Source organism: Primulina tabacum, chromosome 9, assembly GCF_025594145.1.
Source record: "Primulina tabacum isolate GXHZ01 chromosome 9, ASM2559414v2, whole genome shotgun sequence".
Classification (NCBI taxonomy): Eukaryota; Viridiplantae; Streptophyta; class Magnoliopsida; order Lamiales; family Gesneriaceae; genus Primulina; species Primulina tabacum.
Genome location: NC_134558.1, coordinates 3,176,863 through 3,229,636, shown reverse-complemented (window position 1 = coordinate 3,229,636; position 52,774 = coordinate 3,176,863). Strand labels below are relative to the sequence as shown.

Sequence of the window (52,774 nt, the reverse complement as noted above, 5' to 3'; positions counted from 1 at the left end):
TGACCATGGGCGGTTCAAATTCAGCTTTGAAAATGCATTAATATGACTCGACAGTTTGGATATCCAGGGTTTGAATGGGAATTAATGTTTGGTTGAATCTGCATGTTTTCAAAATTTCAATTTTCATGGCTTGACATGGTAAGTTCTTCATTTCATGGCTTGAATGGGATTTAATGCTTGGTTGAATCTACATGTTTTTAAATTTTCAAATTTAATGGCTTGACATGGTAAGTTTTTCATGGCTCTGCATAGGTGAGTTTGGGTCATCACATCCTTCCATTCTTGTTTAAATTTTTGTCCTCGAAACTCAAATTAGCTTGGTCTTTGAAAAGATAGGGGTAATCTCTACGCATTCTTTCTTCAAGTTCCCAAGTAGCTTCCTTTTCGGTATGATTAGATCATCGTACTTTGACATATGGAATGGTTCGCCGCCTAAGTATTTGGTCTTTGGTATCCACGATTCGAATGGGAACTTCCTCGTCTTTTAGTTCCTCATTCAGTTTTTCTTCCATTATTAGTGGTCCCGCTTAAAGAACATGACTTGGATCTAGAACATATCTTCTTAGTTGCGAAACATGGAAGACATTGTGAATTCTTGACATGTAGGGTGGAAGTGCTAATCTATAAGCAAGAGTTCCCACTTTCTCAAGAATTTGAAAAGGTCCGACATATCTAGGATTCAATTTCTCAGTTTTATTGAATCGCATCACACCTTTTTTGGGTGACACTTTCACATATGATTTTTCGCCCAATTCAAATTCCATTGGTATTCTCTTTAGGTCAGCCAAGCTTTTCTGTCGATAACTATTATTGTAAGCGAACTCAATCAAAGACAGATGTTCACTCCAATTAACACCGAAGTCTAGAGCATATGCTCTCAGCATGTCCTCAAGAGTTTGTATTGTCCTATCAGTTTGGCCATCAGTTTTTGAGGGTGATATGTTGTATTAAGAGTAACTTTAGTCCCCATATCTTGTTAAAAGATCTTCCAAAAATGAGATGCAAACCTAGGTCTCTATTTGATAGTATGCTAGCTGGAACTCCATGTAATCGTACGATATTATTCATGTATAAGGTGGCCAGTTTATCCAGATTATAGTTCATATAAATCTTAAATGCAAAGATTTTGTGTGTCTATCTACGATTACCCATATACAATCATGACTTTGTCTAGACTTTGGTAAACCGACATCAAAGTCCATGGAAATATGTTCTCATATTCATTCCGGGATTTCCAAGGGTTGAAGAAGTCCACGGGTCTTTGATGCTCAGCTTTGACTTTTTGGCCCACGTGACACTTAGAGACAAACAATGCAACGTCCTTTTTCATTTCACTCCACCAGAAGTTTTTCTTCAAATCTCTGTACATCTTGGTACTGCCTGGGTGGACTTAAAATTTGACTTGTGTGCCTCAGACATCACTTCTTGTCGAAGATTATTAATGTTGGGTATACACAATTGTCCTTTCACCCACACGACTCCTTTGTCATCTGTCTGGAGATCCGGTGATTTTCCTTCTATAGCTTGTTGTTTCAATTTTATCAAAGAGGGACCTCGATCTTGACTTATCTTATTGTTTCTCGGAGGCATGATTGTGCTGAAAGTGACACTAGGATTACTTTCCCATATTCTTCCGGCTCAAAACATCAGCTACCTTGTTTGCCTTTCCCGGATGATAGCTTATCGTCAAGTCGTAGTCCTTTAGGAGTTCAATCCACCGTCTTTGCCTCATATTTGTTCACATATTTAGTTCTTTTTGAGTGAACAAATATTTGATACTTTGGTGATCAATGAAAATCTCACCCTTGGATCCATAAAGATAATGTCTCCAAATTTTCAGTGCGAACACCACTGTAGCTAGTTTGAGGTCATATGTCGGATAGTTTTGCTGATATGGTTTTAGTTGTCTTGAAGCATAGACAATTACTCTCCCATCTTGCATGAGAACACATTCTAAACCTCCTTTTGAAGCATCGACGTAGATGGTGAAGTCTTTTCCTTCAGTTGGCAATATCAATACCGGAGTAAAGGAAAGTTTCTTCTTCAAGTCTTGAAGCTTTGCTCACATTCTTCACTCCATTGAAACTTAGAGTTCTTTTGCATTAGTTTAGTGAGGGGTATGGCTATTGAAGAGAATCTTTCAACAAATTTTCGGTAATAGCCAGCTAATCCCAAGAAGATTCGAATTTCTGTCACAGTCTTTGGTATCGATCAGTCCATGATTGCTTATAATTTCTTAGGGTCCACAGATACTCCTGCTGAATGTGTCCCAAGAATGTGACACTTTTTAGCAGAATTCACATTTCTTGAATTTGACGTACAAATTCTTTTCTCTAAGCATCTGGAGGGTGAGATGAATATGTTCTTTGTGGTCCTCCTCACTTGATGAATATACAAGAATATCATCGATGAACATCACAACAAACTTGTCAATAAACGGTTTGAACACCATGTTCATGATAACCATGAATGCTGTCGAAGCGTTTGTTAATCCGAACAGCATTACCATGAACTCATATTGTCCATACTTTGTTCTGAAGGTTGTCTTCAGAATATCGTCTTCTTTGACCTTTAGTTGGTGGTAGCCTGACCTTAAATCGAGCTTGGAAAAGACTGTAGCTCCTTTGAGTTGGTCAAACAGGTCTTCTATCCTTGGAAGCAGGTACTTATTCTTTATTTTAATCTTATTAAGTTTCTGGTAATCAATACACAATCTCATGCTTCTGTCTTTTTTCTTTACAATTAGGACAGGAGCTCCTCACAAAGATGCGCTTGGTCGGATTTACTTATTATTCAACAATTCTTGAAGTTGTTTTTTGAGTTCTTTCAACTCTGTCGGAGCCATTCGGTATGGTGCTTTTGAGATTGGTGTAGCATTGGGCACTAAATTAATCTCAAATTCCACTTCACGGTCGAGGACTGTTCCAGAGAGTTCTTCAGGAAAAACATCTGGAAATTCTTGTACTACCGGTTCTTCTTTAGCGCAGGTGTAATGTAAGGCCCGAGATGTAATTACTGTAATCAGACGTTGATTAATTGACATGATTGAGGTTATACGAACTCAAATGAAGAAGCAGGGCATCGTTACAGTATAAGCCAAGATGTTGGACCGAACATCTGGCGCCAAAATGTTGAACCGAACATCTCAAGATGTTGGCCAAGATTCTGGACCGAACATCTCGCGCCCGAGCGGTGGAAAAGAACCGCCCGAGTGCCAATGAACCATGAGTTGGACAGAATGTTTGGCGCCCGAGCGGTAGAATATTACCGCCCGAGCGCCAGGAGATGTTCAACCGAGTATCTCGACAGAAACTTCCGCGCCCGAGCGGTAAAGATTAACCGCCCGAGCGGAAATTCATGACCGCCCGAGCGCGAGACGTGCAGTAGGCACACCGAGCCACTTGGCTTATTGCATGTACGTGGTTGTATATATATATATATATATATATATATATATATATATGCACGATTTCTTCAAGGAAACGAAGGAAAGAATCGTATAGAAAGCTTCAGAGAAAGAGTGAAAAATCCTTACGCCTTTTGTGAGAAATCCGTCTATCTGATTTTGAATCCGACTTCGGTATTGAGTTCCTATCAACGCAGGTTACAACTGGACTTAAGTTTTGTTACGTTTAGACATGATTTGAAATTATGATATTGTCAGAATTGAATATGAATCAGATATGATGTTTCTGCTACAGTAGGCATTGTAAAATTGAAGTTAGATTAAAGAATAGACTGGTTATACAATTGTTACGATTTTCAGAGTTGAATTGATTGAGATTTGATATCAGAGTTGAATTATTACTGATCTTAAGTGTACCGATATAGAGATTAGGAATTGTATTGGTACTGATTATGAATTCTGGTAGTATCTCCGTGATGTTGAGATTGACGGGGTTATCGAGACTGTATCATTATGCCGTCGAAACATCCGTTGATTTAGATTGGTGAGATTCGGTAATGATTTCGATTGCATCGTGATATCGTTGATATGAATTAGATTGTGCCTTGTTCAGATATGGATCAGAGTATGTATTGATTTGAGTATTGATCAGAACAAGTCTTGAATTGATTTATGTACTGATCTTGTATTTATGCGATTGTCATTGCCAGACTGGGTATGGACAGATTGGAATACGAGACTTCGTCTTCATCAGATCGTGAAGATAAAGGTATAAATAAATGTGGATTCGGGATTGCACAGCTCGAGTTAGGTTTGACTTGAGTTTCCCAAAATCACATACTTTATTTTATTGCATTGATATTTGCAGATTATCAGATTGATATGTTTAGTCTATTGAATTATAGCAGAGCCAGAGTTGAGTCTAGGGCAGATCAGCCTAGCTAGGGCAGAACCGCCGAGTCTTTGTCAGAACCGCGTAGACTCTAGACTTACGGTGTATCGATGAGCTTAGATGTAGATCGACGTCTATTGTAGACATTCGATACAGCATACCAAAGTCTAAATTAGATCGGGATCCCTAGATTAGAATGAGAGATGAGTCGAGTCTTAAATATCGAGACTAGAACTTGATTTACAGATCCGTATTGATTTATGTTTCGTAGATTACGATTCATGTTTTATTTACAGACTGGTATTGATACATGTGTTTGATTATGCTACATGTGATAAGATATAATTCATGCTTTTATGTTAATTCAGTTAATTGCATGTATTCATTATTTATACTGGGATTTATTCTCACCGGAGTTATCCGGCTGTTGTCTTGTTTTGTATGTGTGCATGACAACAGGTGGGACAGGATCAGGGTCAAGAGGATGATGAGAGATCGAGATTAGAGTGGTGATTACGGACTTGGATTAGAGATAGGGTTGGACACTTGATATTAGCTGTTAAACCTTAGTTGAATAAATGTATGTAGTACAGGACTTGTACTTTTATACTGAGATACATATATGTTTTATTTCACTACGTTCCTCACTTATGTTTTAAAAAGAAAAATTTTTAGACCCTGTTTATCTTAGTTGATAATTAAATCCCAAAGATGATTAAGAAGATGATTAGTGTCCGGGTCCCCACATGTAATTTCTTCCTTTACATCACGTATTACAGCTAAGATAGTAAGGATTAATGTTTCTTAACTTTGTCATAGTAAACAAAATCTTCTTGGTTTGGAGATTGTAGTTTGACGTTTTTCATGCGGAAATCTACTAATGCATGATTCTTTGATAGACAATTCATTCCTAGAATGGCGTCGAACTCCACCATGTTTAGTTGAATCAATTCAGCTTGAAATAGATGCACATTGATACAGACTTTAAAATCTCGGTGCACCTTATGTGTTTCAACTGTTTTACTAGTGGGAGTTGCTACTCTAAAGGGTTCGACAAGTATCTCAGGTATAAGCCTTAATTTCTTAGTGAACCTTTTAGATATAAATGAATGAGTGGCACCACAATCAAACAATACATAAGCTGACACTTCATTGACTAGAATTGAACCTACCACCACATCATTCGCTTCATCCCCTTCTTCCCGAGTCATCGCAAACACACGTGCATTGAGCTTATTCTCCTTTCCGAGTCATCGCGAACAAACGGCATATAAATCCTTATTACAACAGTACGATGTAAGAATCTAATCTAATCGTCTAAAATTTCTCCATATCCCACCGCTTCATCTTCCATAAGCTCTACTTCAGGCTCTTCCTCAAGATACTTAACCAAGTTGGCCAACGCATCCCGAAGATGATTAACATGGTTGTGCGACTGGTTGTTTTGATGGATCGGTTTTAGGCACCTGCGAAGGTGCTTCAAACACAATATTCTCAATGAGCTGCAATAGCTCGTGTTCTAAGAATGTAAATGTCACGTCCCGGGACGGGGTTTGGTTGACACCGGCGTTGCTCTCAAATTTACATTCGAAAACAACAAGCCTCAGAAGTACAAAATTCAGAAACCAGTCTTTTATTCATAATATTCATCGTCTGGTACAACTCAAAGACCAAATGTTTTATAGCGGAAATTTAAAATCAAACATAACATCATTTTAACAGATACAGCGAAAACATAATTTAGAACAGTCTTCTTCACCAGCCCCAGAATTGAGTCTGCTCTTCCTCTTCTAACAATTCTTTCTCGTTCTTATCTGAGATGGGTTTGGTGGGTGAGTGATATAGTTGTCACTCAGTAAGCGGGGGCGGGAATAACTCCCAGTTTTCAAAACCATTTTTAAACAGAAACAGTAATACGAATGATGTACAGAAATTCTCATTTTCAGAACATAAATCAGTATTCAGAAATAAGTATTCAGTAATCAGAAATCAAAAATTTATCAAGTAAGCACTGAGCACGTTCGTGAATTTCATGGCTAAACTGATATCAGTCCCCTATGATGTTCTCTCCTCTAAGGGGTGAGGCCAGTAATCAGTAATGTTCAGAATATATATTCCTACCATTAGTTCACTAAGTTTCAGTGTTTCAAAAGTCAGAGATCAGAAATACTTAAAACAGGAATTATCAAACTGATTCCAAGATATTTATACATAGTCCACTTACCATAATTTGCTAAAGTTTCGGTTGTTGAAGTCTGGAATCTACTTTCTCTTGCTACTGGATTTTTCAGCTCAAAAATACACTATCTTAGCTCAAATTTCAAGTGATAACACAAGACTTGTGTAACAACAATTTCATAAACTTGAGGGTGTTATTTATAGGCAAAATTTTGACTGTTGGACTCCCTATTCATGGCCATAATCTGCCATGATGTGCTATTAACAGCCTTTATTCAATGTTAAATGCTTCAGTTACAAGTTATAAGTAGAATCAGTAGCTATCTGCTGGAATCTCGCTACTGAACTTTTATGCTGCTGGATTCTGTCTGCTGAAAAATACATGTCTGCTGGAAAAATACCAGCTTCTGAAATATTAGCTGATGCTGGAATTGTTAGCTTCTGCTGGAATTTTCCTTTGCTATTGAATATTGCTAGCTGCTGAAAAATGCTAGCTGCTGCTGGAAATTCAGGTTCTCACATCCGTCCCTCCTTATGAGAAGTTTCGTCCTCGAAACTTGGCTATACATAATCCTCAAAGAGATAAGGGTATTGTGCTCGCATCTTTTCTTCTAACTCCCAAATAACTTCTATTTCGGTGTGCTTGGACCATTGTATTTTGACATATTGAATAGTTCGTTGCCTCAGTACTTGGTCTTTATTATCAACAATTCGAATCGGAATTTTTTCATACTTCAGTTCTTCATTTAGATTTTCCTCAACCAGAAGTGGTCCAGCTTCCAGAATATGACTTGGATCGGAAATATATCTTCTCAGCTGCGAAACGTGGAATACATTGTGAATTCTTGACATGTCGGATAGAAGTGCTAATCTATAAACAAGTGTTCCCACTTTCTCAAGAATTTCAAAGGGTCCGACGTATCTAGGACTCAATTACCCAGCCTTATTGAATCGGATTATACCTTTCATGGGTGACACTTTAACATACGTTTTTTCTCCAACTTCAAATTCCACGGGTCTTATTTTCAGGTCAGCCCAGCTTTTCTGTCAATCTTGTGCAGCTTTTAATCTCTCCTTGATCAAAGCGACTTTATCCATTGTTTCTTGGATCATTTCGGGTCCCACAATGGCTTTTTCCCCTACCTCATCCCAATACAGTGGTGATCGACACTTTCGTCCATACAGAGCTTCGTATGATGTCATTTCAATACTGCTGTGTTAACTATTATTGTACGCGAACTCAATTAAAGACAGATGTTCGCTCCAATTACCACTGAAGTCTAGAGCACATGCTCTCAGCATATCTTCTAGATTTTGTATTGTCCTCTCAGTTTGGCCATCAGTTTGAGGGTGATACGCCGTACTAAGAGTAACTTTTGTCCCCATAGCTTGTTGAAAGCTCTTCCAAAATCGAGATGTAAACCTAGGATCTCTGTCGGATAGTATGCTAGCTGGAACTCCATGTAATCGTACGATCTCATTCATGTACAATGTGGCTAGCTTGTCCAAATTATAGTTTATATGGACAGGTAAGAAATGCGCAGATTTTGTGAGTCTATCTACGATTACTCAGATGCCGTCATGACTTTGTCTAGACTTTGGCAACCCGACAACAAAGTCCATGGAGATATGTTCTTATTTTCATTATGGAATTTCTAGAGGTTGCAGAAGTCCTCCAGGTTTTTGTGCTCTACTTTGATTTGTTGGCACACAAGACATTTGGAAACAAATGTCGCAACATCATTTCTCATTCCACTCCACCAGAAATTATTCTTTAGATCTCTATGCATCTTGGTACTGCCAGGATGGACTGAAAATTTTGACTTATGTGCTTCAGACATTACTTCTTGTCGAAGATTATCAATGTCTGGTACGCACAATCGTCCTTTCATCCACAAGATTCCTTTGTTATCAATCTCAAAATCTGGTGATTTCCCTTCTTTGTATTGCTCTTTCAGTTTCACCAAAGCGGAATCTCTATCTTGACTGATCTTGATTGTTTCTCGAAGACAAGATTGTGCTGAAAGTGATGTCAGGATTATCTTACTCGTATTCTTTTGGCTTAAAGCATCTGCTACCTTGTTGGCTTTGCCTGGGTGGTAGCTTATCGTCAAGTCGTAATCCTTCATGAGTTCAATCCACCGTCTTTGTCTCATATTTAGTTCTTTTTGAGTGAACAAATACTTGAGACTTTGGTGTTCAGTTAAAATTTCACACTTGGCTCCATAAAGATAATGTCTCCAAATTTTTAGTGCAAACACCACTGCTGCTAGCTCGAGGTCATGCGTTGGGTAATTCTGTTCATACGGCTTCAACTGTCTCGATACGTATGCAATCACCCTTCTTTCTTGCATGAGTACGCATCCTAAACCTCCTTTAGATGCATCGCTATAGACAGTAAAGTCTTTGTCTTCCGTACGTAATACCAACACTGGCGTGGAGGTAAGCTTCTTCTTCAAAGTCTCGAAGCTTTTCTTTCACTCCATTGAAACTTGGAGTTCTTCTGTGTGAGTTTTGTGAGAGGTACTGCTATTGAAGAGAATCCTTCAACAAATTTTCGATAATATCCTGCTAATTCCAAGAAGCTTCGAATTTCTGTTACAGTCTTTGATCTAGGCGAATCCGAGATTGCTTCTACTTTCTTAGGATCCATAGATACTCCTGCTGCTGATATTATGTGTCCCAAGAATGTGACGCTCTCTAGCCAAAATTCGCATTTCTTGAATTTGGCGTAAAGTTCTTTTTCTCTCAGTGTCTGGAGGGTGAGACGAAGATGTTCTTTGTGGTCTTCCTCACTTGACGAATATACCAGAATATCGTCGATAAATACCACAATAACTTGTCAAGAAATGGTTTGAACACCCTGTTCATGAGATCCATGAATACTGCCAGAGCGTTTGTTAACCCGAACGGCATCACCATGAACTCATAGTGTCCATACCTTGTTCTGAAGGCTGTCTTCGGAATATCATCTGTCTTGACCTTGAGTTGGTGGTAGCCTGACCTTAAGTCGAGCTTGGAAAAGACCGTAGCTCCTTTGAGTTGGTCAAACAAATCATCTATCCTTGGAAGTTGGTATTTATTCTTGATTGTAATCTTATTCAGTTCTCTGTAATCGATACACAATCTCATGCTTCCGTCCTTCTTCTTCACAAATAGGACATGAGCTCCCCACGGAGATGCGCTTGGTCGAATCTGTTTCTTTTCCAACAATTCTTGAAGTTGTTCTTTGAGTTCTTTCAACTCTGCTGAAGCCATTCCGTACGGTGCTTTTGAGATTGGTGTAGCATTGGACACTAAATTAATCTCAAATTCCACTTCGCGGTCGGGAAGTTCGCCAGGGAGTTCTTCAGGAAAGACATCCGAAAATTCTTGTACTATAGGAATCTCTTCTAGTGTAAGTGTGGTTTATTTCTTTACCTCGCTTAACATAGCTATGTAAACTTCTTCTCCACTTTTCATGGTTTTCCAAGTTTGAGAAGCAGAAAGAAGAGTCTTTCATTCTTTTGTCTTACCATGAAATAAAAGTTTATCTTAGTGTGGAGCTTGGATGGTTACCGTCTTTCCATGACAGTCTACTAAATTATGATTCTTGGCTAACCAATCCATTCTAAGAATTACATCGAATTCCACCATGTTTAGTTGAATAATGAAATTCTGATCTTCTATGAGAACACTAATATCCCGATATAGAGTGCGAGTTTGTAAATTCGATTTGCAGGAGTTGCTACTCTATATGGTTCTTCTAAGTTATCAGGCTTAGTTTCTAACTTCTTGGCAAATCTCTTAGACATGAATGAATGTGTAGCACCACAATCAAATAACACATAGGCAGGTATATCATTGATTATAATGGTACCTGCTACGACATCATTTGAGTTGTCAGCCTCTTCTTGAGTAATAGCATAGACTCGAGCATTTAGCTTGTTCTCCTTAGGCTTGTTTGGAGTTGTTCCGCCTGCTGAACCATCCCTTGGATCTGGAAAAGGACATTAAGCAATGCGGTGGCCCATCTTTCCACAACGGAAACAAGCTCCAGAAGTCTTACGGCATTCACCAGTGTGAGTGAATCCACAATTTTGGCACTTGAATCCTTCTTTGCTTGATGGAGAAGAAGTGGTTCCTTTAGCTGGAGCACTGGTGAATTGATTGCTTGAAAACCTAGGCCTCTTGAATTGTTGGCCGGGTTGGTATTGGCTTGACTGAGGACGTTTGAGTTTGTTCTCACCTTCATGCCTCTTGATGTCATTCTCAGCCCTGATGGCGGCTCCCATCAATTCATCAAAACTATTGGGCTCAATAACGGCAAGGGTAGATTGAATGCGGCTGTTCAACCCTTTCTTGAAGCGATGTATCTTCAAAGCCTCGTCTCCCATGATAGTTGAGGAGTAAGTTCCAAATGAGTGGAACTTGGAGGAATATTCAACCACTGATATGTTTGGTTCTTGAACCAAGCTTTCAAATTCTGACAGCTTCTGCACTCGAACTGCTGTCGGAAAGTACTGCCTCAGGAATGCCTCTCGGAACCTTTGCCAGGTGATAGGTCCGGTCCCTAACATAGCTGGTGAGACTCCTTCCCACCATTTGGCAGCTTTATCTACAAAAAATAGTGTAATCACATCTACTCTGATCCCTTGTGGAACCTCAAGTAGTCGAAGATGATTCTCCACCTCTTTCATCCAATTTTGTCCGACCTCAGGATCGGAGCTTCCATCGAAGTTTGGGACTCTTGCTCTTCGTAGAGACTCGTAGTGTTGCTTAGTCCCATTCTGAGCTGGAGGTGGTGGCGGTGGCTGATTAGCATTATGGTTCACTAACCCTTGTAGCGTGGTTGCCACAATCGTGGCTATAGCCATCAAGTCCACCTGACTGAGGCCAACTGCTGGTGGTGGTTGTGGTGGTTGTTGTGCATCTTCATCATTGCGGTTATTGTTGCGGTTATTTTAATGAGGGTTACGATTGTTTCTCACAAGTCTCCCGTCTATTTCATAAAAACATGAAAGTTCTAAGGTTGTTGGAAGAAAAAAGAACTAAACAAAGGAATCACAATAATCGAGTAATTGCTCCAAAAATTAAATATGAAATCAATGGATAGAAATAAATTTTTATTGATTTCCCAAGAAAGTGCAATTACAAATAACCTTTAAAAATACTAACAAAATGCAAATAGAACAAGTGCTATTACAAAAAGCTACTATTGAATGTCTAATATATCGCTTCTCCTAATCCCAAGTCCATAGGATCTTCTTCGATTTCTTCATCTTCTTCGGGATCCTCCTCAGGTTCGTCTTGATGGTTGGCTACCACTGTTTCCAGATGTTCAATATGACCATGCAGGACTGCATTTTGGTCGCTAAGAACTTCAACAGTGTCCTGCAGCTCTTGAGTCTGAGCATCAGTATGTTCACTATACTGATTATGCTGGTGTACGAGTTGGTGATTTTTATCCTTAAATATTTGGATCTTCTCAACTAATGTATCATGTAACTCGATGAACTCTGCAACAGTCTCTTGGGAGGTTTCAAACTCTTCTTGAGCCTTCCTATTCCTCTCTTCTGCTTTATGCAGATAGTGAGCATAATGTTGAACATCACTTCTTAAGTGTTCTGCTCTACGCTGTAGCTCATCTTTGTCTAACTCCAAGCAGTAGTTATGTTCCTTGAGTTTCTCTAGCTTCTTCTCTAAGATCTTAATGTATTTACTCTGGTCAGTCATATACTACATCCAAAACATGGAAGTGAATGTTCAGAAATGATCTCAAAAATACTGGTCAAGTTATAGACGAATACTGGAATGAACAAAATCAGTACTGCCTATACATTTAATAAAAGAAATAGCTCAAAATTTTTCGGTCTTAGAATTGCGTGAAAAATTTACTAAAAATTCTTCGCATCAAGAACATGAAGTGTACCAAGTTTGGTGCAAAAATACTAAGCCGTTTGGAAATGAAAATTCTTCAAAGTTTTGAAAAATTGGAAAATTTCACGGAAATGATGATATCACTTTATAAACGAAGGATTTTGGGGTTCGTCGGCGGTGCTAGAATGAAATTTTTGTTCTAGGTTAGGTTCTCCTCGTCGAGAGCTTTCCAACGGTATTTTTTAATAGTCAAAATGTTGTTCAAAATATATGGAAAAACATGACAGATAGCTATGTGTAAAACCAGAAAATCAGTATAGTGAATCAAAACAGTAGTATAATGCTTAATTAAATCAAACCGAGGCCTGTAGCTTGTACAGTTTCCTTAAAACAAATTCGCCCCCTCCGGTATGTGCTCCGAGGATTCAACGGACGTCTGTTTCCCAGGATACAACGGGCAAACCAGCAGAGTTGCAGCACAAAGTACTATGTTAGCGAACAGAAGCTGTACCTGAACTTTAACAAAGAACGGAGCAGAAGCAGTACTGTAGCAGCAGAAGTAGAAGCAGTACTGTAGCAGAACGAGCAGCATTACTGTAGCAGAAGAAGCAGAAGAACTGTAGCAGAACAAGCAGCAGTACTGTAGCAGTAGGAGAGAGTGGATTTTTCGGTCTCTTTTTCTGGCCTTGGCACATCTCCTACTTATACATACCTATATAAGCCATACGAAAGGCCAAAGGTTGTCATAAAGATGCCTTTAAGATGGTATATGAAGCACCAACAGTTGGGGAGTTGAAGCACCAACAGTCATGTCATGCGAAAGGTCTCAAGGGCATGTGAAATGTCTCAACCAAAAAAAAATAACAAAAGATGGCATAGACTGCTAGGCAATTTTTGCCTTGATCGGTTCGACATTCGACGCACCCAGGTCGTGCTCGTACGCTTGCACACAAGTCAAGTCTTTTTCCACGCAAATCGGGCCCATGATTTGTACCCCCCTGCGCCTGTGTGCGCGAGAGTGTGCCTCTTGACCAATCATTGTTACACCTCCATAAAGTGTAATACAATATAAACTTATCTATACTACTTCATTTTTTCAATGTGGGACAAACCCACCTTTCCAAATTTCCATTTACTCACATGAAAAGCCCATAAGCCTAAAAGCCCACCTTTAATCCAACACAAAATTCCTTCTGGATCAAAAGTTATGTCCGCTTGAAGTTTGCGTGAAAAACACCTCAACTTCCATGCCATTTGCAAGGTCTACTGCATGCGCTTGCTGGAATTCACTGTCTACTGCAATTCTGATGCTACTGCAATCAGTCTACTGCTTTTCCAGCACTGTCTGCTGCTTTCTAGCACTGTTAGAACCAGTCTGCTGCATTCCAGGTCTAATGACCAGGTCTTCTGCATTCAGATCTACTGATTTCTATCTGCTGGTTCTGGTTTCAGCCTACTGGTTTTCGGTATATTGAATTTTTTTTCCCTACTTATTTCTGACATGCTGCTGAAACACTCAGAGCTCTACTGCATTCTGATTTGTTTACATTACTGACATCCGGCGATGTTTTACAATTATTCAATCGTAATTCAACAAGCCTCGTAGTACAGTGTACAACCGAACCAGTCTTTTTCATAAAACATACATTGTCTTTACAACGTAATCAACTTAACAAACGAGTGCGGAAGCAAACAACGTAAAAATAAAAGATAGCCAAATTCCAAAGTATGTCTTGATCAACTGAAACCTTGTTACCATCCCCAGAAATGCATTTGCTCTTCTTCTTCAACTTGTGCAGAAAATGAAGCTAGGATCATTTACCCATGTTTTTCCTACTTAAAGCATCAGCTACCTTATTTGCCTTGCCCGGGTGATAGCTTATTGTTAAATCATAATCTTTTAACAATTCAATCCATCTTCTCTGACTCATGTTCAATTCTTTCTGTGTGAACAAATACTTGAGACTTTGATGATCTGTGAAGATCTCGCATTTGGCGCCGTAAAGATAATGCCTCCAAATTTTTAAGGCAAAAACTACCGCAGCTAGTTCAAGGTCGTGAGTAGGATAATTTTTCTCGTACGGCTTCAATTGTCTTGATGCATAAGCGATTACTCTTCCTTCTTGCATGAGTACGCATCCTAAACCCTCTTTTGATGCGTCACTGTAAATGGTAAAGCTTTTGTCCTCAGTGGGTAGAACCAGTACTGGTGTAGATGCTAGCTTTTCCTTGAGCGTTTGGAAGCCCTTTTAACACTCCTCACTCCAGTTGAATTTTGAGTTCTTTTGTGTGAGTTTTGTAAGAGGCGTAGCTATCGAAGAGAAACCTTCAACAAATTTTCGATAGTAACCTGCCAATCCCAGAAAACTTCGAATTTCAGTTACTGTCTTAGGTCTCGGCCAGCCAGTGATTGCTTCCACCTTTTTAGGGTCCACAGATACTCCTTCTTTTGAAATGATATGACCTAAGAAAGTCACACTTTTTAGCCAGAATTCGCATTTCTTGAATTTCGTGTATAACTCTTTTTCTCTTAACCTATGAAGAGTCAGGTGAAGATGTTCTTTGTGATCCACTTCACTTGGGGAATATACGAGAATGTCATCGATAAATACCCCACAAATTTGTCGTGAAATGGCTTGAATACTCTGTTCATGAGATCCATGAAAGCTGCTGGAGCATTTGTCAATCCAAATGGCATTACCGTAAACTCATAATGGCCATATCTTGTTCTGAAAGCTGTCTTTGGAACGTCTTCTGGTTTGACCTTCAGTTGATGATATCCTGTCCTCAAATCAAGCTTGGAAAATACTGTGGCTCCTTTGAGTTGATCGAAAAGATCATCTATCCTTGGAAGAGGATATCTGTTTTTGATTGTGATCTTGTTGAGTTCTTTATAATCGATACACAATCTCATACTTCCATCTTTTTTCTTGACAAATAAGACTGGAGCTCCCCAAGAAGAGACACTTGGTCTGATTTGTTTCTTGTCTAACAACTCTTGGAGTTGTTCTTTTAGCTCATTGAGTTCTGCTGGAGCCATTCGATAGGGTGCCTTTGATATTGGTGTAGCACCTGGTACCAAGTTAATCTCGAATTCTATCTCACGGTCCGGGACCATTCCAGGTAACTCTTCTGGAAAGACATCCGAAAATTCTTGTACCACTGGAATATCTTCTATCTTGAGCTCGACTCCTTCTTTTACTTCATTTACCATTGCTAGGTAGACTATTTCTCCAGACTTCATGGCTTTCCAGGTTTGAGATGCAGAAAGGAGGGATTTACGTTTCTTAGCCTTGCCATGGTATGTGATTTTTTTTTGGCTTGGAGTTCGGAGTTTGATAATCTTACGCCGACAATCTACTATTGCATGACTCTTGGATAACCAATCCATTCCCAGAATAACGTCGAACTCCACCATGTTGACTTGAATCAATTCAGCGTTGAATGTGTGTTTATTGATATATACTATGCAGTTCCGATGTATCTTATGTGTTTCAGTTGTTTTACTGGTGGGAGTAGCAATTCTAAAAGGTTCAACAAGTATCTCTGGTATAAGCCCTAACTTCTTAGTGAATCTCCTAGAAATAAATGAATGAGTGGCACCACAGTCAAACAACACATAACCTGAAATTTTATTGATTATAATGGTACCTGCCACGACATCGTTTGCCTCATCTGCCTCTTCTTGTGTTATGACAAACATACGAGCATTGGTCTTATTCTCCTTTGGCTTGTTGGGGGTAGCATTAGTGTTTGACCATGTCATTTTCTTTAATGGTTCAGGACAATTAGTAATTCGGTGTCCCATCTTCCCACAATTGAAGCAAGCACCAGTGTTCTTTCGACATTCTCCAATGTGTCGGTAATTGCATAATGGACACGGTTTTATGCTTGAGAATGTCGTAGTTGAATTGGAAGGAGTTCCCTTGAATGGTCCACTAGATTGGTTTGACCTTTTAACTAGTTGTTTACCTTGAAAAGATTGTCCAGTGAGAGGTCGTTTATTTTTATTTTCATCTTCTCGGTGCTTGATATCAGTCTCAGCTCTAATGGCTGCTCCCATTAAATCATCAAAACCTGTGAGTTGGTAAACTGCAGAGCTGATTGGATACTGGCTGTTCAGACCACATTTGAAACGATGCATCTTCAGGATATCATCTGCCATGATGGCAGAAGCATGGGTTCCAAGGGAGTTGAATTTAGAAGTGTACTCCACAACAGACATATCCGGGGTTTGAGTAAAATTCTCGAATTCACACAACAATTTTAATTTCAACTCTGCTGGATAGTATTGTTTCAAGAATGCTTCTCGAAATCTTTGCCATGTGATTGGTCCGACTTCTGTCATATTTGCTGAGATTGTCTCCCAACATTTGGCCGCCTTTTCTTCTAGGAATGGTGTCACCACAGTCACTTTTAGTTCATTTGGCACTTCGAGCAATTGGAGCTATGTCTCAATATTCTTGAGCCAGCCTTGACCAACTTCTGGGTCAGGTTTGCCGTCAAACGTTGGGACTCGATTCCTCCGAGGAGATTCATAATGGTGTCTGATTCCATTCGGTGGTGGAGGTGGTGGTGGCTGATTAGTGTTGGTATTCAAATGGCTCATTCCTTGGAGGGTTGTTGCCACAATGGTTGCTATGACCATTAAATCTTCTCTGCTAAGGCCAACTCTTGCTAGTGGTGGTGTATCTTTGTTGTTATTGTTGTTGCAGTCATTGTTGCGATTGGCATATCGCGGGTTGTGGTTGCTACGATGGGGTCTCTCTGCCATTTCCTACACGCATGAGAATTTCTAAGAGGTTTGAATTTATGTACAAAAATATTGAAGATTATCTCAAATATGAAATCAATCAAGGAATAGAACAAATAAACTTTTTATTGATTTCGATGAAAAGAAAAAGCAATACAAATAAAAGTTTTCAGAAGTACAAAGATAAGAAGTACAAAAGAAAAGAAATGGATTATAAATCCTTATTACAAATAATCACGACACTAAACACTCAATCATCTAAAATCTCGTCATCTCCTAGTATTTCGTCTTCCATCTGTTCTTCTACCGGTTCTACTTCCGGCTCCAATGCCATAATGATGGCATCCTCAAGATGATTAACATGATTCTGTAATTGTTCATTTTGCGTAGTCAAATTCTGCACCGAATTCTGCAGTTCTTGAATGGTTGCCTCATCTTGCTGACGGCGTTGTTTTTCCATTAGCAACATTTGTTGAATCTGAGACTGTAGTGCTTGGGATTCCTCTAACATTCGTTGGCGTAATCCATCCATTTTAAGGGCTATTGTTTGGGAAGCCTCTAGTTTGTTCTTGGTCATTTCGTGCTGTTTTTCTTCTGAGTTAAGATAATAAGCAAACCTTTGCACGTCAGCCTGAAGATGGTCTTTGATATCTTATAGTTCTTGTTTTTCCTTCTTCAAGTTTTCATATACCAAGTCTTTGGCTAACAATTGTTCGTGATATTTTTTTTGTTCCTCGTAAAGTTGCGCTCTAAGATGTGCCATCGCAATTTCGTGGTCGCCAAGGGCGAGTTCACACATACGTTTGGGTATTTCAGCACGAGTACGGGGAGCCATTTCCTGAAATAAAACAAATGGAAAGGCTTAGAACAAGGAGTTATGATATTCACGATTATTACCAAAAACGGCAAAACGTGATTTTGGATGCTTCAACAATAGAATTTTTCGATTTTCAGATGTCACTATAAGAATAGTGAATATTGTTCATTGGTAGGAAGTCGCTAGGGTCTTGCCAAAAACTGACTTTGTCAAATTTCCTATGGAAATTTCCCAGTCGGATTATGAACCTGGAGGGCTCTGATACCACTTAAATGTCACGTCCCGATTCCGGGGTGAGTTGACATCCGACGTTGTTTTACAATTATTCAATCGTAATTCAACAAGCCTCGTAGTACAGTGTACAACCAAACCAGTCTTTTTCATAAAACATACATTGTCTTTACAACGTAATCAACTTAACAAACGAGTGCGGAAGCGAACAACGTAAAAATAAAAGATAGCCAAATTCCAAAGTATGTCTTGATCAACTGAAACCTTGTTACCATCCCCAGAAATGCATTTGCTCTTCTTCTTCAACTTGTTTTTCATTCTTATCTGGGAGTGAGAGGTGTAAGGGTGAGTATTTTGTGAAATACTCAGCAAGTGGGGGCCGATCGATCATAATAACACAAGGATATCCATATATAGATCTTAACAATTCGAAATTTGCCGTGTCTCAACAAACGTCGGGACAATAATTAGACAAAATGATAGACATGACATAACTTATATATATTTATGTAAATATTAAATGAATTTCATGTCACAATAATAATTCATAACAAAAGTCAAGACATGATATTAACAATGAGCAAACATAACTTATCATATGCATATAGACATATATATTATTCGTATTACACTGTTATTTCATCTTATTATCCATGGTGTTACTGATCAGTCCCCTATATGTAATTCCTCTAAGGGGTGAGGCCATATATCGGTTATTATTACCCACCGCATCAGGGCCATAAACTTGTCATATCTTATCATGTTTTAGGAAAATTTTCCTTTTTTACCATTTCTAACTTGAATCATAACAGTGCCTTTAAACATAATTCTTAGAATACACCAAATTGGTGTTTAAGAACATATATTAGAATATAACATGAAACGAAGACAACATAATTTTGAAACGAAAGGAACATGCACTTGAAATTGATTTAAACATGCTTAACAATTTATCGAAACGAAATATTCATATATCAAATCGAAGGAATATATCATGTCGATCGAATTTTCGAAAATATACTTAAATACTTTAAAACATAACCCCACTTACTGAAAGGTGCTCCTAAATTATAGAAGAAACAAGCTGGAAGTTAACGCCCGAAAATCCGTAAGATTGCTAAATTCGCTTGAATTCCGAGCAGTATTCTTGCAGATACGTTTCCCGGAAATTGAACCGTTGGATGAGGCTGAAATTTGGATATGATGTTCAGAACATTTGAAAGTGTATTATGAACGGTAGAGATCGGATTCTGTGGTCAGGAGTGATGGGACGAATTTTCAGAAATATAACAGAATTCTTGCTCCTAAATTTCACTTCAAGAAAGGTAGATGGTTTCAAACTTCAAGCTTGCTCTAAATGGAGAGGTTTTGGTGTGATTTCCCTCAAACTCAATACATCTATTTATAGACAAAATTTGAAAACAATTTTCACAATTTGATGCATACTTGAATATATTTTATTTATTTTAGTCAAAAGTTTGGCACATTTGATTTTCAATGTTTTGCACTCATGTTTTTTCGATGTTTTGCACTCATGTTTTTTCAATGTTTTGCACTCATGTTTTGTCAATGTTTTGCACTCATATTTTTTCAATGTTTTGCACTTCATAATAGTTAATAATAATAATAATAATAGCCATAATAATAGTAATAATATTCATAATTTTTACATTCCTCCCTCCTTATCGAAAGTTTCGTCCCTGAAACTTGAGTTTTCTAGATTTTCAAAAAGACATGGATATTGCTTGAACATCTTTTCTTTTAGTTCCCAAGTAGCTTCTCTTTCGGTATGATTAGACCACTGTATCTTGACATAGTAAATGTTGCGTCGCCTTAGCACTTGTTCTTTGGTGTCCAAAATTCTAATTGGAACTTCTTCATATCTTAGCTTTTCATTCAGATTTCCTTCTATCAGAAGTGGTCCAGTTTCAAGAACATGATTTGGATTCGGGACAAATTTCCTCAATTGTGAAACATGAAACACATTATGAATCCTTGACATATCTGATGGCAATGCTAGTCTGTATGCCAGTGTTCCGATTCTTTCCAAAATTTCAAAAGGTCCTATGTATCGGGGATGTAATTTCCTAGCTTTATTGAATCGAACAACTCCTTTCATGGGAGAAATTTTTACGTAAGCTTTTTCTCCAACTGTGAACTCCACTGGTCTCCTCTTTAGATCAGCCCAACTTTTCTGTCGATCTTGAGCAATTTTGAGTCTTTCTTTAATGATTGTTACTTTGTCCACGGTTTCTTGGACAAGATCAGGTCCAATTATGGATTTCTCTCCTACATCATCCCAGTATAGAGGTGATCGACATTTTCGGCCGTACAGAGCTTTGTATGGAGCCATTCCAATACTGCTATGATAACTGTTATTGTAAGCGAACTCAATTAAAGGTAGATGTTCACTCCAATTACCACTGAATTCTAAAGCACATGCTCGTAGCATATCTTCAAGGGTTTGTATTGTTCTCTCTGTTTGGCCATCAGTTTGAGGGTGATAAGCTGTACCGAGAGTAACCTTAGTCCCCATAGCTTGTTGAAAACTTTTCCAGAACCGAGATACAAATCTTGGATCTCTATCAGACAGAATGCTTGTCGGAACTCCATGTAATCGCACAATATTGTCCATGTATATGGTAGCCAATTTTTCCAGATTATAATTCATGCGGACAGGTAGAAAATGTGCAGATTTTGTGAGTCTATCTACGATTACCCATATTCCATTATGACTTTGTCTAGACTTTGGTAAACCTACTACAAAATCCATGGAAATATGTTCTCATTTCCATTCTGAAATTTTCAAGGGTTGAAGAAGTCCTCCAGGCCGTTGATGTTCAGCTTTAACTTGTTGACAGACCTGGCATTTAGAGATGTATTCTGCTACATCCTTCTTGATTCCGCTCCACCAGAAATTTTTCTTTAAATCTCTGTACATCTTTGTACTGCCGGGGTGGACCAAAAATTTTGATTTATGTGCTTCAGACATTACTTTCTGTCGAAGATTCTCGATGTTTGGTACACACAATCGTCCTTTCATCCACAAAACTCCCTTCTCGTCTATATGAAGATCTTGTGACTTCTTTTCTTTGACTTGTTCTTTAAGTTTTGTCAAAATAGGATCTTGATTCTGTCTTAACTTGATTGTTTCTTGAAGGCATGGTTGTGCAGAAAATGAAGCTAGGATCATTTACCCATGTTTTTCCTACTTAAAGCATCAGCTACCTTATTTGCCTTGCCCGGGTGATAGCTTATTGTTAAATCATAATCTTTTAACAATTCAATCCATCTTCTCTGACTCATGTTCAATTCTTTCTGTGTGAACAAATACTTGAGACTTTGATGATCTGTGAAGATCTCGCATTTGGCGCCGTAAAGATAATGCCTCCAAATTTTTAAGGCAAAAACTACCGCAGCTAGTTCAAGGTCGTGAGTAGGATAATTTTTCTCGTACGGCTTCAATTGTCTTGATGCATAAGCGATTACTCTTCCTTCTTGCATGAGTACGCATCCTAAACCCTCTTTTGATGCGTCACTGTAAATGGTAAAGCTTTTGTCCTCAGTGGGTAGAACCAGTACTGGTGTAGATGCTAGCTTTTCCTTGAGCGTTTGGAAGCCCTTTTAACACTCCTCACTCCAGTTGAATTTTGAGTTCTTTTGTGTGAGTTTTGTAAGAGGCGTAGCTATCGAAGAGAAACCTTCAACAAATTTTCGATAGTAACCTGCCAATCCCAGAAAACTTCGAATTTCAGTTACTGTCTTAGGTCTCGGCCAGCCAGTGATTGCTTCCACCTTTTTAGGGTCCACAGATACTCCTTCTTTTGAAATGATATGACCTAAGAAAGTCACACTTTTTAGCCAGAATTCGCATTTCTTGAATTTCGTGTATAACTCTTTTTCTCTTAACATATGAAGAGTCAGGTGAAGATGTTCTTTGTGATCCACTTCACTTGGGGAATATACGAGAATGTCATCGATAAATACCCCACAAATTTGTCGTGAAATGGCTTGAATACTCTGTTCATGAGATCCATGAAAGCTGCTGGAGCATTTGTCAATCCAAATGGCATTACCGTAAACTCATAATGGCCATATCTTGTTCTGAAAGCTGTCTTTGGAACGTCTTCTGGTTTGACCTTCAGTTGATGATATCCTGTCCTCAAATCAAGCTTGGAAAATACTGTGGCTCCTTTGAGTTGATCGAAAAGATCATCTATCCTTGGAAGAGGATATCTGTTTTTGATTGTGATCTTGTTGAGTTCTTTATAATCGATACACAATCTCATACTTCCATCTTTTTTCTTGACAAATAAGACTGGAGCTCCCCAAGAAGAGACACTTGGTCTGATTTGTTTCTTGTCTAACAACTCTTGGAGTTGTTCTTTTAGCTCATTGAGTTCTGCTGGAGCCATTCGATAGGGTGCCTTTGATATTGGTGTAGCACCTGGTACCAAGTTAATCTCGAATTCTATCTCACGGTCCGGGACCATTCCAGGTAACTCTTCTGGAAAGACATCCGAAAATTCTTGTACCACTGGAATATCTTCTATCTTGAGCTCGACTCCTTCTTTTACTTCATTTACCATTGCTAGGTAGACTATTTCTCCAGACTTCATGGCTTTCCAGGTTTGAGATGCAGAAAGGAGGGATTTACGTTTCTTAGCCTTGCCATGGTATGTGATTTTTTTTTGGCTTGGAGTTCGGAGTTTGATAATCTTACGCCGACAATCTACTATTGCATGACTCTTGGATAACCAATCCATTCCCAGAATAACGTCGAACTCCACCATGTTGACTTGAATCAATTCAGCGTTGAATGTGTGTTTATTGATATATACTATGCAGTTCCGATGTATCTTATGTGTTTCAGTTGTTTTACTGGTGGGAGTAGCAATTCTAAAAGGTTCAACAAGTATCTCTGGTATAAGCCCTAACTTCTTAGTGAATCTCCTAGAAATAAATGAATGAGTGGCACCACAGTCAAACAACACATAACCTGAAATTTTATTGATTATAATGGTACCTGCCACGACATCGTTTGCCTCATCTGCCTCTTCTTGTGTTATGACAAACATACGAGCATTGGTCTTATTCTCCTTTGGCTTGTTGGGGGTAGCATTAGTGTTTGACCATGTCATTTTCTTTAATGGTTCAGGACAATTAGTAATTCGGTGTCCCATCTTCCCACAATTGAAGCAAGCACCAGTGTTCTTTCGACATTCTCCAATGTGTCGGTAATTGCATAATGGACACGGTTTTATGCTTGAGAATGTCGTAGTTGAATTGGAAGGAGTTCCCTTGAATGGTCCACTAGATTGGTTTGACCTTTTAACTAGTTGTTTACCTTGAAAAGATTGTCCAGTGAGAGGTCGTTTATTTTTATTTTCATCTTCTCGGTGCTTGATATCAGTCTCAGCTCTAATGGCTGCTCCCATTAAATCATCAAAACCTGTGAGTTGGTAAACTGCAGAGCTGATTGGATACGGCTGTTCAGACCACATTTGAAACGATGCATCTTCAGGATATCATCTGCCATGATGGCAGAAGCATGGGTTCCAAGGGAGTTGAATTTAGAAGTGTACTCCACAACAGACATATCCGGGGTTTGAGTAAAATTCTCGAATTCACACAACAATTTTAATTTCAACTCTGCTGGATAGTATTGTTTCAAGAATGCTTCTCGAAATCTTTGCCATGTGATTGGTCCGACTTCTGTCATATTTGCTGAGATTGTCTCCCAACATTTGGCCGCCTTTTCTTCTAGGAATGGTGTCACCACAGTCACTTTTAGTTCATTTGGCACTTCGAGCAATTGGAGCTATGTCTCAATATTCTTGAGCCAGCCTTGACCAACTTCTGGGTCAGGTTTGCCGTCAAACGTTGGGACTCGATTCCTCCGAGGAGATTCATAATGGTGTCTGATTCCATTCGGTGGTGGAGGTGGTGGTGGCTGATTAGTGTTGGTATTCAAATGGCTCATTCCTTGGAGGGTTGTTGCCACAATGGTTGCTATGACCATTAAATCTTCTCTGCTAAGGCCAACTCTTGCTAGTGGTGGTGTATCTTTGTTGTTATTGTTGTTGCAGTCATTGTTGCGATTGGCATATCGCGGGTTGTGGTTGCTACGATGGGGTCTCTCTGCCATTTCCTACACGCATGAGAATTTCTAAGAGGTTTGAATTTATGTACAAAAATATTGAAGATTATCTCAAATATGAAATCAATCAAGGAATAGAACAAATAAACTTTTTATTGATTTCGATGAAAAGAAAAAGCAATACAAATAAAAGTTTTCAGAAGTACAAAGATAAGAAGTACAAAAGAAAAGAAATGGATTATAAATCCTTATTACAAATAATCACGACACTAAACACTCAATCATCTAAAATCTCGTCATCTCCTAGTATTTCGTCTTCCATCTGTTCTTCTACCGGTTCTACTTCCGGCTCCAATGCCATAATGATGGCATCCTCAAGATGATTAACATGATTCTGTAATTGTTCATTTTGCGTAGTCAAATTCTGCACCGAATTCTGCAGTTCTTGAATGGTTGCCTCATCTTGCTGACGGCGTTGTTTTTCCATTAGCAACATTTGTTGAATCTGAGACTGTAGTGCTTGGGATTCCTCTAACATTCGTTGGCGTAATCCATCCATTTTAAGGGCTATTGTTTGGGAAGCCTCTAGTTTGTTCTTGGTCATTTCGTGCTGTTTTTCTTCTGAGTTAAGATAATAAGCAAACCTTTGCACGTCAGCCTGAAGATGGTCTTTGATATCTTATAGTTCTTGTTTTTCCTTCTTCAAGTTTTCATATACCAAGTCTTTGGCTAACAATTGTTCGTGATATTTTTTTTGTTCCTCGTAAAGTTGCGCTCTAAGATGTGCCATCGCAATTTCGTGGTCGCCAAGGGCGAGTTCACACATACGTTTGGGTATTTCAGCACGAGTACGGGGAGCCATTTCCTGAAATAAAACAAATGGAAAGGCTTAGAACAAGGAGTTATGATATTCACGATTATTACCAAAAACGGCAAAACGTGATTTTGGATGCTTCAACAATAGAATTTTTCGATTTTCAGATGTCACTATAAGAATAGTGAATATTGTTCATTGGTAGGAAGTCGCTAGGGTCTTGCCAAAAACTGACTTTGTCAAATTTCCTATGGAAATTTCCCAGTCGGATTATGAACCTGGAGGGCTCTGATACCACTTAAATGTCACGTCCCGATTCCGGGGTGAGTTGACATCCGACGTTGTTTTACAATTATTCAATCGTAATTCAACAAGCCTCGTAGTACAGTGTACAACCAAACCAGTCTTTTTCATAAAACATACATTGTCTTTACAACGTAATCAACTTAACAAACGAGTGCGGAAGCGAACAACGTAAAAATAAAAGATAGCCAAATTCCAAAGTATGTCTTGATCAACTGAAACCTTGTTACCATCCCCAGAAATGCATTTGCTCTTCTTCTTCAACTTGTTTTTCATTCTTATCTGGGAGTGAGAGGTGTAAGGGTGAGTATTTTGTGAAATACTCAGCAAGTGGGGGCCGATCGATCATAATAACACAAGGATATCCATATATAGATCTTAACAATTCGAAATTTGCCGTGTCTCAACAAACGTCGGGACAATAATTAGACAAAATGATAGACATGACATAACTTATATATATTTATGTAAATATTAAATGAATTTCATGTCACAATAATAATTCATAACAAAAGTCAAGACATGATATTAACAATGAGCAAACATAACTTATCATATGCATATAGACATATATATTATTCGTATTACACTGTTATTTCATCTTATTATCCATGGTGTTACTGATCAGTCCCCTATATGTAATTCCTCTAAGGGGTGAGGCCATATATCGGTTATTATTACCCACCGCATCAGGGCCATAAACTTGTCATATCTTATCATGTTTTAGGAAAATTTTCCTTTTTTACCATTTCTAACTTGAATCATAACAGTGCCTTTAAACATAATTCTTAGAATACACCAAATTGGTGTTTAAGAACATATATTAGAATATAACATGAAACGAAGACAACATAATTTTGAAACGAAAGGAACATGCACTTGAAATTGATTTAAACATGCTTAACAATTTATCGAAACGAAATATTCATATATCAAATCGAAGGAATATATCATGTCGATCGAATTTTCGAAAATATACTTAAATACTTTAAAACATAACCCCACTTACTGAAAGGTGCTCCTAAATTATAGAAGAAACAAGCTGGAAGTTAACGTCCGAAAATCCGTAAGATTGCTAAATTCGCTTGAATTCCGAGCAGTATTCTTGCAGATACGTTTCCCAGAAATTGAACCGTTGGATGAGGCTGAAATTTGGATATGATGTTCAGAACATTTGAAAGTGTATTATGAACGGTAGAGATCGGATTCTGTGGTCAGGAGTGATGGGACGAATTTTCAGAAATATAACAGAATTCTTGCTCCTAAATTTCACTTCAAGAAAGGTAGATGGTTTCAAACTTCAAGCTTGCTCTAAATGGAGAGGTTTTGGTGTGATTTCCCTCAAACTCAATACATCTATTTATAGACAAAATTTGAAAACAATTTTCACAATTTGATGCATACTTTAATATATTTTATTTATTTTAGTCAAAAGTTTGGCACATTTGATTTTCAATGTTTTGCACTCATGTTTTTTCGATGTTTTGCACTTCATAATAGTTAATAATAATAATAATAATAATAATAATAATAATAGCCATAATAATAGTAATAATATTCATAATTCTTACACATAATCTACCATGATGTGCTATTAACAGCCTTTATTCCATGTTAAATACTTCGGTTACAAGTTATAAGCAGAATCAGTAGCTATCTGCTGGAATCTCGCAACTGAACTCTTCTGCTGCTGGATTCTGTCTGCTGAAAAATACATGTCTGCTGAAAAAATAACAGCTTCTGAAATATTAGCTGATGCTGGAATTGTTAGCTTCTGCTGGAATTTTCCTTTGCTACTGAATATTGCTAGCTGCTGAAAAATGCTAGCTGCTGTTGGAAATTCAGGTTCTCACAGTAAACACCGATGAATTAGATCGAGTTTGGTTTTAAACCAAACGAAAAATACTCGAAATAATCCATTGTTAAGAAAGTTAATCAGTTTAAAGCTTTTAACTTGTGTAAACTGAATAACTGAAATAAGGGGGATCGGTTCTTGCATATATTATTTCAGTTATGGTGAGAACTGAACTGACAACAGCTCGAACTGATAAAATCAGTTTGAAAACAATAGTTAAACAGTTAAGTACAAAAGATATGTTTATGGATGTTCAGATACTTCAACTGTTCCTATGTCACCCCTTCTACCAACTCAGGTAGCATCCAATAGAAGACTTTGATTTATATAAAGCTTTGTACAAACCCACTCAACTTAGTACTTACCCTACTGCCTAACTGAACTCTTAGCCTAGACTGAGGGCAACACCTTCCAGCCAACACTTGTTCAACATCTATGTGTTAAAGACTGCATACACAAGTTTTATGTCTTTGTGCAAGACTCACTCAACTTATCAGTATGTTCAATTCTCTGTATGTGTGAGTGATGGTGTGTGTGCGTGTGTGAGAACTGATCTATAAATACAACATGAAGGTGTTCTCACACATTGAGGAAAAATTGCTTCTAACCTAAGCTGATAACACTTTTAAGTGTTCTGTCAAATCTGGGTTGATTGCTTCTTGTAAGCTGATGTGCATTTTGTGTGCCCTTCTTCTTTTGATCTTCACACACTTGTATATTTTTCCACACTTTTTCGTTGATGGTCTTGATCTTGTATTTATAGAGGCATTGTGATCGTACACCAAGACTCATCAAATATGTTTGTTGCAGTTTGAATTCGTTCTTGGCTTTAAGCTCTGCTGCAACGTTCACTTTTGTACTTTGATAGTACAATTGCTTTTATACTGTTGTCCACAGCTGGATTCTACTTAGATAAGCTTGTCATGTTCTGCAAGCTGATTGATTCTTAACTGATGTTTTGAATTGTTCAGTTAAACTGATCTTGAACTGGTGTGGTGAAATCAGTTGGCTCGTCAGCTGAATTGATTTCACTGCTTCAGTTGAACTGGTCAGCTGGGCTCTTCATCAGTTGAGCTCTTCATTAGCTGGCCGGGCTTCTGAAGGTCTTCTGTTGAACCACCTATCAGCTGGACAATCAGTTGAACTGATCTTTGATATATCATTTGAACTGATTCAGTTTGGGCAATCAGTTGGCGCTTTCAGTTTTGCGTCTCGATAGCTTCAGTTTTGGCTCGATAACTGATCAGTTCCAATTTCTGCGCACTTAGGTAAAATCATTAGAAACAAAATAGCAAATTTTGTTAATCATCAAAATCAAGATTGCAAACATGAAATGTTCCAACAAACTTGTATTAGTAAACCATGAAAAATAGACGAAATCTCAGCACCTAAACCAAGTTATGCTTACATTTATAATCACGATATATCATGTGAATTATGTTATGCATTACATGTTGTTTTCGAAGATCGTGTATATTTATTATATATGTTCTCGAATGGTCTCCATTTGTCGAGTGATGACCATAACACTCACCTTACTCTCCCACCACAGATAGGTCGGAGAGACAAATAGAGGAAGAAGAACATGACCAGTTTTGGGTCTGGTATTGGATGCATTAAGAAGTATAATTTGGTTTATGTTTTGTTAAGTTTTATTTATTTTAAGCAGCAAAACATTTTTTTGCATATTTTTATCATTTTAAATATTTACGTTGTAAAGACAATGCAATTTCTATGATATTTATGATATAAACTGGTTTTGGTTTATATAATACCACGAGACTTGTTATTTGACGATTATATGATTATTGGACAATATCATATGTTTCATGCTTCGGTTTCAGAAAGTGACAATAAATATATATATCAACAGTTAAAGATACGGTCATGTGTTCAAATTAGTTGCACGATGATTAAGACTTGAATGCAATTGAAATTTTCGTCGCACTCCATGTCCTTGTCAAAAGCGAAGGACACATTAATAAATTTTATAATATCACATACAACCATTTACTTCTACAGCACACAATACATTAATTATCTCGTTCTACTTTGTATTTAACCAAGTTTCGGTATATATCATTTCATAAATAAGGCGAATTGTACTAGTGTGGAACCTCTAAAAGATACAATTCTCCCTAAAAAATATATTTGTAAGCTAATACATTCTTATTTTTAAAAAATCAAACGCATTTCACCCTAAATAATAAAAATTAACGTACAAAATTTTTCTCTCCAAAGCTTGTTATTTTTCATGGTCTAATTACAAAAATAGTTAATTCTTATAATACTTAAACCTCCTAACCCCAATAAGCGACCCGAGTCCGAAATCTCGAACCCTCGGCTCTAACACCGAAGACTGCGAAACACGAGGACTCGATACAACAACACATTGTTAAAAATCCATGGAGTGATTGTAGAATCTAAGTTGAGATCAAGGTACACGAGCATATGTCATTTTCAAGAACTTTAATTAATCTTTCATTCATTTTAATTAAGCAGAAAATTAATTAAGAAAGCATTGATATAATGTAATCAGCAGCAGTGTCAGGATATTGCATGACTGCCCTAACTGAAATTTGCTAGGGTTTTGTCCTTTGTTGCTATTGGAGGGACAGATTTTTGAAACCTTCAAGCATCCGTACAATTCCATGCAATCCAAAGAAAATTATGTGTCTATTTACTGCTAACTCTGAGTCACCTAATTTACTGCCCAATGTAGCAAATGCCTGAAAGCGTAGTCACTGATATAAATATATAAATAATAATATCGGAAATTTGGGAAAAAATCCTTCACCAAAAACTTTATTTGGTGTTCAATCCCCCATTCACAAAAATTTTCTCTGCACAACCTGAGAACAGGATAATTTTTTTTTAACTCTCTCCCCAATTTTTTACTCATTTTTCTCCTTTTGTATTATTTTTTCTCGTCTCAATCTCTCTCCCAAATATCTTTCCCGTCGGCCAGAATCCCTAAGCTTCCACTTTCACCTTCAAACCTACATCCCACGCAAAACCAATGGTTTAAACGACGAAGATTTCAAATGGGTTACATAAGGTAGAAAGAATGAAGACAACCAAGTGACATCGGCTGCCCATTTTTTGGAGAATCACGGAAGCAAAGATTTTTTGGAGAATCACGAAAACAAAACAAGTGAGGTTTTTTTTTCGCTCGATTTTTCCATTAATTTGATATTTGTTACCACATTTGTTATTGATTTATGTTACTGTGACGATTTCGCAAAACAAGCGAGTTTCTTCATCTTTTTTGTTCGCTCAATTTTTCCAGTAATTTAATATTTGTTAGCACATTTGTTATTGATTTATGTTATTGTCACGATTTCTAGAGTAAATCCCTAGACATCAAAACCCACCGCGTCGACACCCACGGTGAAGGCAACTGGAAGCCCAAAAAAAATTTGGCCTTAAAAAAACAGATCTTTCTGTACGCATGTGACTAAAAGAAAAGGGATGGAACCATATGAATTCGTTTTTCTAAATTTTCATAGTATTTTTTACCAAAAAAATTGTCCATTTTTGTTTGAAGAAATAACTTATTTGTAAAAATATCTTAGTTTTATTATCTTTTCAATAGATGTTTATGTACTACTTTTGATTTTGCATTTTTAACTTTCATAACTTTGCTAGTACTTTTCATTTTTAGCGAAGATATAATCATGAATTGATAGGTACGCTTGTTGCTATGCTCTGTAAAGTTGAATTTGTGGATTTTGGTGTGCTTCCCATTTTTATGTAATTTTATGACAGTGTTGTTGTGAGAAATGAATTGGAGCAAGATTTAGCATATGAGTAGGCGTTTATTTATTTATTTGGACTATTATGATGAATAAATTTAAAGGTGAGTATCCATGTTGAAGGAGGTTCAAACTATCATACTTTTTTGTTCCATAAATCAATATTATGTAGATGTTGAGATTGCCAATTTTTTTTTAAATGGATTAGCTAATTGAAGAGAAGCATAGGTGGGAAAAGTAATTATTTTTGTTGTTTCATCTAAGGTTGGTTGTAGCATAATGATAGAAGAGTTAGCATGATGGACCTACTGACAATTTGCATGCTAAATTTGTATAATGTTTCTATTTGATTATAATTTATTTTTTATGCTTATGTGTTTCGTTTTTTGTTCTATTATTAATTTTCGTGCATATAGTTGCGATATATATTAATGTTAGATTTTCCATTCAAAATGGTTGAGATTGACCGCAAACGTTAAATAAATTATGATTTATGTGGAGGTAACATTTGCTGATATTTTGTGGTATTCTTGCACGATAAATTGTTAAAGTAATTGGATTTTATGAATTTTTTAAGTTCAATTTGTTTTTAAAGTTTGAAATTAATTGTAGTTGTTTTATGAACTTATTGTTTATGATGAAATGGTAAGCCGTATAATCATCCCTTCGGTCAGTCATGTACAAGCATTTGCATGCTTTTTTCTTCTTTGTGATTGCAACAAGTGTTTGATGTAAATTTTAATATAATTTGCATTGTTTTGTTTGTCTTTGTTTTGTTATGTTATTAATTTTGATCGTACGTGTTGTTTGAAATAATTTTAGAAGTTTACGTTTTTTTAATTTGTTATATTAATATATTTAAAATTTGTTTTGTTTTGTGCAGAAATAGTTAAAAAAAAATGTCGATGTTAATGAGGCACATATGCAAAGCGAAAAAGATGCAATGTCACGATGTTCTTCTACTTATTTTAGAAAAATAATGAACAAGTTTGAAACAAATTAAACTCAATGAGAGGCAACGAGCAAGGATCATTAGTACTCCTTTTGGTAAATGGTTGAAGATGCCTAAACTCTCCATCTAAAGTACTAGAGTTGATGTGATATTAAAGAGTTTCAACAGTGACTCCTCATCTTTTGTCTTTGGGAAGGGCATTGTCGTTCCTTTCACATCATTCGAGTTTTCTATCGTCCTTAGTCTACCTCATGGGGGCCAACCTGTAAACCAAGACCTCAGAACAAAGTCAAATTTTTTATCATGTTATTTTGCAGGGAAGCTTAGCAAAGCCATGAGGAAGACGATTTCTGAAAATCTCTTATTATTAGCTGAATCGGATGATGAATCGCAATTGGATGATTTTGTTAGAATGTTTATTTTGTTTGCGTTGAATTGCATAGTATTTCCGCTAAGTACCTATTTGACACCCCGGTTTGTATTTTCATACATTGATGATTTGCCGAATTTTTTTGGATATTCATGGGGAGATGCCGCCCATAGATTTCTATGCGATAAAATTTCTGCACATATTGAGAATTTGGAAGGAGCAATAGGAAGAAAAACATACTTGGATGGTTGTGTTGTTGGGATGATGGTGAGTTTTTATTATTTTTTCTAACTAATATTATATTATAACATTTCAATCTTTATTTATGTAGGATTGGGTGTACGAAAAAATTCCATCCTTAGGAGTTGTATTCGGATCTCCACGTACATATCCACGTTTTTTTAAGTGGGGTGAAAGCAAGATCCAGTTAAAAGTTGAAGACGCGGAGATTTTGCTAAAAAGAATTACTCATACGAAGGTATTTTGTTTTAAGAATATTCTTTAGCATAGCAAAGGTTTTTTTTTTTTAATTTCTAAAAGATGTTTCATTTGGTGAGGAATTGGAGTTATTTGGTCATAGAAGGAGAAATGTAAAGGTAAAAAAATAAATTCACCAAATTTATTTTATGATTTATTGAGAATTGATGTTGAATTTTTTTTGTATTAAATTTTCAGGTATCATCTAAAATGAAGGATGAAGAAACAACATGCAAAATTAGGAGATTGGAAAAACTTGTGAAAGACCAATTCCATGAGATTCAAATATGTGTTGTCAAAGTAATGAAAATATGACAAAAGATGGTGGTGACGGTTGGGTAGATATTAAAGTTGATGAGGGAAAAAATGATGATAAGAATGTTTTTTGAAGATTTTGACACAGATTTAGGTGGATTCAATGTAGTACATCATGTTGATTTTGTGACAGATTTGATTAAATGCGATGATGTTGGTTTCACTAAGTTGGATATGGAATTAAATAAGGTTCGCACGGAGGATTCTTCGAGAGAGCTAGTAAATGAAAGAGATGATGAGAATGGTGTCACTAGTTCGCAAGAAGAGAAGGTCAACAATGTTATATTGATCTGAGCAATTTTAAATCACCTTTCACTCAACTTGACAAATTTAGTTTTGTATATATGTATTATGGTATGATGTTTTTAGTTCTCTATTTTTAGTTCTATCAATTATAGTGTTTTAATTATGTTTTGACGATTAATTTTATTTTTTTCATAAAAATTATTTATTAAATTTTCATAATTATATTGATAAACATAATTACATGTTAGGAGATGTTTTGACTCTGTAATTATAAAAAAATTTAAAAATGATATTAATCATTTAATCACATGAATTAAAGGAGAATGACTAAAATTGATTTTGCAGTACTATAATTGAGCCAGCTAAAGATACTAGACTAAAAATGTAACACTAAATATATACAAGACTAAAATTGTTGTGTTACTTATAATGTTCAACCTTTAATCTATTTATAAATAATAAAATTAATTGATCAGTCTGAATCTTAGTCTTATAATTTAGATCGAGTGTGTCACAGTGTCAAAGTCAGCTGATAGTAATTGTGCAACTCAAATTTTTTAAAATCTACGATAGTATAAGTATCACGTTCCAATTGTTCTCCTGAACAAATTATTGTTACTCAACGACTCCGTCCAAGAAATTGCACTCTTTGTAATACAAGAGAATCAAATCAACGATTTTTCAGTTTACTGAAAACTACAGCTTTTAGTACATTAGTAGTTGCTCGATTCTGCAAGCTATATACAAAGATTAATCTCGACCCAATTGTTTTCAAGAACGGTAAATATTAATTAGAGCCATTTATGTTAATTTTATATAACACAAATTAACATTGTCCATCAAGTAGAAGCGGCGAGAGTAAATCCTATGGAACGAATACAGACGTCAAATATGTTAAAAATGTATGGAATTATCTCACATCAATTTGTGAAATTAGTTTGAAACTTTTGTTTAGTTTTCCCAACAATTGTAAGGTAAATCAAGTATAAGCAAAGACACTTGATAGGAATGCAACCAAATGTGAGTAAAACCCGCAAGCTTGGGGAGTTGAGGCATAAAATATCAGTGTCACGGGGTTACATTGATGAAAATACAGATGCAGATGTACAAGAGGATCAATCCTCGGACAACATAAGAACTTTACAATGAAGCCCAATCAACAGCGGGTAAATGCATAACACAATAAAATTTTCTAGTTGGTACACAGATGCCAAGTTACTAAACACCAGGCAAGATCCTCATCCTCAAAACATCGTTCAAACAGAGAACCTTGGCATCAGTTCAAACTCGAGTTACCTGTTGTCTTCGAGGCACCGATGGATCCATGTTAAACCTATCCAATATATAACTGTGAAGAAAAAGAGCCAGTTTTCCTTGCTTTACCTGGGAATTCTCGGCTAGGATTGATCTTTAACGAGTGATATTTCTTAAACCGGTTCCGATTAAGAGACAGCAATGTGTTCCAAGTAGGGTTGTGCAGTGCCCCTTCGACACAATCTCCAGCTTGAGCGCACCCCCATGGCCTTGACGGACCATCTTCGCTGAAAGATTTGAGACGAGGGAAACTACCCCTTAACTTGGAAAAGATTGGCTGGTCGGTGAAATTTTCTTCAATTTTCGCACATATGGGACATGGGGGGTCATTTTTATGTCCTTTTGGTGTTGTTTGCTCCAAGCACTCAGCGTGGAAGACATGGCGACAAGAAAGTATTCCAGCAACTGGCATGTCTCCACTTTTGATTATCCTTCCAGAACCCCAAGGCGATCTTTGTGAAAGGAACCTCTCGCACAATCCACATTTGAAATGATTTGCAGGACTACGAGTCGTGTTGGAAGGGTCATATTCAAAGGGCTCGGGTATTTCAGAGAGGTCGACACTACCACTAGCACTGCTCAAATGTTGTCTATCTCTTTGTGGGGTGACAGCATCGGGTTCCGAAAGCCCAATAGAGGCTATAGTAGAAATTTCTCGAGTGGATGCTCTTTCTGCTGGAAATGACAAAGGGTGAATTGCTTTTGGTGTAAAGCACCGGCGATTGGCAAAGTTCCGATGATAGGAATGTGACTTGACCATGGACTCATAATCACAACTACTGTCGGATCGAGATGAAGTCGAACCTCCACTATCCCTAGCTACCGATGTTCCCTGTAAATGTAATTTTATCTTTTTAGCAAAAATTCACATTGGGCAGAAATACCAGAGAAAAATTTGAACATAGGCACGACAAAATATACCTCCATGGTTGGTGAAAAGGATAATGGCCTCAAAACAACATCTGGCAAAGGAAGACAAATTACAAACTATTAGCATCCTGTACTCGATAAGAAGCAAAAACCCTGTATTGTGAATGAGATTCAGCCGTAAAAGGGGCTCGATTAAGAACATAATAAAGCACTGTTATGGGTTTAAGATTAGACAAGAGCAATTATCCTACATCATATCGAACCATAAAAGCGACGTTCTCATTACATCTAGTTAAAAAAGTAATTGAATGGGCCTTATTACAGTTAAAGGATGTAAGCTCTCAACAATACTAAAATAGAAACCAGCTAATGAAAAATAGACTTGGAATGGAAATTTAAGCACCCCTTTCAAGGGAGTGTAAAGTCAAACACATTGCATCAAAGCAACATCGAGAATAATTTTAAGTATTCAAACTTGATTTTAGTGTCAAGGCAACAATTTCAGAAACAAAAAAATATGTACATGACGAGTCGTTCTAGACAGAGAATGCACTGCAGAACTATTTTTCGGGAACATTTTCTCCTCCTATTCTCCTCCTGGTGGAAAAAGCATTGGTGCTTACTTATAATGACTGGAAGCAATATATACTGTGGAGTGACTCCACACGCGCAAGTTTTGAAAACAAGAAATAAGTTTGACTATTAGTTTGTGGTTTTGATAGTTGGTGGCTGTAACACAAGCTCTCAACAAGACTTAGCAGGGCAGCTATTAAGTTTTTAATGAGACACGAGGCTACCAAAATAAAGGTTGCTGATATTCTTCTTGCATGTTTACGTCAGACTTTCCAATCAAGCAACCTTCAGTCTGGAAAGCAAACAAATTTGGAAGTCTGACGTAAACATGCAAGAAGAATATCAGCAACCTTGAGACTGGAAAGCAAGGCGAATTCACAAGCTCAGGAAAAGCATACCCAAACTAGCTGTTTGACTGAATATAAGAATAGATAGATAGACATGCAATGTTGTCCCTTAGAAAAAAATCAAGAGAAAAGTAATACCACAATTTTTTTTGTTGTCTTCTTATGAGAAAAGAGGGTGTAAGTTGTGGAGGGAGTTGAGTGACTGTGGGAGTGTTACATGAATTCAAAGAAGGAAAAGGTGACCACATCCCGTTCCATGACACCAAAGATATTGTATAATGGCCAAATTGTTTTTTGAGTCTTGCAGCATAATACTTTGCCATCATGTATTGAGGTCTTAATCAATTCTTTAAGGAGAAGAAAACAAAAACTGCAGGTGCGTCAAGATGAAAAAATTACTTGAATAGGTACCTCTTCTCGAAGTACCATAATCATCCGTGCTGATTTCTTGTATTGCTGGAGGAGTCCATTGCTGCGCAGGAGAAATGTCAGATGGACTGCTATAAAACGGACCCATTCCATCAGATACCAAAAACTGATGATTAGCTAGATTGTTCCCTCTCACCCAGTTTCGACTACCGCGGCTGTTTGATGATGCAGAAGACCCATACAACTGAATACCATCGTGGGAACCAAATGAATGAGCTTCGCCCTGAAATTGAAAATCCAATCTGGACGGTGGTGGTGAAAAGCTTGAGTTAGTTCTCCAGTAAGGCTCCTGCGGCCCAACGGACCAGTCTCTGCTTGTTGCATTGGATCCATGTGGCCTTGCAGCCACACAACAAAGCGACCCCGTTTTAGCTATCTTTGACAACACTCACAATAAATATTCAACAAACTGCAACACTTCCTACCTCTGCTCCCCAAACTTTCCAAAGTTCAAAGGACATGAGGGGTATGTATTTACTCTTCTAAAAAAGGTCACCCAGAAGTTGATATTAAAAATTGCATTAAGTATACACCAAATTCTGCAACAATTACCCCTGGTAGCCAAGTCTTGACGACTTTCAGCCTCTGACTAGAGCTTATATTAAGATGCAGCAGCTATCTAGCCATAACAAAGGAGATAAACTGAAGGTTCCAAGTTCTTTCAAAAGTAAGTACTAAGTATCAACGTTCTGCAACACAAAAATTAGATGCACAGCATGGAATCCATCAACCCATTTTGACCAAAAAAAAAAATAAATAAGAACATTAAAAAAACAGTAAACATAATCTACTGCACCGAAAATTTTGCCACTCAATATTCTAAACTACACACCCTTCAAGAAAATTTCTTCTAAAGATCCATATTTTGAACTCATACCTTGCATTTCCTCTGTAAATATAATACCATGAAACACCACCATGATAAAAAAATAATAATAAAAAAAAATAAAAAAATTTGAAAAGAAAAAAATTTTAAGGAAGCACTTGAATTAGGTGTCAGGGACTTCATATAAAGAATAAAAATCCTAAAACAAAAGAGAGTAACCAATAACAATATTCTTTTACTTCAAATAAAAAAAAGAACTCAATAATTTCCAATAATTGGAGCTCGGGACTGAGACAGACCCTTCAACAATCCCAACTTTCTAAAATAACTAAATACGCCATTCACAAAACAACTGCAAACATAAATAGAAATTAACAAATTAAAATTTAAAAAAAAACTAGAACCCAGAGAAAGAACTGAACTTTACCCAACCAACAATAGTTGTTTAAGTATATGCGTTTCTCGTAACTTACAATTTATGAAAAGACAGAAAGTATGCCTGAAGAGAGTCATTCTGCTGGTGATAATGAATATAAGAACCCTAATTTAACGGGGAGAGGCGCGATTGTGTTTTGTACTATTGCAAGCTGGCCCTATTTTCTTATAATTTAGATTTGTGCCCCTTGTCTTTGTATTATTTTACTTTTGGGTCCTCTCCTTTTCTTTCCTTCTTATGTTGTGCCCTAATCTATTATGAACAAAAATTCTCGTGAAATCGTGTAACGGACCAATTTTATGAGACGAATCTCCGGCTCAACTCAAATAATGAAAAATATTATATTTTGTATTAAAAGCATTAAATTTTATAGTATATATAGATCGGGTTGATCCGTCTCACAAATATAGACATGTGAGACAGTTTCATAAAAGATCTACTGTGTGTTATGATCATGGGAGATGCTTTAATAATTTAAAATATTTCTCCATAAAAAACAATTGATAATAGTTCTATTAATTTGTACTTCGTTGTGGTTATTGTAAATTCCTCATTCTCACGATTGAAATTGATTGTCTAGGATCTCATCCTATTATATAAAAATTAAAAAAAATGTCTATTATGATACATTCTCTTGTATATATATATTCATAAGACGAGTCAACTTTGCTCATATTTACAATAAAAATTAATATTTTTCTCATAAAAAGTTTACTCCATGTTTCCTACCAATCATTTCCCCAAAAACACTGAGAATTATAATCATGTTCCTAAACAAATATTTACTAAAATATTAAATAAATTAACTAAAAAATAAGCAAACGGTAACAGTAATCCCCAATCATGACCTCATTAGTACAACACCTTCCACATTCTTAGTTGCTCTATTAATATTAAATCATCCACACGAGCTATATAGTAATTTCACCAATTTCATAAAATCGAATATAAATACGAAGTAGTTCATACAGAAACCATTTATGCAATAGTGTGTGTTTGTGGAGACTTGGGTCCGAGACGTGAGACCTCGCCTACTCGATTTTTTATAAGTTGATCGAACTAGTTCTTAGTGCTACAATCAATCCTTAGAATTATTGATGAGTTGAATGGCGCCGAAAACATACAACCAGGAAAGCTAGAGTACTAGGATAATTTATGAGACAGCTTGTGAGGTTGTGGCAACGACAAGAATTTGTTATTTGTCTACTCAACGCTACTACAAAAAACATATATAATCACGTGGAACATAATTAGATGTTTATTTATTATTATGGGATTATTTTTTTTTAAATGATGGTAACTGTTTTTTCTTTTAAAGAAAATGATGTACTCAAAAGTATTTGAACCATTTACCAGAGTTATTTTACAAATTTATCGGACCGACCGGTTCGACCAGAGAACTGGTTATGGGTGTGGTTAGCACACTGACCAAAAACCGTTTTGTCGGTCAAATCGACCAAAACCAATAAAAAAAACTGGTCGGACCGTTATTAAAACGATCAAAAACTGATACCAGTTCACAATAGTTTTTAATTTAATTTTAGGTTATACATGATTATTTAGATTCCAAACATTCTTAAAAATATAATTTTAGTTGTATTAGAGCTTATTTGATTTTTAAACTATGGAAAACATATATTTTTTTATTACTCATATACACATTTAAGATATGTACAATTTAAAATATATTATTTATTATATTATATTTTATATGATTTAACAGTGTTCTGGTTCGATCGTCCAATTGAATCAGTATGGCCGATTGAATCACTATTTTAAAGTAAATCGATTCGATTATCAGTTCGACTATGAAAACTTATTATATGTAAAAATTAGACAAGTATTTGGTTTGATTTGATTATTTTTTCAAATAAATCTCATGCCTCCCTCTTTAAGATCTTAGAATGAGATTTTCCATCTATCTAATTGGTTAAAACTCTTAAATTGCACTTGAATGAAATTTGAATCAAAGATTTGAAATTCATGGATTGGAGATATTTTGAAATCAAATTCAGTTTAAATTTACATATTAATAATTGATTTTTAACTTAGATCCTGAGGACCTGAAACCAATATTTATCAACTGATCATGTGACATTAAATCAATCGAAATGAACTTTGACATGCATAATAATAGCTAACGTGGAAGTAACTTTGATCATGATGAAACTCACATGTTACATTAAAATGCATGCTAACCTATTTTTCGTAGTGGTTTTCCATAATCATTGGTATAAATTCACTTATTTGTATTTTTTTTTTTTCAAATTTGATCGTTTCTCATTGAGTGTCGAGTGGACATCAGATACATCAACAAATAGCAATATTCTATGTTACATCATCAAATTTCTGTGTGATGTCTGTACTCCGATAAAAAGATAATCAAATAGGACAGCAAAAAGACTAATTAGTTGACTAAACATTGAATTGACCAATAACATGAAAATAAAAACACGCATGTTATGTCGCTAAAAACATATAAAATTCCATAATATAAGTATTTCAAAAACATGCTCCACAATAAAATAATGAATTTTTTTTCCTATGCTTTTATATGGTGACTTTTCATTCCGCATGGTGTTGTCAAATAAGAAAGAGTAGGTTTCCAGTGATACGGTCTCACGAATCTTTATCTGTGAGACGGGTCAATCCTACCGATATTCACAATAAAAAATAATACTCTTAGCATAAAAAATAATACTTTTTCATGGATGACCCAAATAAGATATTTGTCTCACAAAATACGACCCGTGAGACCGTCTCACACAAATTTTTGTCAATAAGAAAATTTTGCTCTTCGTAAATACGAGGGATTCATATATGATTTTGAGATAATGAGATAAACATACGATAGCAAAAAACTGGTGAGGGTATAACAAAAGCGCCAATCTTGATGTATGTTTTTTCAGAATAAATATTGATGTATGTTTGCTGGGGCGTAGCCAGAAAATTTTTTGACATTGGGCTAAATGATTTGATGCACAATAGTGATATTAACTGGATATAAGGTACTGAAGATGTGTCATACGATTTTTCATCGAATAAAACTCGTCGATTGTAGATTTCTGAAATGAATATTTCAATCAAATCAAATTTTATCAGCACATGTCTAGGATGAGAAGACCACCACCAATGAAAGGTGCAGAAGCTATCACCAAATATTTTAAATGAGCATCAAAACTAACTTTGATAATTAATAACATTCAATCACCTAAATAGGAGGAATGAACACATATTGAGAATTTAATAACATTAAGACAACAATATAACCATTTCACTTATATTAAAACCCTTATAAAACAATTTATTATCGTTTCAAAAACTCAAATTAACTCAAAATAATATGTCGCAGTCACTTAACAAATAATGGAAGAATCAGTTATTAACTTTTGCGTATGAACAAATTTAACTTGATTTTACTTCAAAGGAAAACAAAAAATCCAGAAACAACTAAAAATATACATAATATGAAAGTTAATCTCAAGCTCTATACATAACAAAAATTTAATCTTCTATGACTTCATCACTACATAAGCTAAAAAATAACTTTAAACTCAACCAAGCCATATTTTGAATCTGTTGCATAATAAATTGAATAAACCAATTATGTAGCAAAAAACAATCATTTCACCTTGTGCTAACTCAATCGAAGCCTCCCGCCGTACAATCCTTTTCAGCTTCAAATATTTGCTTCCAAAATTTCAGTTATAGAGTAATTTGATTCTTCTTATGATTAAATAGGTAGAAGATAATTTTAGTGGGTTAAGTTATTAAATATAATTATTTTATGGGTCCGAAAAAACTTTAATGTACTATAATAATTATTATTTTTTTATCCCGACTGGAGCCCACCCCACCCTTTGAGGTGGCTCCATCCCTGTATGTTTGTATGGTTTCAAAACTAGGTTTTTATTAAAAAAAAAATATAAAAATTATAATAATATTGCAATATGAGAAAATTTGTAAATCTGTAACAATCTGATACATTGCCTCAGATTTTACAGAATCAGCGGCAAATTTAACCGGATTGGTATTATTTTAATTATTTTTATATTTTTAAATTATTAAAAAAATATCTTTCGGAATATGTGACAGTCTGCCATGGATTCAACTTTTGTTGTACACAAGGAAACACATTTGTGCTATAGCTATATAAATCCGAAGGGCACTTTTTTAAGGAAGAACGTTGGTGCTATACAAAATACACGAGCTCCATTATCAAGTTTTTACTTTGCAAAATTTTTATCAAGCACCATTGCTTCCTCCGGTTTTTTTAGCAACATATATGTAATTATTATATTTTTATTAATATTGAGATTTTTTTTAATGTTATGTTATGATGAATTTTTTTCAATATCTTCATGTTGTAATATTGTTCTTTGATTTTAACACCAATATCATATGATCAGGTCTCAAAAAGTATTTTACTAATCAATTCATTTAATTATAATATTATTTGTTGTGATAATATTACATTTATTATTTGTATTTTATTTTATTACTCTTATAATGAATATATGTATTTTTTAGTATTGTCAATGTTATAATTATTTTTAAAAATATGATATTATGCTGCATTATCATTATTATTATCATTATGATCGCCATCAACATATGTTAGACTTTGTTAAGATTGAATATAAATTTAGAAAGGAGTGAATAAATTTATCTCAACAAATTTTTCGGTTGGGTTAAAAACACTGAAAAAATTTCCTTGACATAGGGTTATCAGTAAATAAATCATAATGAAATGTGCGGAAATATGATGACTGAGACTGTTGGAACAAATGATTTATCAAAAATCAGTTGGGTTATACTAAATAGTACTTACGGTAGGCAAACTGAGAAGTAAATAGACACGAAATTGTTCTAGATGTTCAGAGGCTTTAATACTCATACGTCACCCCTTATTTTTACGAAAATATTGCTCTAAAAGACTTTAGTAATTATAAGCAATTTGAAATTATCAACTTCAGTAGGACTTAAAACTGCCTAACTAAAACTCTTAATAATCTTTCAGTCTATATATTATATTTTATTAACATGAATATTAGAAATTTTAAATATTTTACTAAATATAACTAATTATTCGTCTTAAATTGTTGCGGTTATATATACTGTGGAATTTCAAAAGCGAGGATTACCGCACGCCCACATTTTGCTTTTCCTCTGTAAAGAAGACAAATATCTAACACCAGAGGCAATCAATGGTATCATTTCTGCTGAAATACCTGACGAAAAAGATGATCCAGTTTATCACAATGCAGTACGTGATCTCATGATGCATGGTCCGTGTGGAGAGGCAAGAAAGAAATCCCCATGCATGTCTGATGGTCGTTGCACAAAGAATTTTCCAAAAAAGTTTGTTGAAGTGACATCAATTGATGAGGATGGATACCCAGTCTATAGACGCAGAGATAATGCACGAACAATACTAAAGAATGGTGTTAATCTAGATAATTGGTTCATTGTTCCTCATAATCGTTATTTGTTGATTCGGTACGGAACTCATATTAATGTCGAATGGTGTAACCAATCTCGAGCGATCAAATATTTGTTCAAGTATATAAATAAAGGACATGATCGTGTGACTGCATCATTTTATCAAAGCTCAGATAATGAGAATATTGGAAAAACTGTCGATGAAGTCAATATGTACTACGACTGCAGATACATTTCCCCGTGTGAGGCGGCGTGGAGAATTTTTGGATTTGAGATTCAATACAGAGACCCACCTGTTGAGCGTTTGAGCTTTCATCTTCCGAATGAACAAAATATTATTTTTTCTGATATGGATGAAATTGATACTATTCTTGGACGACCTACTGTTCATCAAAGCATGTTTCTTGCATGGATGGAAGCTAATAAAAAATATCCAGAGGCAAGAGAATTAACATATGCTGAATTTCCAATGAAGTTTGTTTGGAAAAGAGATAAACGAGAATTTGTTCCTAGAAAATAAAGATTTTCAATTGGACGTATTTTTTATGTTCCTCCGGGTTGTGGTGATATGTACTATTTGAGATGTCTACTCAATGTAGTTCGTGGTGCCACGTGCTATGATGAAATATCTATTGTCAACGGTTTTCAATACCGTTCATTTCGTGATGCTTGCTATGCATTAGGCCTGTTGAATGATGACAAGGAGTATATTGATGGCATCATTGAGGCAAGTCATTGGGCTTTAGCACAATCCTTGAGAGTCTTATTTGCTACTCTATTGTCATCGGACAGTATCAGTCGACCTGAAGTAGTTTGGGAGTCATGTTGGACATATTTATCAGATGATATTTTATACAAACAACGTAACTAACTACAGCATCAAGGTATGCACCAATAGATTATTGTATTTTTATGATTTAGTAAATTTTTGCATCCTATGTGTATTTATATCTTTTAATTTAATTTCTTTTGTAGAATTGGAATTGAATGAGGATCAAATTAAAAGTCAGGCGTTGGTGGAAATTGAGAAATTATTGCGAAGCTATGGAAAGAGTTTACGTGGATTTCAATCAATGCCATTTCCAAGTGATCAATACTTCCAGTCTTCGCGAAATAGCCTAATACATGATGAAATGCAGTTTGATAGAAGAGCTCTGTTCAGAGAACATCATAATCTCCTAAATAATTTGAACGATCAACAACGCCAAGTATATAATACGATTATGACTGCTGTTGATTCGAAGACGGGAGGGATTTTCTTTGTATATGGATATGGAGGTACTGGAAAAACATTTATTTGGAAAACTCTGTCTGCATGCTTGAGATCAAATGGAGAAATTGTTTTGAATGTGACATCCAGTGGTATAGCATCTCTTCTGCTCCCTGGTGGAAGAACTGCTCATTCTCGCTTTTCAATTCCATTTAATCCTACTGAGGAATCAACATGTAATATCAAGCAAGGAAGTCCTCTTGCAGAACTTATAGTAAAATCGAAACTTATCATTTGGGATGAGGCTCCAATGACAAACAAGTTTTATTTTGAAGCTCTGGATAAAAGTATGAAAGATATAATGAGATTCGTCAATCCTTCAAGTCTCCATATGCCTTTTGAAGGAAAAATAGTTGTTTTCGGCGGTGATTTTTGACAAATATTGCCTGTTATTCCAAAAGGTAGTAGACAGGATATTGTTCTTGCCACTATTAATTCATCGTACCTTTGGAGACATTGCAAAGTTTTGAGATTGACGAAAAACATGAGACTGCGGAATTTGGGTTTTGATCAAGAATATGCTGAAATGAAAAAATTTCGGATTGGATTGCTAATTTAGGGGATGGAAAAATTGGAGAAGAAAATGATAGTTATGCAACAATTGATATTCCTAACGAACTTTTGCTGAAAGATTACAATGATCCTATTGCAACAATTGTTGAGAGCACATATCCGTTTTTTGGAAATACTGTCAGTGATGCAACATATTTCCTGCAAAGAGCTATATTGGCCCCGACTCTTGATGTCGTTCAATCAGTAAATGAATAAATGATTTCTATGAACCATTTAGATGGAAAATTGTATCTAAGTTCTGATACAACATGTCATTCAGATAAAAATATTGATTTATTAAATGATGTGCATACCCCTGAGTTCTTAAACGCAATCAGGTGTTCTGGAATACCAAATCACGAGTTAAACTTGAAGGTAGGAACTCCGGTTATGTTGTTGCGGAACATAGATCATTCTCTTGGACTATGCAATGGAACTAGGTTGATTTTGACAAGACTTGGAAATCATGTTTTGGAAGGAAAATTCTAACCGGAAATAATGCAGGTCATAAAGTTATTATTCCCAGATTGTCATTGACTCCTTCTGATACAAGACTTCCTTTCAAATTTCAACGAAGACAATTTCTTTTGATTGTATCATATGCAATGACAATCAACAAAAGTTAGGGACAATCTTTATCTCATGTAGGACTTCTTTTGAAAAAACCAGTTTTTAGTCATGGTCAGTTGTATGTCGCTGTATCCAGAGTGACAAATCCTAAAGGTCTAAAAATTTTGATATGTGATAGTGATAGTAGCAAAAAAAATTCAACGATAAATGTTGTATTTAAAGAAATTTTTCAGAATATGTGAAAAATTTGTTTCTTAATTGTATGATTTATAATAATTTTTTTTGTGTTATAAAAATCTATATAGTTTAGCATAGTAATTAATTTCATCCCGTGCATCGCACGGGTTAGATACTAGTGATTTATCAAAAATTAGTTGGGTTATACTAAATAGTACTTACGGTAGGCAAACTGAGAAGTAAATAGACACGAAATTGTTCTAGATGTTCAGAGGGTTTAATACTCATACGTCACCCCTTATTTTTTACGAAAATATTGCTCTAAAAGACTTTAGTAATTATAAGCAATTTGAAATTATCAACTTCAATAGGACTTAAAACCGCCTAACTGAAACTCTTAATAAACTTTCAGTCTACAATGATTTGAAGAGTAAGACTTCTTACTCTCAATTATAGAGATTTTACAAGAAAATCATAAGCACAAATTTGATCTTCAAAATGATCATATAATAACTTGTCAATGTGTGTTGTCTTTTCAGTTTGACTCGCAGAAATCTTCTTCATAGAAGATCGGTTGTTTTTCAAAAACTCAGAGATAGATAGTGCAACTGTGTAACCTTCAGAGTTTGTTGAACTGATCAACTATAACTTAATCTGCAATGGTAATCTTTTCAAAATAATATATCTGTTTTTAAATATAAATGTCGTTGTTGTCATGTCATAGTACTTTATGATATATCCTAGTAGTGTGCATGAATATGACATTCTGTTAATATTAAGTGATTGTTGGTGCAGAAAATTTTATCCGCTATTTCAGTTGGGCTATGTTCCTTTATCATTGATTATACCGATTCTTCAGAGAATATTTGGATTTAAACTGACTGATCGTATTAGATAGATTGTCAGTTAGGCTTTATCAGTATTCTTGAATCGGTTTGGCTATCAGTATCTTTCTTTTGCTTTATTAGTCTGGCTCTGTAATCAGTTAGTCTCCTTGGAAAACTTTATCTTATGAATATTCAGTTTTCCTTCTTGAATTCAGTTAGGTTAGGGCTCTGTAATTATCCGTTGGATAAGCAATTTTGTAAAATCATGAAAACATAAAATATTTCAACAATTTCTCTTTTTTTGTGTTTGACAAAATTATATCAATACCGAATTTATTATTTTAAACAGTATATACAACTGAGTTATTTAACTGATTATATACATGCATTGTTCTCCACGAACTATTTTCTAAACTGACTGAAGCATTTATCAGTAGGTTTCTTTTGTGCATTAGTAGATTTAGGCTGATTGGAGCAAGCTGTCTTTTTATTTTCCCTATTTTTGTCAAAATCAGAAGATGTATCGAGGTAGCTAACTGAGAATTGATGCAGTCAATCTTTTCATTAAAATTCGCTTCAACGTCCTCTATCTTATTGCATATTTAAAAAATTTTGGCTTGAATTTGCTCCGAATATGAGCAGCAGTATCAGCTTGAGCCTTATTTTTCTGCTCCAATCGATTAAATATGATGAACATTTCCCTGGATAGGTATGATACTTTTGTGAACATTCTATCTGTAAATTTTTCCAAAACTTCCTCGGTATTTAGATTTTTCATTTTAAGAACTGAGCTTCACTTGCGCAAGGAAGTACGGTTGTGGCTGGATCAGATTCCATAACCTCTGAAAATCTTCGAGCTGCCTTTCCTTCCGCTTTTTCAGGTATCACGTCGAACGAGTTATAGAGGAAGAGATGACAGTGAGACTTGAACTAATTTGATTCATAGTTATTCCATCAAATATATCCAAATCAGGAGAGAATAACTCTAATCTTTGAAGTTCTTTGAATGTAGCAACTACTAGTCCAAGATCATGACTGTTGGAGGGTCCTGCTTGCCCAATCATTATGACTCTGGATTCAGTTTGGTTGATAGGTACCTTAGCTCTTTCCTCTAGAGTATGACTAATTTGTTCTTCAGTTTCGAGGCCATCTTTCTCATTCATGGATATTTCAACTACTTCTTGTATAATTCCTCTAACAAATGCAGCTTCACAAGTTTCAATCATAAGTACTTTCTTGGATAGGATTACTTCTGCATTAGAAACCACTGGATCGGTCTTCTTAAGCAAAGGAGATGTGGAGAGAAATTCGCTCAATTGGATGTCATCTTCTTGTTCATCTTGTTGTTATGCAATGAATTGCACAACTTCTTCAACATTTCCAAGAGTAATCTACCTCAGAGAAGGATAAGTGACAAGATATGGCTGAGTAACTAGTTTGGCGTCCTTGAAGTCAGATACAGTCGGAAGATCAGAGATAGACTAAGATGACTATCCAGTCACTTTTCTTGGAATCTACTGTCTCAGAATGTATGTGATAATTTTCCTAGAATTTGACTTTCATATGTTGGGAGCCAGGTCCATGTCTAGTTAATTTATCACTCTGCTATATCATCAAATACGGTTGGGCATAAGGGATCATAGGTTGATCTTTGTTATGATCCATGTTCAGTACAAACTGTTTTCAGCTTTTGAATCTTTAGAAGATCCAGAAGATAATCTCGACGTCGAAGAGCTTTAGTAATGACCATAGTTTTGACTTGTTGTAGCACAGTCTTCTCCAGTGCTATGTATCTGTTTAAAACATCATTCTTTTTCAAATTTTTAGCAAAGATGACTGTTTTTAATTTCACTCATTCATAAAAAAAATAAAAATTATCTTTTCTTCATCAAATTCATTAACCTCGTCCATCAACAGGTCTATTTGTGTATGTACTACTGATATAAGTTCCAAGAATTGGAATTCGATAACCTTTTCTTTTCCTTTCCCGAGATTGATGAGAATGTAGAGACCAGTCTTGACCTGGTGGATTGGATGTGGTCGCTAATGATTAATTCTTGTGATGGTCTTGGAGGAGGGAGAGTTGTTGGCAAACCAATTTTTCTTGGTGGAGCTGCCACCGCTATTAGTTTCAGTTTCTCTGATGACTCTTCAATAGTCTTGTCTTCAATGACCTTGACTGCGTGAACCTGAGAGGGAGGTACTACCTTGATTGGTGTAGACACGAGTATGATTTTTGTTGTTCTGAGCTTTTTCGGAGGAGGAGGAGTTGCTACCTCAGAGTCACTGGATTGCAAAATCAATTTCCTCTTGGGCTTGGATTCAGTTTCCTCTCTTTCTTTATTTGTGACAAGTGCAATTTTTGCACTTAAATTATCCTCATAATGCATATAGATTGTTAGTTTTCTTGGGTAGAATTATGGGGATATTGTTATTTTTGGTGTGCTTACAGGAATCTAGGTGAGGCTATTACGTGGGCGTGAAAAGGAACGAAAATGGCGCTTAGAAGAAAATTGTGAGCAATGGCCCAGGACTGAAGATAGCAAGACCCGCGCATATGCGTGGATCAGATTTGCGCATATGCACGAGAGACACAGCAGGACACCTACCGAGGCAGAGAACCTCGCGCATATGCGCCATTCAGTGTCGCGCATATGCGCAAGAAGCACCCATCGAAGACAATGAAATAGAGGACTCCGCGTATATGCGCGAGCAAGGGGCGCGCATATGCACGCGACGCTAACTTTAGAGTTAAATAGGTTTCAACGTGGGCTTTGGAGGTTGGTGAGGAATTTTTGACACAGCCGACAGAAGTGATCTAGGAGACTAATAAGCGAGAGCCAACGACGGAGCGCGAAGAACGGAGAGTGAAGACGCTTAATCCAGACACGGAGACGCACTTTCATCTCTCTTCAACACGTTTCTAATTCAGTTCTTTCGACGACTGTCCTCACTGTATCAAGACGAGTCTTTCCAGCGTGCTTATGTCCTCACTCACACGCACCCTGGGAAACTTCCTAGGAGGTCACCCATCCCAAAATTACCCCAAGTCAAGCACGCTTAACTTCGGAGTTTTTATGTGATGAGCTACCGAAAAGAAGATGCACCTTCGTGATATGAGTAGTACAAATCAAATCTTTTAAGCCCTCTTCAACTGTACAGTCCATTACATTGAACAGTCTCGGAATCCCTCTCATTCCCGTGTGGGTCGGTTCGTTCATGTTCCCTCCACCTAGAAGTCTGCCAGGAGCCGCTCATTGTCCGTGCAACTGATGGCACCGGCGATCACCCCCCGCCCTCTTCGGCCCCGGGCCTCACATGCCCACCAGCTTCCGCTTGGTTCGTCCCCGAACCACACTGTACTAAGAGAGGTCGGCTCTGATACCAACTGTAACGTCCCAGATTCGACGACTGTCTTCACTGTATCAAGACGAGTCTTTCCAGCGTGCTTATGTCTTCACTCACACGCACCCTGGGAAACTTCCCAAGAGGTCACCCATCCTAAAATTACCCCAAGTCAAGCACACTTAACTTCGGAGTTTTTATGTGATGAGCTACCGAAAAGAAGATGCACCTTCGTGATATGAGTAGTACAAATCAAATCTTTTAAGCCCTCTTCAGCTGTACAGTCCATTACATTGAACAGTCTCGGAATCCCTCTCATTCCCGTGTGGGTCGGTTCATTCATGTTCCCTCCACCTAGAAGCCTGCCAGGAGCCGCTCATTGTCCGTGCAACTGATGGCACCGGCGATCACCCCCCGCCCTCTTCGGCCCCGGGCCTCACAGATTACAAACATGTTTTGTATTGATTTAAATTCGAGTATGAACTAATTTTATTTTCTAGAGATTGACGTAGTCTTGGTTGAACCTATGTTATTGACGTTTTGAATTTTCATTGAATTAATTCATCAGTGTTTATTTGTGATTTCTTGTCGTTAATGCTTTCGAATTACTGACCATAATTCGATTGATCAAATAATTAAGATCTAACACTCGAGAGAGGGGATTGAAAGTAGGACAGTGGAAATCACATCGTTAGACGTTTATAACGTGCAAAAGACGTATAACTCTGACGAATCCATAAGAGAACCTTGTTTGCATTTATTACGTGTTACGTGATTTTGAATAGACATATTAAAATCAGTAATAGGTAATATATTTCTATTTGTCCCTTGAAAAAGGTAATAGGAAATTGCGAGTACTTGTTTAGTAAACATGATGCGGTTTAATAATATGTTAGTCAATTTTAATTTAGCATAGGGGAGACCAGACGAAATCATATCTCTAGATTGATCTACTCATTGAACTTCAACTGCGTGCTAAGAATTCTCTGATTCGTTATTTGTTTTGAATTGATTATCAACTATCTATTTGAATTCTCTAAATAAAGTTGAACTATGTCAATTATGGTAATTAATATACAGTTTTAAATAATTACTCATCGTGGGATCGATATCTGTACTCAAACCAGTACTAAAACTTGACACCGTACACTTGCAGTAGTGAAAATACGCAACAAGTTTTTGGCGCCGTTGCCGGGGAGTAAACTATTTAATTGCATATTAATATCATTACTAAGTAGTCTTAACTTTAATTTAGATTTTATGTTATTTATTTATCTTGTTATTTTATAATATTCTCTGTTTTGCAGTGCATGCGAAGATATCAAAATCCCGACTTGCTGATTTTTGATCCGGAAATGGAAAGAACTGCCAGGAGATTAAGGAAACCAAGAAGAGAAGAAATAAAAGCAATGGCTAAAAAACGAGATAATCAGAATGAGCTCCGGAGAGAGGTGCCAATCCGAGAACATTTTCGCTCAGTCATCAACGCTCATTATTCTGGAATAGCTCGCGGAACCATTGCTGCTAATAACTTCGAGCTAAAGCCCGCACTCATCAACATGGTTCAACAGAACCAGTTTGGAGGAGCAGCCACTGCAGATCCCCATCTTCACCTCAGAACTTTTCTGGAGATTACGGACCCAGTAAAAATTAACAGTGTTTCTGACGAAATTATTCGATTGCGCCTGTTTCCATTTTCTCTCAGGGATCAAGCTAGGAGTTGGCTCCAATCTCTATCTCTGGGAAGTATTACTACATGGGCAGATTTGGTTACGAAGTTTCTGTCAAAGTATTTTCATCCTGCCAAATCTGCTAAGCTGAAAATAGAGATCACCAACTTCAGGCAGAGGGAACTCGAAGTGTTATATTAGGCTTGGGAGCGATACAAAGAATTACTCAGAAAGTGTCCGAATCATGGATATGCAGATTGGGTGCAGATTGAGTTATTTTACAATGGTTTAGATGGGCAAACTAGAGGGAATGTGGATGCAGCCGTCGGAGGTACTATTTTCTCCAAAACACCTGATGAGGCGTATGAATTGCTTGAACATATGACCATTAACAGTTATCAGTGGCCAAGTGAAAGATCTGGATCAAGGAAACCTGCTGGAGTGTATGCCGTAGACCCGATCGCATCACTTACTGCATAGGTTTCGGCATTAACCACACAGATTGCAGCGATGAACAAGGCTAGGCCAATCTACGTCTGATGTAGCACTGGTGACTGCCGAACAAGAGCCTGTTGTGGAGGAAGCTCAGTACATCAACAACAATCGTGGCTATGGAGGATATCGAGGTAACCCTCCCCCTAATACTTATCATCCAGGTTTGAGGAATCACGAGAATTTCTCTTATGCGAACAACAAGAACGTGTTGAATCCTCCATTGGAGTTCAATACACAGAAAGGGGAAGGCAAGCCGTCTTTTGAGGATCTAGTTGGGACGTTTGTGGCTGAGTCTGGGAAAAAAATGG

At 36.4% G+C, this 52,774-nt stretch overlaps 4 protein-coding genes and 1 pseudogene across 8 annotated transcripts in view; 3 read left to right on the top strand and 2 right to left on the bottom strand.

The window, feature by feature from the left end:
* Positions 1 to 14,149: 14,149 nt before the first annotated feature.
* LOC142556864 (uncharacterized) lies at positions 14,150 to 16,560 on the bottom strand. Its single transcript, XM_075668361.1, has 2 exons — positions 15,329 to 16,560; positions 14,150 to 14,498 (listed from the first exon to the last, which is right to left on the bottom strand). The coding sequence occupies exons 1-2, from the start codon at positions 16,558 to 16,560 to the stop codon at positions 14,150 to 14,152; spliced, it is 1,581 nt and encodes a 526-aa protein (XP_075524476.1).
* A 13,588-nt stretch (positions 16,561 to 30,148) lies between these two features.
* LOC142556444 (uncharacterized) lies at positions 30,149 to 33,326 on the top strand. 2 transcript variants are annotated; one of them, XR_012822615.1, is made up of 4 exons: positions 30,149 to 30,367; positions 31,853 to 32,552; positions 32,617 to 32,881; positions 32,961 to 33,326. XR_012822615.1 is itself a non-coding variant. In XM_075667903.1 (4 exons), the coding sequence occupies exons 2-4, from the start codon at positions 32,250 to 32,252 to the stop codon at positions 33,075 to 33,077; spliced, it is 567 nt and encodes a 188-aa protein (XP_075524018.1). In that variant the 5' UTR covers positions 30,149 to 30,367; positions 31,853 to 32,249; the 3' UTR covers positions 33,078 to 33,326. The 2 variants fall into 2 exon arrangements, 1 of the variants encoding a protein (XP_075524018.1); XM_075667903.1 differs by having other exon boundaries at positions 32,617 to 32,763.
* A 1,006-nt stretch (positions 33,327 to 34,332) lies between these two features.
* LOC142556709 (uncharacterized) lies at positions 34,333 to 38,268 on the bottom strand. Of its 4 annotated transcripts, none has more exons than XM_075668189.1 (4): positions 38,156 to 38,268; positions 36,827 to 37,545; positions 35,559 to 35,599; positions 34,333 to 35,469 (listed from the first exon to the last, which is right to left on the bottom strand). In XM_075668189.1, exons 2-4 carry the CDS (start codon positions 36,942 to 36,944, stop codon positions 34,657 to 34,659), a joined length of 972 nt encoding a protein of 323 aa, XP_075524304.1. In that variant the 5' UTR covers positions 36,945 to 37,545; positions 38,156 to 38,268; the 3' UTR covers positions 34,333 to 34,656. The 4 variants fall into 4 exon arrangements, with proteins under 4 accessions (XP_075524304.1, XP_075524307.1, XP_075524306.1 ...); XM_075668192.1 differs by having other exon boundaries at positions 36,839 to 37,545; XM_075668191.1 differs by lacking the exon at positions 38,156 to 38,268 and adding an exon at positions 38,110 to 38,127.
* Positions 38,269 to 43,216: 4,948 nt separating this feature from the next.
* On the top strand, positions 43,217 to 46,194 carry LOC142556863 (uncharacterized; annotated as a pseudogene).
* A 5,462-nt stretch (positions 46,195 to 51,656) lies between these two features.
* Positions 51,657 to 52,774, top strand: part of LOC142556862 (uncharacterized) — a 2,005-nt gene continuing 887 nt past the window's right edge. The window contains exons 1-3 of the mRNA XM_075668360.1: positions 51,657 to 52,047; positions 52,228 to 52,414; positions 52,491 to 52,774. The exon at positions 52,491 to 52,774 is cut by the window's right edge and continues 51 nt beyond it. Of these exons, the coding sequence (XP_075524475.1) occupies positions 51,657 to 52,047; positions 52,228 to 52,414; positions 52,491 to 52,774 (862 nt within the window). The remainder of the gene's footprint in view (positions 52,048 to 52,227; positions 52,415 to 52,490) is intronic.

Coding starts and splice junctions, on each gene's coding strand:
- LOC142556864 (XM_075668361.1), bottom strand. CDS start 16,560: ATGTCTGTTGTGGAGTACACTTCTAAATTCAACTCCCTTGGAACCCAT. Junction 14,499..15,328: donor AAAGAACAACTCCAAGAGTT/GTTAGACAAGAA, acceptor TACCATTTACAG/TGACGCATCAAAAGAGGGTT.
- LOC142556444 (XM_075667903.1), top strand. CDS start 32,250: ATGAGGAAGACGATTTCTGAAAATCTCTTATTATTAGCTGAATCGGAT. Junction 32,553..32,616: donor GTTGTGTTGTTGGGATGATG/GTGAGTTTTTAT, acceptor TTATTTATGTAG/GATTGGGTGTACGAAAAAAT. Junction 32,764..32,960: donor AAAGAATTACTCATACGAAG/GTATTTTGTTTT, acceptor TTAAATTTTCAG/GTATCATCTAAAATGAAGGA.
- LOC142556709 (XM_075668189.1), bottom strand. CDS start 36,944: ATGGGTCCGTTTTATAGCAGTCCATCTGACATTTCTCCTGCGCAGCAA. Junction 35,600..36,826: donor GAGAAGAGGTACCTATTCAA/GTAATTTTTTCA, acceptor TTCCTTTGCCAG/ATGTTGTTTTGAGGCCATTA. Junction 35,470..35,558: donor CCTTTTCACCAACCATGGAG/GTATATTTTGTC, acceptor TTACATTTACAG/GGAACATCGGTAGCTAGGGA.